The sequence below is a fragment of the Medicago sativa genome, chromosome 1, assembly GCF_051527215.1.
Source record: "Medicago sativa cultivar Bolivia chromosome 1, Bolivia_mono, whole genome shotgun sequence".
NCBI classification, from domain to species: Eukaryota; Viridiplantae; Streptophyta; class Magnoliopsida; order Fabales; family Fabaceae; genus Medicago; species Medicago sativa.
In genome coordinates this window covers 81,277,230-81,349,318 of record NC_140749.1, presented here as the reverse complement: position 1 = coordinate 81,349,318, position 72,089 = coordinate 81,277,230, and the positions used below count along the sequence as shown (strand labels likewise).

Sequence of the window (72,089 nt, the reverse complement as noted above, 5' to 3'; positions counted from 1 at the left end):
AGCATACCTCAGACGCCCGTGAACTGGTTCAGATGCATGGACAACTTGAGCTCCATGCACATAACCCAATGCCTATCAAACCACGGGAAGAGATTAAGCCAAGGAAAAAATTAAATGTACACAAAACTTAAACAATAGTTAGGAAAAACAGAAGTATGACATCTGACAATAGTTAGGAAAAAATACTAATCACAGCAGGATTTAGTTTAATACAGTGATTAACAGAAAAAACATAATATTAAAAATTGGATTGTGGATAGGTTCATAATCATGATGAGGTATTTGCGCCAACATTTTCTCCATCGTCTTATCAAAGCATTGACATACATCAGGCATAATACAGCCACTATATTGTTTACTACCTTCTCAAAGAAACAAAAAATTTAAGTCAAAGGGCATTTTTCTTGGAAATTTTACAGCAATTCTATATTATTCTTCAGAAATAACTTTACGCATATCTTATGGAAACCCCATATAAATGAGTTTTATGTTTTAACCTTCCAAATATGTTTTTATTGGGTTCAATCAAAGTAAACACTGTTCACAAAAATGGGAAACTTCTCAATAATGAAGAATTAAATGCACTGTTGAAAATGGGAGTTTAAACAAATTGACTTCAAGATTGTTCATTAAATTTTGATATGCAGCAGTTTTCACCGAAGCAAACAAAAGTATTATGTTTGTATTTAAAAGGCCAACACTTTTTCCATCTTCATAAATTGTATTAAAAGAAAATTTGCTAACCAAAGAAAAATGAACTATTAAGAGCGAGACTGTGTTAGCAAGGAAAAAAACGTGACCGAAATTCAAGACATGCAGTGCACTCAATTGAAATTTGTGCATTTTATTAACACAATTTGCAAAATTAAAAGGTTTCCGTAATCTTCTAAAAAAGTAGAAAGTGCAACACATTGAAGGTTTGCTCAACCAGAAAGTGGTTAAATTGTATTGGGAAAAAGGGTACAATTTTGAATAAAGAAGAGGGAAATACCTGGTGTCCGAGGCAAACACCCAGAATAGGAATATCCCTGCATTCACGCAATATTTGAAGACAAATACCTGAAGCATATAAAATCATTTGAAGAAAAAAGGATGTCAAAATAAATAATCTTCCACATATTTCATTAAACAACAATTAAGATAACATCAAAATAAGTCATAAATATCAAATTCTTCAAAATATATGAGGTGTCCTTTCAAAACATATGCAGGTGTAGTTATACTTACAATTCATGTGGTTTGAGGTTGTTTCAAAACATATGGTTACACCCCCTTTGATTGTGATACCGATGAGAATATTGAAGAGTATGAGCTGACACTTGACTTGTAAGAAATATAAAATTAGGAACAACTGTATTTAGAGGGAAGTTGGAGTTGCACTTTTCGATAAGAAAATGACAAAAACTAGCCTAAGATGTTTTGTTCATGCGAGAAGAAGATTAGTCAAGGCTCTAGTGATAAAAGTTAATCAGGTGATAGATAGTTCAATAGAAAAATATACTTTATAAGTATACTTTATAAGAAACAGTTACAAACGACCTGACTCTAAATGAATCTGTTAAAAAAATAGTTTTTGAGGAGCCTAAAGTGTTGATTTATTTGTGTAACTAGCCCCGTCTAGTGCAAAGCCTTTGTTGTTGTTTTAAGATTGAATATTTCAATATTTTAAGTTCCTGAAATCTAAATATATTCCCCTAAAATCTCATATATCTGGATAACCACAGATGTGAAGACCAAATTTGATCATATGAGTTAACAAAGGTAACAAGTATACTCTCGGGATACTTTTTTATTGGCATGGTTACCCTTTAACCTATTTCTTGAGCCACGCGCTGCTATCAGGTGTATCAGGGCACCAAAGTATTTCACAATGGTAAGTTAAACATCATAATTCACAATGGCCACATGTGGTAGATCAACAATGAATAGATCAAATCATACAATGACTCGCAGGTCTTTAAATGGGATAAAAACATGGACTATAGATCCACTCAAACGGACATTTACAGACAATTGAATCAAATAATTTTTTCTATTGCTTCTTCAGGAGCAGTATATAAATGTTATGTAATTATCAGACCAAAATCCATGATTCTCACCTATATCTTCTGGGCATGCCGGAGAACCAGGTCCAGGTGATAATACGATGTTATCAAATGCATTTTCTTCGTACAAGTAATAGCAAAGTTCGTCCCACGTCCAATCATCATTTTGAATCACCACAGGAGGGACTGGCAAAATGAAAACCAAACCAGCTTTTAAAAGGGACATAAAATCCTTACAAGTAACATCAACTTCTTAAAACTTTCCAAGACTATAGTATTCTGTACGGGATTTCAGAATGCTAAAACATATGTTTATTGTTCTTGCAAAATAGCCCCCAACCATCTTGATATTCTTACTTGTAACCTAACTCTTACATGTAGAACAATTCTATTTGAATATAAATATATATTTTTTGTGACATTAACTCTAAAGTGTCCCCCCAATGATTGACCATAAATAAACTAATCCAAAATGCATACTACAACTCAACGCTCTTCAATTGTTTACCATCCACGTTCAAATTGGAGACAGAAAAAGATAACAAAGTAAGTAGAACTTACCACCGTTAATAATAGATAGGTCCTGGTATATATTGTATGTATAACTGTCATAGTTATCAATCAACAAAGTCCTGACAAAACCCTGCTTCTGTAGAGGCAATTCTAGCTTTTTCTTTCTTTTATATGATTCTTCTAAATGGTCATGCGTCAATTGGCAATAGACGCTCGTGTTTCTTCCATCGCGGCGATTACATACATCTCTCTTCATGAAACAAGAAACCCTTGCGAAGGAGGGTCTGGACAAAACAGAACTCACATTTTTGTACTCGCCTGTAGGACATATGAGGCGCAAAGACAGGTTCATTTTTTGCAGCAAAAATAAATGTTCAAAAGCTGCAGATTAAATATGCAGACACTTAGTTATTAGTCTACACTCTATACAATAAATTCTATTTGAAAATTGATTGTTAAGCTTATAAGCACTTATGATGATAAGTACAATAAATTTGGAATAAAAAAAACAGAGACGTGGATTGAGAATAAGAACTTACATGCTATTTTGTTGTGTGAAAGAGGAGTTGCAGATTCAAGATGTGAGGAAGAGATGCGAACAAAGATCCATTGGCAAATCACGTGGGAGAGATTTGAAAAAAGATAATATAAAAAAGAAGTTAACGAGAGATTTGGATTAGAGATTCAGAGGAAGGAATAGAATGAATGCGCGAAAAGGCATTAGCGAGAGGGTAATGAAATGAAGGATCTTAGTTGTGGCGGTGTAGATTCGAAGCGGGTGGTAGTGAAGAACTGGCGGCTTTTTAAGCTTTTTTTTCTCTCCAAACTCGAATTGTTTTATTTGTCTTTTTTTTTTTTATAATTAGAATAAATTGTTAAAAATATATCAAATTTGCATTTTAATGGCTCTAAAAAAAATTTCAACTTTTAATCCCAAAAATTTTTGTATTGCCATTTTAGGTTTGGGCTTTTAAATTAACTCATTTGTTGTCTTCATGTTTTTAAACGGTATTTTGTACATATGTCTATAATATTATAACAATTTCTTAAAAAAAATTGAATTTTTTAACCAAATATAAAAGCAAATATTGATTTTTTTAATCAGTGTCCCAGACACTAGTTAAGCAGTTAAAAGTAAAAAGAAAAAACAAAATCAACATTAAAAGCAACACTTTTTAAAATTTCAAAAAGAAAAATACACAATTTTCGAGAAAACATTTCCTTTTATAATTCCTTCACTAATCTCCCGGGGCATTAGTTAACATTTTTCTTTAAATATTTATATTGGATTCATGTTTTGTTAGAAAACTCTAATTAATATTTAAAAAAAAATTATAATATTCTAAACATTCCTAAAAAAAATAATTCAAAGGTATGAACCATACCCATGAGTAAGAACCAAAAGTGGTGATGAAAAACTTTTGAAAAATTAAACGTCGATCAAAATTAAAGATGCTAAAACAAAACATTTATATTTATAAGAATAAAAAACATATTTAACACTAAAATAAATTACTCGGATATTTTAACAAAAGAATTGTAATTCAAAAAAATAAATATTATTTTATTTGAAAAAATATTATTTAGATCTTCACCTAAAAAAATATCGTGTCGTAAAAATAAGAAATATTATTTATTTATTTTTTAAAGAAATATTATTTAGATGCAAGTGTAATTATTTAAATATAAATCTTAGGTTTGTTGCCTAGATTTTTTTCCTTTTTGACAAAATTTGTTGCCAAGATCTTTTCATAATGCATAGTATGATGGGCGGATCTTAACCGACAATAAGAGTGACACCATTTTTTTTTTGTCAAATAATTAAATAATAATAAATTTAATTAGAAATTATATTAAAAATAGCCGTATAAACCAAAATTACAAATAAAATGTTATATTTGCTATTTGTTAAAAATAAGCTAAAATTACATTATTAGGGTCTGTTTGGCCTGCCTTTTTATTGACTTATCTTCTACTTCAAAGTAAAAGCAGGGCCAAACAACATTTATATTAAGTTCCTCAATTAAAAAGTGACTTTTTTATAAAGAAGAAAAATAAGAAAATATGATTTTTGAAATAAGGTGATGAAACCTACTTCTATCAGTTACGCGTGACTTATTTTCCCTGCTCCACCCTTCGAATCCCAATGAACACATATTTTATGTTTCATTTTTAATTTTTGTGACATTCTTATTTTGAGAGCAATTTTTCTGAAAGTAGTTTCTTACCGTTAAATTGGTTTTGTTGACGTCATGTGCTCTTAAATTCAATTATGTTTTCCAAGTTATGTGCTCTTCAATTGATATGTATTGTTTTTTTACCGCATTTTTTTGTTAATTAATTTCTATAATTTGTTTATTTAAAAATTGGTTATCTTTTTATTAAACATCTAAAAAATACTATTCACAATTTGGTATCGTGGTACTTTTTACTGGCAATGGTATATTAGTATTTAAATAATATTTTCTAATTATATCATTAGCATTTAATTCTGACTTTTAAAATAAAATTATGATTCTTCAAAAAAAAAATATTATGATGTAAATTTAAAGGTCCGTTATTTATATGCTTAATCAATGTTATTTTTTTTAAGGAAATAAGAGTTTTATTTGAAGGAAATAAGAGTTATTATTATTCCCTTTAATAAAAAGAATCATTATTATTCACCTTTTAATATAATTTACATTCTCGTTATGATTTCTCTTTTCTAAATTTTTGTTTCATTTTAAAAATACTAGTGTGGAGACCCGTGCCATGCACGGGCTAGAATTTCATCATACTTGAAAGAGAGAGAATCTTGTGATGTATCAAGTGTCGGTCACAGTGGCGGAGCCCTTCATGGGCTGAGGTGGGCCACGGCCCACCCCCAAAAATTAAAAAATCAACGATTATAGGTCTATTTTGCGAGATTTTATACAATTTTGTGTCGGTTTTAGGTTTCGGTTGATCCAAATTCCCTCAAAGTGATGTAGTGGCCCACCGAAAAATTTAAATAATTCAATTATAGGTCTATTTTGCGAGCTTTTATACAATTTTATGTCGGTTTTAGGTTTCGGTTGATCCAAATTCCCGCAAAGTGATGTAGTGGCCCACCTGAAAAATTTAAATAATTCAATTATTGGTTTATTTTGCGAAGCTTTAAACAATTTTTCAATGGTTAATTTTAATGGCCCACCCTACCTTTTTTTTCTAGCTCCGCCACTGGTCGGTCACAATCCAACATTGAATATAAGAGTTGAAGTTTAACAACATATAAGTGAGAAAACCCTCACAGTTAATGCCTTAAAATATTGGGTAAAGATTTGGGATCATTCTCACTTGTGTGGTTGTTCTCTCTCTCCAATGGCTCTATCCACATAAGTGTCGGATCCCTCAAAAGGTTCAATGGTGGTATCATATATCATGGGCGGTTTCACCGCCCAGCGACCCCGGGCACTCGCCTGGGCTCGATTGGTACTTTCTTTATATATGTTACAACCCAATAGTTCATTAACTCACTTAAAAAAAGAAAATTTTGGGCAAAATCTAAAAATTCTCACACGCAAAGAGGTCTCGGAAAAGACATTTACCTCCGAATTTTATTTAGCACACTGATGGCAAGTTTATCTCTCTTATTTTTAAAGGGTTAATTGTTCGAATTGACCCTGTTATATACACTATGTCTGAAAAATGACCATGTAAAGTACAAAACATATTCTAGCATTATAACTTGAGTTTCTTCTTATTTTTGACCACCCTATAATATACGCGTAGTCTAAAAATGTGACATAGATTGAATTTTTTCCATACATGTTTAGCACGTTAAAATATAGCTTTGCGCAAAAAATTAAATTTTTCAACCAGGACAAATTAATTATGAATTTTTATTCCCCCATAAATATGAATTACTTAAACAATTTATAATTAATTTGTACTTTCTTTATATATGCCACAACTCAATAGCCCATTAATTAGGAATTTGACCTGTGAGTATACGCTTACTCGGAACAAAATTTCAATTTTGCACGTTTTGGTTGAAAAATCAAAATAAATTTAAACGGCTTCAAAATGATATGAAACTTCATAGATCCTTTTTATGCATTTTTATAGATCTCTCTGCAAATAATGAGCTCAAAATTCGATTTATAGGTCGAGATTTCCGTTGTTTTGTTTTTTGAGTTTTTTTACACTTTAAAAATTCATAATTAATTTTGTCGTTTGTCGAAAATTTATAATTTTTTTTGTGTAAAACCATATTTTAATGTTCTTAACACGCCTCTAAGAAATCATGACAAAATTCAATCTCTTGGTTGCTTTTTTGGACTTCACGTATATTATAGGGTTATAAATAATAAGAATCTCGAATTACATAGTCAGAATATATGTTATTTAATTACAGGGTCATTTTTCAGACTTCACGTATATTACATGATCAATTTCAATTAATAACGATATTTTAAATGGTACTTTTGTTGACAAAATGAGGAACCTCTTTTATTTCGATTTATGATTGTTTATATATTATGTCACATGTAAATTTGTGATAAATTTTTTGCCCGGGCTCCATAAAATTTCTGGCTCCGCCACTGTCATATATCGATTCAACTTTGTGGGAAAGTGACAGTGTTTCCTGGTGGTAGATCACGGTGCGGAGAGTGTTATACTTAATGTAAAGATGTTAATATGTCAAGTGTGGGTTAAAGTTCCGCATTGGACACAAGAGTAAATGTTAAACAACGTCTAAGTGACATGACATATATACTTAATGTCTTAAGGTTTATGGTGAAGGTGTAGTGTCAATCTCACTTGTTGATATTTGCTAGTTTAATATGATGATCAAACTTAGGGTAGGATCTCTCGGAAGTCACAATATTATGATAAACTATTTTTTTTTATGTCATTTGTTTAATTTTTTATCTTTAAATTTAATTTTTGGATGTCATTCTCTTTCCTGCAAATTTTTTTCATTCAACTTCTATTATTTCAAAATTCTTTCAGTTTTAGTGGCATGTGACAATAAAAAATTGCATAAGTGTTATGTTCAGTTAACAAATTACATGTTTATTAGATATTTAAAATTATTTGACATTTTTTTAACCGAGTCTAATTTTTTTTTTTTTTAAATAATTACTCAAAATCTCCATCTCCATCAATAAACTCATAAAATTACATACAATTTACACTATTCTGTATGCTATCACGGAAAAATCACACAATAATTATTTTTTTCCTTTATCTTCTCCCATGTTCAAATTTCGTTTTCATATTCATTTTTTCTTCTAAATTCCTTTACATCTTCTCATAAAAAAATGAACATAAATCTACCTTCATGAAAGTACCACCAACTAACATTTATGAACATGTGCTTCTGTTTAACCTTTTTTTGACTATATGACATAATTACAGACACAAAGAGTCGTATACTTGATTAAGAGATGTTAATATGTCAAGTGTGGGTTAAAGTTCTATATAAATGTAAGAGTATAATTTGAACAACATATAAGTAAGATGACTAATATATTTGATGTTTTACAGTTTTTGGTAAAGATTTAGTATCAACCTCATTTTCATGGTTTATAGGCTAATGTGATGATCAAACTTACTCTAGAAAACCTTGAGAGTCTCAAAATTATGAACTTTTTGTTAGTTTTTGAGTGTCATTTATTTATTTTTTTTATTAAATTTTAGTTATTGGATGTCATTACATTCATGTTATTTTTTTATTCAAACTCGATTATTTCATATTCCTTCACGTTTGGTTTTCGGTTGAGTCTGACAATGGAAAAGTGTAGATGCGTTCGACTAAGTTCACAAAATATATGTTTATTAGAAATTTTAAAACGATGTAGAATTTGTCTACTAAGTTTTTTTATTTTGGTAAAATAATTACCCCAAAATCTTTAACTCCTTCAACAAAACCGTAAAATTATCAACAACTCACTCTATTTCCTAAACGCCCACAAATAAATGCTCACTCTATTAAATTATCATCTTCTTTATTTCTACTTTATTTTTTCTATTTTCATGTAAGAAAGAAACATAAACCTCCCTCCATCCCGTCAAAAAAAGAAAAGAAAAGAAAAGAAACCTCCCTCCATAATATCACCACCAACCCACATTTTTTCACCATGTTGTGTCTCAGTTTGAGCTTATTTGGTTATGTCAACAGATCATAGATGCAGATAGTCTCACACTTTAGAGAGATGTTAATTTTTCATATGTGAGTTAACGTTCTATATTGGATTCAAGATATTGATCAAAAATATTTTAGATGCAAGATTAGATGGTGAGAAAAATGAGTAGTAAGACTTAAATAACTAATGTCTTGAGGTTTTGAGTGAAGATATGATGTCAATTTATATCTTTAATTTTATTCCTTGGATCTAATTCTCTTTCATGCTTTTTTGTTTTTTCAACCTCTATTATTTTAAATTCCTTCCGTTTTGGTTTTTAGTGGGATGTGACAACGGAAAATGCAGATGATTATTCTAAATTGAGAAAATAAGTGTTTGTTAAACATTTTAAAATGATGTGTTTTTTTTAATTAAGTCTAACTTTTTGGTAAAATAATTACCCAAAAATTCCTAACTGCTTTAACGAACCCATAAAAATACTGGCAACTTACTCTATTTCCTATACTCTCATGGACAAAATACACTACATATTTCTTCCCCTTATAATTTATCCCACATTTAAATTTCTTTTTCCTATTCATTTTGTTTTTTTCTAATTTCATTTCTCTTTTCTCGTGATTTTTTCTAATTTCATTTCCCTTTTCTCATGATTCTTACTACCAACCCACCTTTTTGAACATGTTGTGTCTCTCCTTTAATTTATATGATTATGTTACAAAATTACAGACACAGATAGTCGCACACTTGATTAAAAGATGTCATTCATTTTCATGCATTATTATTCATTCAATCTATATCATTTCAAATTTATTCACTTTAGGTATTTGGTGGGCTCTAACAACAAACAAATGTTGATGTGTTTTACTATTTGGTAAAATGCATGCATGCTTATTAGAATTTTTAAAATGATATGGCGTTTTCCAATGCTTTCATACCATTTTTTTTATTCAACTTGTATTAATTCAAATTCTTTCATTTTTGGTCATTGTTGAGATTTAACCATTGGAAAACACGAATGTGTCATGTTGAGTTGACAAAATACATGCTTATTAGACATTTTTAAAAGACGTGGTGTTTCGTTAGTTGATTCTAATTTTTTTGACCAGACAATTCCAATCATTAAGAACAATAAAATCAATAACTTTTTCAGTAAAAAAGGAAGATGTGAGATGAATTGAGTATAAGGAATATGTCATTGTCGTGATTAATTTGAGGCGAGAAAAAAAATATTCATTTCCTAGTTCATTGCAATTTTCTAACTCTAGTAAAAAAAAAAATACAAACTTTGAATTTAGAGATTGTAGGTCTAGCCCTACCTTATACAAAGTCAACATTCCCTCACGATAATTTTTTTTATTAAAAAGAATTTGATTGTGATTTTTGTATTTTTAACTTCATTAAATATTATACGTGGAGAATTATTATGATGCAATGATCATTAAGGAGTTATCATATGTACATTTTTCTTTATAAAATTATACATAAATGCATCAAATAGTTTTTGTTATTAAAAGGAATTTATGTGTGTTATGCTATTAAAAGACATGACCTACTTTAAATATTTTGCAAATAAACCTTTGTAGAAAATTAGTAAAATTGGAATTTGAGAATCACCGGTTATTTCTCAAATTTAATTTTGGTATCATTAAATTTTCATAAAAGTTTTATTGTTATTACTATTTATATAATTATATGATCTTCCCATGTTCTTGATATTTTTTTTTAGAATTTTCCAAAATTTTGGCTTTTATTTTGAATAATTTTTTTTATGACTACTATCAATATTTAAAATTTACAATTTAAACAAACCAATTTTTTATGATGAGTTAGTGCAACTTGATAACAATCAATTTGGTCTCTTAACTTATGTAAGTTAGTGCAACTTGATCTTTTAGTTTTTGTTTGTTGATGCAATTTGACCCCTAAATAGATGGACATGATAGTATATAATTTTCATAAGTTAAGGTACCAGTTCTATTGAGTTGGATAAGTTAAAGGTCCGGAATGATCGGTTTTAAGGGATGAAATTGAACTTTATAATTAAATTAAATGACCCAATTAACCGATTTTAAACATAAGAGACCACATTAAAAGTTTAAAATAAGCGAAGGGATCAAAAAAATATGCTAAAGTTAAGGCTTTTATTTTGAATAGAAAATTGAGGCTTTTCGGCCACGGCTATTGGAATTCAAAATTTAGAATTTTAACAAAACCAATGCTTTTATTTAAAATTTTAACAAAACCGATGCTATTATTAGTGTATATATATTAATATCAAAAAGAGTGGTGACCAGTGAGTTGTAAACATAAATAGTTTCAAATGATAGGGTGCAACATAAACTTACACATGCAAGCTTGTCACACAATACATTACGAACAAATCATCGTCGAAAACAACCAAACTCTAAGATTAACCAATGGGATTAATCTTAAAAATTGAATAAGTTTTATGAATTAGAGCTACATAAAGAATTTTTAAAAAAAATATTGAAAATTCTATTAAACACAAACGCTGAATTATTTTAAAGAATTTCAAATAATTTGAATCAACATCAAAATGGTGTGGAGAATTTTTTTTTCTTTTTGAGTAAAAACTGGTGTGGAGAATGTTGAATGTAGAAACAATATTTGTAGCAAATAAAACAATACTTTTGTACTGATCGAAAAATTTGTGATGAAATTTATTACATTATGTGCAAAAAAGGAAAGAAAAGAAAAACGTAGTAATTAATGTTTTTTTTAAAGAAATGTAGTAATTAATGTTGAAATATTTAAATTTAAAGAAACGTAGTAATTAATGTTGAAATATTTAAAAATCGTAGAATTAAAATAATTTAATAAATGAATATAGTCTTTAAAAGGGCAGAGTCATTGACTCAGTTTAGAAACTTGTTTTTGTATAGTATGATGATGTAATTTGATTAAATAGAGTTAAATGGTATATTCATAAAAATAATATTTTCCATAAAAAAAAATAACGCTTTTTTTACTTGCTTTTCATACGGTTCTTCACATCAAATGTAGCTTTTGTGGCTATATCCAACTTTGAGAATATTGCAGATTTAAAAAATCAATGGTAGTAATAATTATATATGAAAAACCACGAAAAAAAACATAAGAACATGCACATAAGTTTGTCAAATTTTTCCTTAAAAAAAAAAAGTATGTCAATTTTTTTAACTCTATTATCAAACTTTTTTGTTGGGCATAAGTTCGTCTTTTTTTTAACTCTATTATAAAAAATGTGACGTATTCACGTGAAAGGAAAAAATAATGTAAAGTGGTTTTTTCCCAATCAATTAATATTGTTTTAAATGACCAAATATAAATTTTTTAATGTTACAAAAACCATGAAATGTTTTCGTCTAAAAAAATACCATGTAACATTGAGTTCACAGTTAACAATTAGAAAAATGATTTATTCAAAAAAAATTAGAAAAATGATAAAAGCAAATATTTTAAGTAATTAAATGCTAGAAATATTAGATGGTCAAGGCAAAGAAAAGATGACACGTGTATTTTGAAGCAAGAAAAATGTTTATTATTTTAAGTATCATAATAATTATAAAGAAAAGATAGAGATAATACATAATACATATAGATGAATAGTTTATGTACCATAACACTGCAAAATCAAGAGGAGAAAATATATATTTTTCTGATTAGTTTCATATCATTCATCACCCAAAAAATTTACATCAAACTGTCATATTAGATCAAGTCTACGATATTAAAAAATATATTTGAGTACACCATCTGGATGACGTCAGAGACCTTTGAAAGAAATATTTAAGAAAGTATATTTAAATCCCTAAAAAAACAAAGTATATTTAAATAACAATTAGGCTTAATTAACCACTTGATCCTTAACCTTTTTTTTCTTTCAAAGTTGTCTCCTAACTAAAATAGGTCTCAATTAGGTCCATCATTAGTGCTTCTGTCATTTTATTTGGTCATATTCAATCAATTTTAACTTCGAATATCTATGATGAATCAAATTGAAGGTGGTCAACCATAAATTTTAATTTTTTAATCAACCCTTTTTTGTTTATAAAAAAGGGATCATATCCAAAAGTCCTAGCTCAACTGGCAAAAATTCCGAAATTGTTAGGTCGGATGCCATGACCGGGGATCGAACCCCGGTACCTCCACTTGTGTGTGTGAGTTTATAATGGCTTTGCCATTTCGTCTATCTACCAAAAAAAAAAAGGGATCATTAGATTGTGAAAGTCTATTATATCTTAAAATGAATCGTCAACAATAAAAAAATTCCCTCCTTACAATAAAAAAAATCCCTTTCTTCATCTTTTTAATAGACATGCTTAATCCAACAATCCTAAAATTGATGAAATAATACCAAATTGACTGACAAAAACAAAGATAAAAGATCAAATTAAAACTTTTATACTTATGAGATCAATTTAAAATAAAGAATTAAGTTAAAGGTTAAGCCTAACAATTATATGTGTGCAAACACAAAAATACTATATATTTACTACCTCAATCTGTCCAATCATCATATAGGCACCTGATTTTTTTATCCAAAGAAGTAACATCATAATAAAAACAACAAAAAGTTGCAGATAAGAATATAAAAAAGTTGAGTTACTAAAATATAAATTTTAAATAAAATAACAATATTAAATTTGAAAAAAAAATGGATAGTTAGAAAAATAAAATGTTTGATTGTCGGAAATTTAGAAATTGAGAGAAGCAATATCGATATGGTGTGAAAAATATTGACAAACAATGTTTGGGTTAAAGACAATTTTTTTAAAAAAATAAATTAACTCTAAAATTTAAAAAAAAAATGGATAGTTAGAAACATAAAATGTTTGAATGTAGGATATTTAGAAATTGAGAGAAGCATCCTCAAAAAAAAAATTGAGAGAAGCAGTATCAATATCGTGTGAAAAATATTGAGGATTGTAAGCAATATTTATAGCAAAAGAGTGCAGATGGACAATCACAATCAAAGGAATTTGGTAATTATTTCCATTGATTGAAATTAGTAATTAGGAGTAGTATTGTAAATGAAAAAAACGAAATAATCCCACCAAAAATGGTGTCAATTGTCATTACATTGATTGCTTACTAAATAACTTTAAAAATCTTGTACCAAAAAAAATGACTTTAAAAATCTTGCACCAAAAACAACTTTAAAAAAAGAAAAGTAATTTTTTTTTGACAAAAAAAAGGTAATAAAACATGGTGATCCACAACATATCATAATCTATATCTACAAAAAAAAAAAAAAAAACCTATCATAATTTATAGATTAAAATTACAGCAAATTAAAGTGAGAAGTTACCCACTTCTAAAAAAGGTGAGGAATTTGTTTTAAAAAAAAGGTGAGAAATTATTCTATAGAAAAAGTGAGAAATAAAGTGATGATTTTTCGTGATGATAGTAACAATGTAATATAATTTTTTTAACGTGGAGATTAAAATGGTAGGCCAATTAAAGTGAGATTTGAATAAGAGTGTATACAAAATTATAGAATATTCCTTTTTAGTCATTTCAATTTTTAAAAATTAAATAAATTAAACAAATAAAAAAGCATTAAATCAGAAGTGAAATGTAAAGATGTGTACTTTTTGATTTGAGGGAAGGGAAATGTTTATAATAAAGATGACATGAATTAATTTTAATAATTTTTTTCTGCGACAGAGGTGTTAGGCGATATGTACTATTAGAAAATTAGGAAATTAGGAAATAAGCACTATATGCATAACATACTCCGATAAAATTTTGTTAAGGAAATAACAATAATCCTCTTTTTTCATTATTTCCGTAAAATACTTTTAATTTTCTCCGTAAAATTCTGATCACTTTTGGTTGAAATCATGTGCATTAAATACTCTTATAAAATAGAGATAACATTTTAGGATAATTCATCAAATTATGATTGTTGTTTCTATTATAAACTTTTTCATATTTATTGTGAACATAAAAGAAAACATTGGTGCATTAAACAAAAATTTCAAATTCTGACTTTTTACACAACATTTTCGGTTACCTAATTTGGATTCCAATTTTGTTTGTTTTTTTTCCTATTATAAACTCCACCATACCTTACGTGTTCATGAGAATAACATTAAATGTACATGAAAAATAACATTAAATGCGCCTTTCAGCAATAGGTTGCCACGTGTACTTTAAAAATAAATAGCGCAAATATATATAATAGAGATTTATTTGTTGTAGTATATAATAAAATATGAAATTTCTTAAAATAAATTCATTTTATTTGAAAATATTATCAAACACTTTATTTGGTATAAAACATAAAACTTATTGGTATATATAAAAAATATTATCAAACACTTTGACATAGAAAATATTTTGAAATGAAAAGCAACATTTACCAAACAACTTTTAACTTCATTTTTAAAGCTAATAATTTTAACTTTAAGTTTAAAGTTGCTTCTATGCCTGAAAAAAGTTGGGCCAAACGCACCCTTAGTAATTGTTCTAAAAACAATATATATAATTGAAAAGAAAAAGTTATTATTGCATTGGAAACCGAAAGTGACATTCATTTTGAAACAACTTTTTTTTTGCTAAAACGACACTCATTTTGAAACGGAGGGAGATGGGTAGAAGAAATTAAAATTAAACTATTGAATTACATAATTGCCCTTCAACTTATTTGCTTTTAAATAGGAAAAATAGGGTTTTTTTTTTTGTCTAAGCATAAAAGGTGTTCAATGCTAAAACACACCTTCACAAAAGTGAGTGGGTGTGTTGTAGCATTCGCATATATGTATGTGTGTGTGTATGTGTGTGTGTGTGTGTGTGTGTGTGTGTGTGTGTATATATATATATATATATTCACTCGGCCCATCAGTACACAAACACACACTTTATTTTTTTTTGCGGATCATGTTAACTTGTGCCCTTAGGACATAAGTTAAAAAATTAAAAATGGAATTAAAAGATTACCTTTGCATTGAAAATATAAAATTTAAACTTTTGATGCAATGAATGTACAATTTCCAAGAAAAAGTTTTTATGTTTAGTTTTTAAACTTATGCCCCAACCGCACAAGTTAACATTTTTTTTTTCTTCCCAACCTCAATCGAGTGTCCTTCTTCTTTCTCGGCAACACGTACGCGCACAACGCACTGCACAAGTCACAACTGGACCACCCACCACCGTCCACCAACCAACTGTCGCTCTCCTCTCTCATCGCAGCACCACCACCATCGACTTCATACATGTTTTCCCCTCACTCTCAACAACTCAGCCTCTCATCTATATTTTAAGTTAGTTTTGGATGTTAGTTACTAATACTATATTGTTGAAATTGTTTGAATTAGCTTTTGGTTAAGTTCCGATTACTATACTGAAATTGATATTGATTTTAGCTTTTAGGTTTTTGCTACAACATCATTAGGTTTTGGTTACTAAGTCTCCTAAAGTTAAACAGGTGGAGTATTTATGATTTAAACTTTGGCACCTTTGAGTAGGGGTGGGAATAGGTCAGACCAGGTCAGGCTTTGATAGGCCTGAGCCTGACCAACGAAAAAATTTACAAGCCTAAGTCTGGCCTATGGCCTATCATAGACCGTTTTTCTTGCCTGTTCTGGCCTATTTAAAAGCCTGGACCGGCCTGAAAGCCTACTTTCAGACCTACTTTACATTAAGGCCATCAAATAGTCATTTGGCCTACTAAATAGGCTAAACATGTCTTAAAGCCTACTTAGAAGCCTATTTCATTACAAGCAAATTTTAACTAGATTAAAGCCTACTTAAAAACCTTTAACAACAAAACCTATTAAAGGACTAATAGATAGAGAAAAAGGTGTTTATATTTTTAATGTATGCAATTGTTTTAATATAAAAAAACATTTTTTAATAAATAGGTATTAATAAGCTGGCCTATTTGGCTTAACAGACTTTTCTGAAAGCCTAAGTCTGGCCTGTTTAACCAAACAAGCTTTCTAAAAAACCTAAGCTTAGGTCTATCTACTAAACAGGCCAGGCCGTAGGTCCCTGTAGGCCGGCCTGACCTATTCTCAACCATACCTTTGAGTATAATAAAATGTTCTTATCAACAGAGTCGAGCTTACGAAAGTAAAACATCTATGTTTTTAACCAATAATAAAATAACATTTCTCTTTTTTATTAATTTTCACAACTTTTGTGGCACTTTTAAAATAAGGGTCATGTTAACTTGTGCCCTTAAGGCACATGTTAAGCAACCTAAATAGAGCAATTTTATATTGGAAAATACAATGTAACAACTTTTAAGAAGTTGAATGCACGTCTTTTGATATGTGTATTTCTATAATGAGTATCTTAACATGTACCTTGAGGGCACAAGTTAACATTAGCCTTAAAATAAATTATTGTTTGTCTCTGGTATATTGTTTTCGTGCAAACACAAGCAAGATACTGCAAAGTCAACTTGAGACCAACTTTTTATCATGATAGAGTAGAGTTCTAGTCAATACTTGGTCTTCAAATAAAACTTTAGCCTTTACTTTTACTTTTTGAAGACCACCAATAATTGTCGAACCACTAGAGTTTAAGATAGGGAGGCAAATGGACAACATGTCAATACAACCCATTCAAATAATCCCTCCGTTTTAAAATGAGTGTCGCTTTAGTTAAAAAATTTGTTTCAAAATAAATGTCACTTTCGGTTTTCAATGCAATAATAATTTTTTCTTTTCAACTGTACCCTTCAATTAATACTATGTTACACTACTTCCAAAGTACTATTATTTTTTCTTTAATGAAAAACAAACCAATAATTTATTAGGATAATTTGGTAAAATTGCTATGACATTCGACTACTTTATTTCATTCCTTAATCTGTGTGCAATTGGCTAAAGCGACACTCATTTTGAAACGGATGGAGTATTAACCAATATTTTTTTTAAGGATATTAACCAATATTTTTAACATTAAATTAAAAGATCAACGAGATTGTTTGCAAGGTCTAGGTCAATAGAAGATGATGATATTGCAAGGCAGAACACTTTTCTCTAATTTTGAACTTGGGATTTATATGTGTGTGGGTTTCAAATGATGTTTTTATTGACACTTATGATGTCATATACGGGGAAGCTATTTGTATTTAAGGGATGGCTTCGGCTACCCCAAAAAATATTATTTTATTTGGCTAAGTTGCTGTATTTTGTAATTAGATACCACAATAATATGTATTTAGCTATCCTTAAAGAGTTTGTTTATCAAAAATCAGTAGAAATAGGAAAACCAAAATATATCCACTTGTCTAATAGATGTATTTCGTCTTTTGACACTTTCGATCTCTTAAACAACTATAAAGATAGCTTAGTTAACGATAAAAATTGTCAAAAAAAAAAAACAGTAAAATATATCCTATTTCATTCATTTAGATTTGACCCTAAGTGAAAAAATAGTTAGCTTCACCGTTGGACTCATACACTTGTCTAAAAACCCTTCACCGAGTTGGTGGGATAAATTTAGATTATATTTTTACTAATATATAAAAACATAATGTAGGAATCATATACGTGTGAGGTAGTCCCAAGAGAAAATAATAACACATGCAAGGTGCATGAGAAAATTTCTTGACTTAGTACTCCAATAAAATCAACAAATCTTACACTACAAGAGAGGTTATCGACATTTAAAATCCAAACTTATGCACGCCGAAACCAAACCAACCCTACATAACTCTGCATTGCTGAAGATATTGGGACACTCTAATAATAGTTGCTTAATGCATTCGAAAATCACATCTAACATGTGTTACTCTGGTCTCCATTATAATTAAAAAAAATTATTTTTAGATTAGTTTAATAAGTGGTGTGTCTAGTCTATATTAAAAACTGGATACATCATTTGTTGAATAAAATTAAAAAATAATTTTTTTTATGATACAGACCGGAGAAAGCAACACTCGTTGATTTTCATTTACCTCAACAACTTGAGCCTAACAAAATGCCCAACTTAGTATAAATGAGTTTCTTCTTGTAACAAGTCAGAATAAAATATGTTAACCAAATCAAAGAGTTATTTCCCGCATTAGCAGTGCAAGGATAAAATCCAGAGCACAAAAGTTAATTACATAATCATAGCAATGAACATCAAGCTATGAAGCTTCAAAACTAAGTGACAAAATCCATACATAAAGTCAGATTACACCACAAAAAAATGTAGATTAAAAGTTAAGTTTGAATTTCTCGCCTTCAACCAACAAAATGATAAACATTTGACTTTATCAAATAAGTAAAAAATTGATTCATCTTTGCACTAAAAAATACGACTATTTTTTTCCTCTCAATGAGTCCTAACACACACCAACCAAATCAAGGGTAACGACGTTCGAGTAACTCTATGAACACCACCTAAATTTCCAAATTGCAAAATAACACGAGCTCACAAAATGGATGTTGAGCCAACTCCTAATCCCAAAAAATCACATCCTATAAATAGATTAATACCTTCCTTATTTCTGCACCCTCTCACACACAAATTTGCATTTTGTTGAATAATTCCTCGCATAGCCAAATTAACCTTTGCAGGGTTTCAATTACGTAATAACCGACAAGCAAACAAAAACAAATTTTAATTCGTTCAAATAATATAATTGTAAACTATAACCACAACCGACTCTATCTTGATCAACATATGATAAACACCACTGACAGTGTAACCTTTGATCGAATCTAGATGCCACCTCCACGCCAACTTGCAAAACAAATTTATTTACCAGCTTACAACACTCACCCACCTACTCCTCCTCCCAAGCTAATAGTTGACGTCGTCACCTTCAAACCTCACCCTAAATTCTCCAATCTAGAGCATTTCACCCACCTATTCCTCCTCCCAAGCTAATAGTTGACGTCGTCACCTTCAAACCTCACCCTAAATTCCCCAATCTAGAGCATTTCACCCACCTATTCCTCCTCCCAAGTTAATAGTTGACGTTGTCATCTTCATACCTCGCCCTAAATTCCCCAATCTAAAGCATACATCTTTGCAACAAACAACAATTAAGTTTTTGATGAATTATTAAGAATTCTATACCTCACACACAACAGACTCCTCCACTTTTGAATCCCGCCAAAACGATATACATGGTTTCTATCTTTGTACAAGATAATAAAGACGAAGCATTTTTCCAGTTTCTTTTGCTTTGGTTTTTCACTTTCTTCCTCATTGAATCCACCGTTAAGTCTTGCTATACGAATCTTTTTCATTGAAGAACTAAATGTGAACGCCTCCTCCACATAGATTCAAATATTGGTTCATGTTGTGGAAGACTAACTCCTTCCATTTGATTCACCATTTGTTTTTTTTTTTAGGGTTTTTTCGTTGGTATTGCTCTATTTTTGTTAGCTGCATAAAAATATAAAATACTCCCTCCGTCCCTATATCTAGCCACCCATTTGACTTTATTTTTGTCCCTAAATCTAAACCCCTTTTCAAATTACTAGATGCATTTATTATTATTTTCCTAAACATACCCCTAATTAACACTACCAACTTATCTTGAAATTTAAAAAGTCAAATTTAATACATATACAAACAAAGGATAATATGGTAATATTAACACACAAAACAGACATAATAATTACACCGACAGCTTTTCTTAAAAAATGTGAAAAAAGTAAAGGGAGGTTACATTAAGGGACGGAGGGAGTATAATATTTTTACTCCCTCCATTCCTTTTCTTTTGATGTTTTAGAGCTTAAACTTTATTCCAAAACTTTTGATGTTTTTGAATTTTTAATACTTTTTATCCAATTTTACCCTTGTTGAAAAACACACTTTGAAAATTAGAAGTTTAAATAATAAATGCAATTTGTGTGGTGAGTTTCAATAATTAAGGAGATTAGAATTTTGAGGAAAAAAAAAATTAAGGAGTAAGTAAGGGTATTTCAGTATAAACCATACAATTATTCCTATAATTTGATGATTCATTAATATTTGTGCAATCACCTAAAACATCAAAAGAAAAGGAATGGAGGGAGTAATATTTAATGATGATACTTTTTTGACCGGGAATCTATTGACTTTGATATATTTTTTTTAGATATATTTATATTTTAGTAATACAATCGTCAAATTAATAGACATTGAGTAGATCCCCTAAAAAAATAACAATTGAGTAGATGAAATTTATAAAGTTTCATAGAATGTTATAACTAAATACATGACATTTTATTAAGTTTAATTCAATTTACAATATTTTTTATAATAGTATTAGTAAGTGTTTGACAACAATTTTATAGATGGGTCAAACTCCCTGGTTTAATATTTTGGCTAAAATGCACTTTTTCCCCCTTAACTTTCAAAAACTTGCAATTTTGGCCCCCTAACTATGAAAACTATAATTTTGGCCCCCTAAGTTTTAGCCTCATTGTAAATTTGGTCCTTTTGGTCAATTTTGACCGGTCAATACCCACGTGGCATGCCACGTGGGTAATTATGAAATTAAAAAAAAATAAAAAAAGCCACTTAATCATTTTTTAATTAAATAAATAAAAAATCTAATTAAAAATATTAAAAAAATCAGAAAAAATATTAAAAAATTCTGGAAAAATGAAAAATAATAAAAAAATTGAAAAAAAATATGAAAATTAATAAAAAAAATTGAAAACAAATTCTGAAAATATTAAAAAATTCTGGAAAAATGAAAATTAATAAAAAATTGAAAAAAAATATAAAAAATTCTGGAAAATTGAAAAATTAATAAAAATGAAAAAAATTGAAAAATTCTGGAAAAATTAATAAAAATAAAAAATGATTAAAAAAAATATAATAAAATGAAAAATAATGAAAAATAAAAATTCTGGAAAATATTTAAAAAAATTTCAAAATTTTCACTGTAAATATGTTTATAAATACACAAAAATTTCCGGTTTATAAATACACAAAAATTCCCGGAATTTTTTTTGGAAATAAATACAGTGAAAAAACCTAAGTCGACATATATACTAATGAAAATTTTGAAATTAATTTCAAAAATTTCATTTTTTTAAAAATGATTAATCTTTTTAATTTTTTCGAAAATTTCAAATTTTTTTAATATTTTTTTCAATTTTTTATTAATTTTTCATTTTTCCAGAATTTTTTAATATTTTCAGAATTTTTTAATCTTTTTATTTTTTTCAGAATTTTTCATTATTTTTCATTTTATTAGATTATTTTATTTTTTAATCATTTTTTATTTTTATTAATTTTTCCCGTATTTTTTCAGATTTTTTTTTATTTTTTCAGAATTTTTAAAATTTTTCCGTATTTTTTCAATTTTTCCATTTTTATTAATTTTTCAATTTTCCGAAATTATTTATTTTTTTATTAATTTTTCATTTTTCCAGAATTTTTTTAATATTTTCAGAATTTTTTTCAATTTTTTTATTAATTTTTTTGATTTTCCTATTTTTTAAATATTTTTAATTTGATTTTTTATTTATTTAATTAAAAAATGATTAAGTGACTTTTTTTATTTTTTTTAATTTAATAATTACCCACGTGGCATGCCACATGGGCATTGACCGTTCAAAATTGACCAAAAGGACCAAATTTGCAATGGGGCTAAAACTTAGGGGGCCAAAATTGTAGTTTTCATAGTTAGGGGGTCAAAATTGCAAGTTTTTGAAAGTTAAGGGGGGAAAAGTGCACTTTAGCCTAATATTTTTTAACAAGACTTTTACAATATTTGCATTTTAAATTTTTTGCATATGTTAAATGTTTTTTTTTTCTCTCTCATGTATATCTGAATCGAAATATATTCAGTGGATCCATCCATCAATTCCATAAAGAAAAAGTACAGTAAAATTCAGTGAATCCAAGAAGCGAACAAGGAAGTTACAAGAATTATCCATCTTCCCATATTCTCGACTCACCAACAACTTACCAAAGCAGACACCAGCAAAGGACCAATGACCAAACAAGGATAAAAAAGCCACGTGGGCAGTAACTGGGAAATGGTGGTAGGTAGTGACAACTTGACACACCACTACTATGCTAGAATTACGCAATTTGCCATTGCCACCAACCAAACCAATTCAATTCAACTTTTGCGAACTCAACAATAACAACCACCATTACCGAACCTCAAACAAAGAGTATTTCATTTCATTGTTAAATCATCATTCTCTATTTCCCAATAGCAATAGCAATAGCAATAGCCATGGCTTCTTCGATCTCCACCAAACCCTTCCTCACTCCTTCCCGAACCGATTCTTTCTCTTCCTTCCTTTCTCCCAATTCCAATCTCCGATCCCTCTCCTCCGTCTACCTCCGTCCTCGTTTCCCCAAAAAACAACTCCGTTAGTATTCTCTCTCTCTCTCTCTCTGTTAACCGTTTGTTTGAATTGTTGTTATTATTTTTATGGAATATTACTAGCTACTACTACATGCTCATTGTTATTTTTCTCCGCTTTCTCTTTTCTCTTTACTTCTTCCATTTTTCTATCTTAATGTTGTCAATTGTTTGTTTCTGCTGAATTTACCTTCTTTATTTTCTGCTACTTTCATCCACTCTTTGTGCAACCTGAATTTTTCTGTACCAAAGTTTTCCAGTTGTAAGGATGGAATTCATATCATGTAACAATTTCTGAAATTGCATATATTATTATTACATTATTTGGAATTGAATTTCAACATTATTAAATTGGCGGTGTCTGCTGTCCGTAAGGCCTAGCTCAACTGCAATGTCAATATTGTTAGGCTGGACACTTTTACCCGGGACCTCGCAGTTCTGCTCGCGAGGCTACTAGTGCTAACATTTAATCACACAAGCTGATGTAGGCAGAGTCTAGAAATATTTTATATAGTGAGAATTGAAAAAAATATATGGAAACTTCTGTTAATTGATTTTCCCAGCTTTATTTTCAACTTCAAATTCCAATTAGTTTGGTTTGAGACTATGTTAAACACAATGAATTAAAGAAAATAGTTACTGCTACTTCTCATGCTGGTCGCATCTTAGGAAGTCTAGACTAATGGTGCTGTGATTGATGGATGGGTGTTTAAGTTTCTGAAATTATTGATGTATTTTACAGAGATTCGGGCAGCTGGGAGTACATATGGGAACCACTTTCGGGTTACAACATATGGAGAATCTCATGGAGGAGGTGTTGGATGTGTCATTGATGGATGTCCTCCTCGCCTCCCTCTCTCTGAAGCTGATATGCAAGAGGATCTTGACAGAAGGTACTTTCCTTCAAAATTATCTCACCGTCTTCTCATAACTATTGTAAAAAGCCCTTTGGAGGCTATAGAGGAATAATGTATAAGATGGATTTTATTGAAATGCTAGTAAGGGAATGTGACATTATGAATGATAGCTGATAGGCAATGATTGCTTCTGACAAAACATGTCTTTAAAGAATAACATTGTAAGGTTCTTGTGTATAGGAGGCCAGGTCAAAGCCGAATTACAACTCCCAGAAAGGAGACTGATACATGTAAAATACTCTCAGGAGTTTCGGAAGGTTAATATTTCTTCTTACTGCTATTAACTGGGAAGTTATATGTTTCTTGAAAAAAGCTCTAATCGTATAATTTATTAATTGCAGGAGTTACTACAGGAACTCCAATCCATGTATTTGTGCCCAATACTGATCAAAGAGGAAATGTAAGTATAGTTTCATGTTCAGAAATATTCAATAAAGGCAAGCAACCATGACCTTGATTTACGTGGCTAATAAAATGTTGTACTTTTGGATACTTTTTCAGGATTATAGCGAGATGTCATTAGCTTATAGGCCTTCCCATGCGGATGCAACCTATGACATGAAGTATGGTGTCAGATCAGTTCAGGTATTTATCTTTACAGTGTAATAAAATAAGTTAGGCATTTTCATTCAATGAGATATGCATTAAGCTCATACATCTGAACTCCTATATTTAGGGTGGTGGTAGATCTTCTGCTAGGGAAACCATTGGAAGGGTTGCTTCTGGTGCTGTTGCTAAGAAAATCCTTAAAAAATTTGCAGGAACTGAGGTGTGTTACTTGTTTCACGAGTTTAGCCATACTAATGTTAAATTTCTTTAATGTTTTTTAACAGGCCAAGAATGATCTATCATGTTAGGAATGTGTTGAGCTTTTTTAACCTTTCAATAGAAACTTGGTATTGGGAAAATCTCCATTAATTAAAGAACAATACAGAACTTCAAGGGTCTGCAACCTCCCTGCCGAAAGGCTCCCATTTCCTATCTAATGACCACATGACACTTCTTCTTTCTTATTTATGGGCAACACGCCTCATTTCTTACAACTATCTCAGCCCAACTAACCAACTAACTACTTGATAAACCCTCTTACCAAATGTCCTAACAAACACATAATATCACCCACCTAAAACAAATCATTCACATTGTCCTCAAGTTGAACAACTTGCAGTTGCTAAAATCATTATTCTACCAAGTTCCCTAATATTGAAAACACGATGAACAAGATACATATGAAAAATTAGGATTTAATATGTTCTTTCACCCTGTCTATAATATACTGGTTATTTTGTTTTGGTCCCTATAATTGTTTTGGCCGAAATGGTCCCTATAATATTCGTTTTAATCATTGTTTGACTTATTACAATTAATTTTTTTTATGTAATAAGTATTTATAACTAAATGTTTTCAGCTCCCATTTGATGGACTTCTGGATCCGTCTCTTTCCCCCATCTCATAGACCTTCTTCAGTGCCCATAACAATAGCTAGCTCAATAGTTTTGGTAGTGTAGTGACATCTATTCTGCCATTCATGTCTCTAAAGAATTCTTGCAAATAGCTTTATTTTCTCTCTCTCAGCAAGAGGAAGAGTGAATTCACGAGTCACTTGGAATGCCAGAATATGATCACTTACCAAGAGAACCTTTGATCATTATAGCTGAAATGATATAGAGTGAAATGGCCTACTAGGTCTGGTTCTCAATTGAAGCTTCACTTCTCATATTGTCCTGCTTTCTAACCCTTTTGTCTTCCTTAGAGTTGCGCTTGACCCAGAAAATATAATCTCCTATACCCTACAATGTTGTCAAATCTGCACCATGGTGGGTTTTGTGTTAGCCACCATTGACTGCAACACCTATTGTATCTGCAATGTTTCTGCCATAGGCCGCAACACCATGTTCATATAGTGGACTTTTGGTTGGTCCCCATACTCTGCCATTCGCCATTGATAACATTGATATCCCATCACACTAATGGTTTTAGCTTGGCTTATTAGATAAAGAATTGGTCTTAGCTATCGAAATCCCAGCTTTCCTTTTTTTGTTCTCCTTCCTATTCATGCTTTTCTGCAACAACCACTTTTGCCAAAACCTCCTCTGCAGTCATCCATCATATCAAAAACCAGATCTAGTAGTTTTGGTTATGGAAGCTTGCTTACCAGTTTGGTGTCACCAAAAGGTTTTAGAGTTATTAGATTGTACTTCAGCCTTTGTGCAAGTACTAGAACAAGGGGATCACTTAATTGCCATCCTCCTATCCATACTGATCTTGTGTAATATGTATAGCATCAGTGTGTTTGTCTGAGCCTACTTACTAGATATCTCCCCTCTCTCTCAATTTTTTGTTCACCAATGCATGTTTGATGCGGATTTTTTAGTATGTTGATTGTTATATTAGTATTTTGTCCCTTGCCAAGATTCGAACCCTGGACCTTGAACTCCTTTAATCTGTTAGCTCAACCAAGTGAGCTACCCATCCCCTCCCCGTTTGGTGTGGATATATGTGCCTTTTAACTGTTTAACGTGTTTTACTTTCCAATTCATCCAGAAATATCATTGGCTAAGTCTTTAATTTTCAGATTCTTGCCTATGTCTCTCAAGTGCACAGGATTATTCTTCCCGAAGACTTAATTGACCATGAGACACTGACACTTGATCAGGTACAATAGCAATTTTTCATATTTATATATGCTAGAATGTACCTTTTATAAAACTGTTTGCATTAGATTCTGTGTTGTCAAGTAGTATTTTAAACATGGAGATGACTAGCTGTTTTTATTTTTAATACTTTTTTATGGACATTTGGATGCTACTTAGTAAAAATGTTGTAGTCAAGCCTGCTTATCGGAAACTAGAAAGACTACTTTTAATTCCATTTCATGGAATGCATTTCAAATCATGCTTACCATGTTACAACTAATGATTTTGTCGGAAGAAATTTTGGCATTCATATATGTAGTGACTAAATTGTCCTTTGTTAAATTTAAACTCAGTAAATAATTTTTCTTTTCCACATTTCGAATAAATGTACTCTAGAATATCAAACTTAAAAGAAAAAGTTTCAGTTCACAGAGGAAGAAATAACATTGTAATCTTAAACTGAAACTTGACTTGCTTTTTACACGACTGATGAGTATTACTAAGGAAATGACAACATTATTAAGAAAATGGGTGATCAAATTTTTACCATTCCAACTGGTAAATGTGCATTAGTGTCAACTATTCTCTTTATTTGATATAACAATTTGTATGGAATAAGATGTATAATTAGTGTATAAATAAATATCTCAAAGGGGACAGTTTGTACAATTTTCTTTTTACTGATGATGAATGTATTGATTTGGTAGTAAAGGGGAACACCTTTAAGATAAAATGTATAAAAGGTCATTCTCGTCAAAACATGGGTAATTCATATAACTAAAATTTTGAATGAGTTTAATCTGTAATAGACTTTATCCTGTATTTTGACCAAATAACTGTATCTAATGATTACTTTTCATGGAAATCTTACCTTGCTCTTTTTGTATTTATTTATTGGCTGTTGTTGTTGTTGTTAGTACGAGAAAACTAAATAATCTAATCTAAGTGTGTGAATATCCTAATTCATACTACTTATTTTATTTAACATATGCCGTCATGCTCTTCTGTTCAGACATTTACTTGCCGCAGTCTTTCAAATTGGCTCATTATTATTACGATTTGTTTTAATGTTACTTTTTCTTTTTTAGTAAAATTGTATTAATATTTCTTACTGTTGATGTTATGATATTTTATTCTTCCATCTCTGAAGTCGAATTCCTGGTTTGCCATTACTTTTTGGAATTTGTCCAGATTGAGAGTAATATTGTTCGATGTCCAGACCCTGAATATGCAGAGAAGATGATATCTGCTATTGATGCTGTCCGAGTGAAAGGTGATTCTGTTGGTGGTGTTGTAACATGCATTGTGAGGAACTGTCCACGTGTAAGTCTTTTCACCTCTCTGACAAGTAAAAATAATTCTGCAAGAAAATAGGGTTTAGTGCACAAATTAACTTCTAAAAGTGATAACAACCACGAGGGTTTTATCGGGAAACTATATTTGGCTTTCTGAATTTCAACGGAAACATGATAGTGACACTAATGAATCAGATTGAAAGAACACAATTTATAATCTTTTTTTTTTTTAAAAAAAAAAAAAACAACTTCGCATATTGTTTAAAACTCTGTTGTCAATAGTGGCCGATCGCGGCGCGGCCAAAAACGGAAAAACGCAACGCAGCTCTCCAACGCGGAGCGTTTGGAGAAAGCGGCTGAAGCGGGCGCAATTGCGGGTATAAAGTGGGCGCGATGCGGGTCAAAGCGGGCACTTTTTACAACCCTGTGTAAAATACAGGATTTCCCTTCACTTAAAACCATTTTAAGGGTCATTTTTGTAATTTTCAAAACCCTAACTATTACTCTTCTCCATCAGAACCAAATACACAGCCGCAAACACAACTTCTTCATCGTACCCACAAAAAAATCCATCTCATCTTCTCATCTCATCATCTCTTATCACATAACCCATCTTTGTTCTAATCTCTTGATTTCAGAATTTGTTAATTTGTCAATTTGTTAGTTGTTAATTGTTAATTTGTTAATTTGTTAATTGGGAGGATGAACTTGTTAATTGTTAATGTTTTGCACTTTTGTTACTTAAAGCTTTAGAGGCTTAAAGTGTCGGTTTCCTTGAATTTTATTAGTATTTTTTGCAAGTATGTTGTATGTTTTGCTTAAGACTTGTGACTTTTATTTCAAATTAGGAATACTTCATGAATTTTGAGTAATGTTTAAGGTATTTTAGTATTTATTTTTTCAACAGTATAGTATTTTAATATTAAATATATTAGTGTCCCCGTCACCGAAATAGTGCCCGCTACGCGCCCGCACCCCGCGCCGCGTCAATTTTTGGGGTGGCCGCGTCGCGCCGCATTTCCGCTTTGACAACAGAAGTTTAAAATATGTGTTTATATATTCTCCTCAAAGACCATCTTTTAGTCCACCCTGCGACTGTAATATTGCTTGATGATTTATCCAGAAATTAATTTAGTAAATATACGTGATATAGAATTTTGTGGAAACTCCAAAAAAACCAATGGCAATTAAATAAACTCAGACTAGCTGTGCTCTTTGGTTATCTAGGATTCCATGAGTTTGGAATCTTACCTTCCAGATTTTTGCTGTATCATCCATATACCGATACAAGTATTAAATTTGCAGCCTATCACTATTAGATTGTTCTTTGAGGTATGGCCCTGTTATTTGATATTTAAATAATAGGAATGAGAGAAAAAGGAAGAAAACAGCACTGCTTTGAAACAATCCCTATTGATTTGTAACTTTATATCTCCCTTTATATATCGACTTGCATGCCTGATATCTTATAGGCATTTCCACTCCTTTGCATTGTTTTGCAACCAAGTACTTTATGTTTGTATTGTTCAGATTTTTCAAACTTTTTTCATCTAGAATAGAAAATGACTTCATTATTTCTCAGGGTCTTGGTTCACCAGTATTTGACAAACTTGAAGCTGAGTTGGCTAAAGCTGCTATGTCATTGCCCGCAACTAAGGGTTTTCAATTTGGTAGTGGGTTTGCAGGTATTGAAACTTGCTTATGCATATGACAATCAGTGCTTTGTCTTGTACAGGGATACCTGATCAATGTAATTTTTTTAGCAGTTGTGTCTGGGGTATTTTCTGATAGCTTAATGAAATCTTTATAGGTACCTTTTTGACTGGGAGTGAACACAATGATGAATTTTATATAGATCAAAATGGAAAGGTGAGGACAAGAACAAACCGCTCTGGTGGGATACAGGTATTTGTTCAGTTCCATAACAAATTAGTTGTTTCTAGATATGTTGTATGACAGTCATTTTCTATATTTGTTTTATTTGTAATTTTGTATTGTTTATATTTAAAATCAGGGTGGAATTTCCAATGGAGAAATAATTAACATGAGAATAGGTTTCAAGCCGACATCGACTATTACAGTAAGTCCAATATCCTCTCTCTCTCTCTCTCTCTCTCTCTCTCTCTCTCTCTCTCTCTCTCTCTCTCTGTCTCTCTCTCTCTCTCTCACACACACACACACACACACACACACCATATCAAAAACCAATGCCAGGGGAGTAAATGAGTTGCGCTCAAGTTCTAACTTGGCAAATTTAAGTGTTAAAAGTTGTGTATGGGAGCAGAACTCTCAACCTCCTTATCACTCTACTAACCACCAAATCAACCTTATATCCCCTCTATATTAATTAATGTATACTTACATTAAAAAAGTACTCCCGCCCCCACACCGTTTTCACACTTATGTTTACCAAAACAAGATCAACTGTGTAGGAAATAAGATAGCAACTACTGAAGCTGCTAATTGATTTCCATTTTCTCTATTTGAATGAGACAATTGCATAATTATATGAAGTAGTAACCATCATCTGATCAGTGTACGGGATGTATGGTTAGACATGCTGTGTTTTCGGGGTAGCAATTGAGGAAGCCTTTTGTTTGCGTAATCTTGCTGCTTCCATTCCTTGGCATGCAGATGTTCACATTCCCCCCATTTTTAGCTGATTTAGGTGGTTTGTTGCACATGACAATGACTTTTAGATGATTTAGGTGGTTTGTTGCACATGACAATGACTTTTCTCTATTTGATATGAATTGAACATAATGTTATACCTGTGCAGAAGAAGCAATCTACAGTGACTCGGGATAAGAAAGAAACAGAGCTCATAGCCCGTGGTCGTCATGATCCCTGTGTTGTCCCGAGAGGTTGGTATCTCAGCCTTTTCTGAAATGCTGCCTATCTTATTTTCATCCCATTATTTAAAGTTTTATGTTGTCTCTTATAGCAATTCATCGAAAGTTACAGAAAAAATCCTTTAGAACCAAGTTAACATTGTCCTGAAAGGGTGAGATAATGTTTTACATGACATTTTTTTAATAAATATATGTAGCCGATCCAATCTACTGGGAAAATACTTTTTTTTTTTAAATAAAAAAACCATAAAGACATAAATCTAATGTTCGGAAGATATATATGTTTCTGTGACCGATTTTCTATTAAATTTCAACTCATTTTCTTGTCCTACCTTCTCATCACTAGAAAAGAAAATTTCGTAATTTTTTATTGGACTGAACTTGCAGCTGTACCCATGGTAGAGGCCATGGTAGCTTTGGTACTTGTGGACCAATTGATGGCACAACATGCACAGTGTAATCTATTTCCCGCGAACTTTGATTTACAAGAATCCTTGTCAGCCAAATTAGAAACAGAAGAAGTGCCTTTCTGAAAATGAAATGGGTGCATATATCAGTAATTGGCCTCAGATAAAATCTTCATTCTGGCTAGTGTTTAGTGGACAGTTACTTCACTTTGATGAAAAGTTCAAAAAATCCTTAAGAGATCCAGTTCTTGGACTGCATGTCGTATTCTGGCAGATACATATATATATGTTTGCTGGTGCTATCTATCGTTTTTTTTTTAATTAATATAAAGGTTAAAAACCATGTTATTTTTTTTTTCTCTTTGTTTTTTCTTCTTGACACTGTTTCTAGAGTGCTGTGCTGCAGAAGCACATATAGATGTATTTTTTATAGTGAATTGGTATTTGTTGCAACAAATTTTGTAGTTTTTGGAAGTCTAATTTTTTTATAAACACTGCTGTGTTTCAATAAATGAAGCTTTGGCAAGTTTATCTTGTTTGTGTTACCCTTTATCACTATGAAGACAGAATTAGTGAATTATTTCTAGAATTTTGCTCTTTTGGGCCTCTCACAAATGCTCAAACCGTTCGGTTCGTCAATATCAAACAATATTTTGTGTTTTTAAAGTCTTCGATAGGTAGCTACCAGAGATTGTTTTTGAAGGAAATCAATCTCTACGTCAGTATATCTTTTGGAGATTTGGATGTATGAGAACGAGTTCTTTGTCAAATGTTTTATGTTTGTTGAAGAAATGTTAAATAGTTGATCCGTGGGAATCCATGTTTGCAAGAAATTTATTTCAATTTCTCAAATAAAAGAAATTTATTTTAGTTAAAAATTTATAATTCGTTTTTTTGAAAAATAAAAATAAACCAAGAAACCCGATTCTATACTTTATTCGGAATCAATCGAAAAAAAACTTAAAATATTATATTTTTTCAAAAGCTAAAGCTAACTGAAAATTATACATGACAAGATAACTTTTTTTTTTTTTGAAGGAAGGAACATGACAAGATAACTTAACAACTAATAAAAAATCCTCTAAAAACACTAATAAAAAATGTTTTGCTGAAGAAATGTCGTTAGTGTACATATAATGACCAATAATTTGTAGTTGCTTGCCCGTATAACAAATACAGTATTTTCCTAAATATTATCGCAGTGACTCATTAAGACGACAACTTTTGATTGTCGTTTGGTACAAGTTGACTTTTTAATGTACACGCTATATATTTATGACATATGCATGGATCTCTATTCTCTATGATTATACTGGTATTGTCATGTAATATGGGGCGGAGGGAATATTAAAGCTCTTTAAAAATTGTCTCAAGGAAACCCGTAACATTTTCTTAATTATATTTGTTGTTTTCAATCGTAGGTATGTTATTTCAACAATCATTTATAGGACAACTAAAAATATATAAGAAAACGTAAATATTAAAATGAAAACCAAGCAATAGAAAGAAATAGTTGGAACACCGTAAAAGTATGAGATAAAGTTTTGCTAAATGTTATCACAAAATGATTGTATAAAATATTGATAATAATTTGTTATATTGTTATTTTCGTTAAGTAAGATAAATATAGTTTGTTACAATATAAAAACGTAAAATATCTTTTTTTAAGGAGAAAGTGTAAAATATCTCTATATCTATAATTTTAATCAAAATCAAATTTTCATAAAAATTACTATTTTTAATTTATACATTTTAACACTAAAAAAAAGTAGACAAACGAACATGAAGTATCCGTTTAAGCGCTAGTTAATATAATTTATTTGTGTATGTATTTGCTCGTATCATTGTTGTAATGAGTTTGGAGTACTCATTTTACTCCTTTGTGTAATTTTTTTTCTTTATTATAAAATTAAAAAAATACTAACAAGTAACAAGTGACTCAAAAAATATTCATTAATTATTGTCTTTCACAAACATTCTCGAATATACACCCTCTGGTCACTAAAAATATTCATTAATTATTGTCTTTCACAAACATTCTCGAATATACACCCTCTGGTCACTAATATAAACAAAAGTTTGATATTTAGATTCATTCATTAAATGATGTATGTAGTCTTTATTATATATTATTACGATAAACAACCAATTCCACGTTTTTTTTGTCAAAAAAAAAAAACCAATTCCACGTTTCACGGGGATGCCTATTTTATATAGTGACTTGAGAAAGCGAAATATCACTAGATCATATGTTCTCAAATCTTTAAAAAAGTTATAGTGTAGTGGTTCTTAGAGATGAAAACTTTGATAATCCGAAACTTAGCTGCAACTAAGTATAGACAGAAGATCAGTAATTGTTTTAACATCGAATTCGAGTTTTATTCGTCATTTGTTAAAGCTCGTTAATTCACTTGCATCCAATTACTTGATTAGTATAAAACTGCAAATTTAGTTGAACTCTCTTATCAAAACCACAAGGAAGTTGTTGTGAGCACGGCACCTAAATAGGGACTTGATAAATCTCACCTACAAATCTCAATTTTGCAATCCTTCTAATCTAAATAACAACCAGAGCCATAAATAATTTCCTTTCATATTTCAGCTCGTGTATGATATTGATTGAAGAGAGAGTGATTGAGCCATTACATGATGCAAAATAAATTATTGTTTTGGGATTATATTTTGAAGGGGATAGAACTCAAAAAGAGTACCTTTTGTCATTATCATTGTCATCTTTGTCACTCTTATTATAATTTAAATGAGTTTAGTAGGAAGTCATGTTTGGGGGCCCAATGACCATTCTAATCCCATTTATTTAACAATGATAACGGGTGGGAATGGAGGACTCATTGGTATTGAACATAACAAAATTGGCCAAGTGGTAGAAGGGTAAGCCAATAATTTTGATTAATTAAAGAAAGATTCCATTATAAAGTTTGGTCACATCCATATAAAGACCATACACAACTATTTAATTACTTATAGGATATACGAGGGTATATGGTGGTGCTATTTGGCAAATCAAAGATAATGAACGTTATGGAGGCTATAGGTAATACCAAACAAGAACACCAAATTAATAATTAAGAAGTATAAATAAGTAGGGTATGTCGACAAAATGGGCATTAGCATATACATTGAAAAAAGATGAATAGCCCCAAATAAAAATGACAAAATTAGGAATGCACCCACTATAATTTTTCTTCGAACAAGGACTTAACACCAGCTACAATGACTTTCGAAGTGATCGATTTAAGGACAAATCGTCCTATTATCCCCTAACACTTGAGGTCCATATTAACTTTATTATCTCCTATCTAAACAGAAAAGTAATTAAGAACTTCTTCACACACATATATATAATCATCATTTCGTTCTAAAATAAGTGTCGTTTAACAATCCCTAAAAAAAATACTATCATTTAACAAATAATTTTTACTTTAAAGTAGTAATATTTTACTTTCTCCATACAACATTAATTAGTTCACTAAAATAAGCATCATTTAACAATCCCTAAAAGAAGTGTCGTTTAACAAATATTGTTTTAAAGTAAGCGATATTTTTCTTTCTCCATACAACATTAATTAGTCATTTCTATTTTACCTCCAAATTAATATTGTGTCCATTGCTCACAAAACATTCTACTTTCAATATGTATTTATGACAATCGCAAATAGCCAATATTTGATGGAACAATTTTATAAAATTGTTATACTTATTCATTTCTTTATTGATTTTTGTGATTGTGTCATATGTGAATATAACTTTAAACGACATGTATTTTACAACGGATGCATTATATAGGTTCTTTCTAACCATTGTAGTCAACAACTTTACATTTCTACGTTACTTAATTTTTTATTTTTTTTATTCTCATAACTACGACAAACCGATTCCATAATGACTTGTTTTTAACCATTTTGGAGCAATATTCTTTAGACTCCCTTTCAAAGCTATCAGGCTTAACCTGAAAAGAGGCTTTAACTTGCTTTATATCTAAAGTCTAAAGATATGGTATCTTTCAATAATTGAATAGTAAAATAGATGGAGAAAAGCCTCCCATTATTAATAATTATAAGACTGCTAAATGTGAACAAATCAAGACAACGATGTTAAAGAAGTAGCAATTCATATGATAGGAATTGAACTTGTCTTAATGGCTGTTTGAATAGTAGAGGTTGGTTAGAGGGCCATATCTTTTTAAATAGGTGGGAAATAGGTGTTTGATCATATGTGAAGTTTGAAATCACCTTCCACTTACATGGAAGCTATTGTAGATAGGGGTGTTCAAAACCGAACCAACCCAATAGAAAAACCGCAAACCAAACCAATCCAAACCGAAACCGCAAAAAACCGCACTTGGTTCGGATGAATTCGGATGACTTTTGCACTGAACCGCACGGTTCGGTTTGATTTGCGGTTTGCATCTCAGCAACCGAACCAAACCAAACCAAACCGCAACGATAATGAATATTACTTAAATATGTACTAGCCCAATTACATAGCTCAAGAATAATCTCTTTTGATTCGATTTTTTCATTGTTGCATCACATGTTCGATTCTAATTCCTTTCCATCTCTTTCAATTCATTTCCAGTGATGAATTTGTTTCCTTTACTTCCCAATAATTTGTTTCATGCTTATGTTTCTTCTTAATTGTACCTATTTTGATATAAGTTTTACCTAATATTTTATCATATAAACATCAAAATAAAATGTCCTATGTTTATTTTGTGACAAGTTGGCAATATTAGAGTTAATTTAATATTTTTTTATCTCGCGATAAACCGCACAAACCGAACCAATCCAAACCGCATTGGTTTGGTTTGATTTGGTTTGGATGACTTTTTAAAAATCAACCGAACCAAACCAAACCGCATGATTTTTTATCTCGCGGTTTGGATGACTTTTTTGCTCAAAACCGAACCAAACCGCACCGCGAACACCCCTAATTGTAGATGAGAGTAAATTTATTTCTATCAACTTCATATTTTACAATTTTTACACATTAGACACGTAGCTAATCGAAATATTAATTACTAAGCTATCTTAGTGTGTTTGGATACAAGTCTTCATCTTGTGCATAGACTAGTTTTGGTCGTTTCTATAAGGCAACCCACCATCTAAAAAGTTTATTTGAAACAGGGATGAAACTTTTCAATAGAAAAAAGAGATTTGCAAATTATATTTTTCAAAAACAAAAATTATAGTAGAACAAGAGAATGTAATCCAATTCACCACCCTCTGAATTTTCATTCTTTTTTCAAATAAAAAAATAGCACTTGATTCATGTTTGACCCTAAAAAGCTTCAACTAGTAGTACACTTTGTTTTTCTTTCTTGGTCTCTTTACCCTAATAGCTAGAAAGATGGAGTGGACACCATAATGTCTGTCCTCTTGTGAGCAAAGTATCCCACAGAGATCTTCCCACCCTTTTTAATTACACCACTTGTCTTTTTCACTCAACACCTCTAACCCTTGTCTATCTTCAAAAGTAAAGTAAAGCTGCTATACTACCACCTGCTATTTGCACTCTTCTTTTCCTTTCACTTTCTCCATCTTGTTCTTTTTTTGCTTTGCCTCCTATATATCCGTCTTTACCCGGCAACATTTTTTGACCATTCCCTGCAAACATTTTATTACATGGAATTTGATTGAGAAAAACAACAAGGATTTAGCCATTCACGAAATGAAATATTATAAATTTCAAGAGCAAGGACTAAGGACCAAATTAAAAGAAAAAAAATGATAAGATTTGGTACAATCAAATTGTGGTTGGTAAATATACTATATGTTTGGAATGATCTAGTTAATATTTCTGTCTTGTTTTTTTGGACATGTGACTACCGCGACATTACTTTTTGTTTTGTTATTTTCTTCTTAAAAAAATTATGTCCTGTCTTGCCACGTTGTTGTCCCCATATCATCATTCCTTTGCAAAATAAATAGAATTCCATATCCAACTGCCCAAATTTACATTATTTAGTCAAAATTGTGTGAATTTAATTTCCCACGTGACCCTCCAATAGCATATTAGGACCACTACTCAAAATCATGAAAATTTTGTCTCTATGAAATCTCTCAGAAGTCATCTATGCAAAGGGCATAGATAATTTCCATCTTGGTTGTTGAAGACACCAAAGAAATATGTAACCAAATATATACTTGAAGGAGGAAACAAGACAACATAAACCACACAAAGAACCCAATAAGAACGGTCCTCAATCCCCCAAACAATTAGAAATTCAAGTACCTAAATGCCCTCAGAAATACCTTTTTGTACAATAAAGATCACTGTTAGTAATAGTCAACCACTCCACAACCCGTAATTTCAAAATAAAAAAACAAACAAACCGGCAATAACTTTATTATGGCATGAGAAGCACCTTTTCAGGACTACGGAAAAAACTTTGGAGGGGTGGTCCTCCATGATCTGATTTTATTTATGACCAAAATAAAATACCCTCTTAACATCTTCCAAGTTCCTACCCTACCCTTTTCCTATTTTGAACTAGATTGACTAAAATGCCCTTTCCTAATACTAACAAATGAGTGTCGGTGACCCGACATAACTTATGTTCTCTCATTCCATACGACCATGTAAGTATGTAACAACAATTGCTTGCCTAACCATTTTATATAGTAATTCTATATTGTACTGATGATGAGGAGACAACTTACACAACGTCCATGACCATGAATACACAGAAGCTGACAAACTCATTCAATACAATTCTTTGCTAGTGAATGAACAAACTTAAATGCAGTAGTTATTACTATGATGAATCTGTGTGGAATTTCAACTTTTAAAGACATCCACAAATTAAGGGTGTTGATTAACCCCACCCATTAAAAATTACCAAAGACCGTGCTTGTGTTTATTTAGCTGTCAACACAAGTTTCAATGTGTTGCTGGTCTGATAATAAGTGTGTTCGAATAGTTTAGAGGTGAAAACAATAGGTACAATGTGTTCACAATTTCACCCCATCAACAGAGTTTCTACAGACAACATAAAAGTTTAAATTGTTATCTGAGTAGTACTTTTGGAGCAATTAGAAATTTAGAATCTAAGTTGAGCAATGCAGGGCATGTTTGATTTCTTTATAAAAAATATCTGAATAGTATTTTCACTGTTTTATCTACTATTTTGATTTAAATAAAGATGCTTTCACCTTGGTAATTTATTACTCAAGGGGTCCCCTGAAAAGCTTTGTTTGAAAGGATATGTCTGTAAATTATTGAAGTAACAAACAACCAATGAGTGTGCTTACCGTTTTGTTTAGGTTGGTTCTATAGACGGGTTGGGTTTGGGCTTCTAGGTGGGTTTTGGTGTAGCTTGTTTGAAAGCAACAGTGGGAGCTATTCTGCAACTCCTCCTCTGATGCTCCTGAACAAGTTCTCCAGCAAGCCAATCAAGCTTCTGAAAGTTACTCTGCTCTCCAATCTTCTTCCCTCCAAACAGAACTGACTCCACATTCTCCTGCTTCAACATCTCATCTGCTATTCCCATCAGCATCTTTACATTGCTGGGACTTGCATCTGTATCCACATTGGGACCACATTGCCCCATACTTGATCCACTTGCCTGTCATGTTCATGTAACAAACGTTTCGCTTAGAAGTACATTCATAAAATTTGATATATACTGAAGCTATAGATCAATTCATGCTTAGTTCAGGTCCAGCATAATAAACTCGATCACAATTATAAGATAAAACAATTAGTGATCACAATTCCCCACCAATTCAGATTAGGCTTTTTGTTAATTTACCAAAAAGGTATTTTAGAACACACTGAGGGGATATCATCAAATTCAACTATTGAAGTAATTATTGGGGACCAAATGAAATTCAATAATCTCGAATTAGCTCTTAATTTTGATCCTAAAGACGGCAAACAAACATAACCATTTCATTTCTGTGACACAGACTGCATACACCACAGCATTCCACATGCTATAATGAAACTAATTACCAAAACTATGGACCAACAAAAATTTCCTAAAATTGAAACACATTCTTCTGGACAAAATAGACAACATTAATTAACATCAAGAGATATTCCCAAAACAAGTCCAAATCCAGCTATCTCACCCCATACATACCCTTCAACTTGCTATATACAAACAAGGCAAAAGATATCCCCTATGATGGAAGAAACCCCACACGCCTTACTCTCCTGCTGGTGTGAAATTGACTCAATTTAATTCCCCTTAATTTTTATCAATTCAACATCACCTGTTTACACCTCATTATTCTCAAACTCAACCATGTAACTATACTAAAATGTACCATCTCTCAACACACTTAACATAAACAAAAATGTACTATACAATAATCCCTTATTTTTTTTTTAACTCCGTACTAGGGTTTACAACACTCACAGACATTGCATACCAATCATTTGCGCTGCAACCAAACAATATTGTAAATTAAATTTTAACGACGTTCATTGATGAACATACCTGAACACGGACATAATTAGTACTCCGGCAATGCCCAAACGCCATAGCAACGGCCTGATCAACAAGGTCAGCGGAGGCATCACTTGAAATACGAGCCATTGGCCGGGCCCAATCCTTCGCCTTCCATCTCGTAACCCGATCATAATCATAGTTGACCTCCAACAACTGACCGGTTCCAAGCGAAAGAACTAGCAAATCCTCCACCCCTCGCACGAACGGAAACTCCTGTTTATTATGAAGCACATGTGTAATCGCCGCACCGGTAGGATTATTCATGGCCAAACCACCATCAACCGCCACACACTTGGTTACACCATCAATAGACCGCATTTGAACCGGTTCAAATAAACCCGGTTCAGCCGAAGTTGCTCTACACACCTCCCATAAACGAAAATCAAAACTATCCGTTTCTAAAGCATCCGCACGTGAGAACAAAAACGGCGCCGTACTGGATAAATCATAGCACGGTATCAAAACCGGTTTTAAAGTGTCTTTCAGCGTTAAACAACGACCATTCTCCGCCGTAAAAGCTTCTTTCACCGTTTTCTCCATCCCGGCCGTCGCAGATTCGACGGAACTCGAACCTCCGCTACCGAACAGTCTCTTGAGAAATCCTCTCCCGCCGGAGCTTCCATTGCCTGTTCCCTGACGGTAGAATTTCTTCCCCTGTTCCGCCAAAAACCGCCACGTGTCATCCGCCGAGAAAATCGGTTTCCGTTCATCTTTTGTTGCAAACAGCATCGCCGTGAAAATACCTCCGACGCCGGCACCGGCTGCCACGTCAAAATAATCGGCGATTTTCGCGTTCTGATCACCGGATTTTTTCTTCAACGCATTCTCAAGATAAGCGAGTGTTTTTCCGGCGAGAATGCCTCGCATACCTCCTCCGTCGATTGCGAGTATACATATCTTCCCACGTTGATTCTTGACGGCGGAAACAGAGTCAACGGCCGTGGCGGCGACGGTTGGTGGTTGTTGAGAATCAACATCAGGTATCTGCTTAGGGAACCAGAGCTTTTGATCATCGTAGCCAAAGAGAAACTTGCTCTCAAGAATAGAAAAGATTTCGTAGCTGAGCTTATCCGTTTCAATGCTTGGTTCTTGCATTTCAAATTGATCACTAGAATCCATTATTATTTTCTGCTTTTCTTGAAACGCGATTATTGTTGCATGAAGCTTATGTGTAGAGAATTTTCACCTCGGAAGTGACGCCTATAGAAAAAGATAAGAAGAGAACGAAACATTTCTTCAGAAAAACGTGTTTGTTTTTCTTTTTAGCTCTTTTTATTTGGCTTTATAAGTTTGAAAATTCAATTCAAAGACATGCTACGAATTAGAATATTCCATTCCAAATTAAAAAAAAATACATACCTCATTCAATAATAATCTTCTTCTTCACCAATCACCAGAAAACACTTTGAAATATGAAATATATAAGGAGAAGCAAAGAGTGGAGGAGGGTGTCTTGTCTTAGTTGAGTTGAACAGTGAAAAACTAATTGTGAGGGTGATAATTCTATTCTAAGGGTACAAAAAAGAGCAGAGAGAAACTGAGTCAAAAGGTACCCACCCTTTTGTAATCTAAAATCCCACTCTTGTGTTAATTTTCTCTCTTTCTCTGTGTGTCTGTTCCTTTTGCCGAAAGTAGCAAAGCTAGCTCCTCTCTATCTATGTAAACATCAACCAACAAACAAGCACCGAACAGAACCAGAAAATGCCAAATTACAACAGCTGCTTCAACCCCATATAATATAATAGTATACGTTCATCATTATATTATATATAGAGTTTATAGATACACTTTTAATCTCTATTTTAATTTTTTTTACTATTTATTTTTTTAATCTTGTAACAAAGTAATAATAAACACATACGAAACTCATACAATGCGAGGTCTCGTGTTTCAACTTGAATGATGTCCGACTTAACAATTTTGACAATGTCGATTAAACTAGTCTTTTCAAACAATTTTTAACTACTTCGACCATGATTCACTCACTATTCAGCAGAGTTCTACGGTCTACATTTATATTGAAAAATCCCATGATGTGAAAAACAAATACTATAAAACAATTACTCAAAAAAAAAAAAATACTATAAAACAATTTATTAATTTACTATAGTAAAGGACTAAATATTATACTATGTGGCATCCTCAACTACTAGAGAGGCTGAGACGGGGACAAGCAGCAGGGTCCCACAACAGAAATTGTGTTTTAGTAATTTGATCATTGCCAATCACTCACCGACACTTGTACACCGTCAATCTTGCTATTTGTGGCGTCATTCAATCTCCTTCATCAACGTTCCAATTTTGCAATTTCTTCCACCTAGATAGACTTGCATGATATATACGATACATATACACTAATACTTGTACCTAACTCAACTTTTACCTTAAATCGTCCCTTAACCCCAATGATTTGAGGGTCAACTTTGGAAGGAGTCTATTGAAGATGATAGGGATGGGAATAAGTTAGGCCGAGCTAGGCTTTGCAAGGCCTAAGACTGACTTGCCATATTTTTTTAAAGCCTAAGTCTGACCTGCGGCCTGTCATAGGCCTACTTTTTAGATCTGAGTCTGACCTTCTGAAAGCTTGATACGGCCTACTAGCCTGTTTAAAAGCTTATATCTTATGAACATCTTTAAATAAGCAATTTGATCTAAGTTTAAATGGACCAGCGAACTAATAGTTCAATTAGATTAAACTATCTTTTGATAATCAACACTAGGTTTTAGGGAATTCAATTATATATTGTATCATATTTCTATTCTAGTTTATAATAATATATTTATATATGCAACAAATTAATGTATACTAATAAAGCTTAAATTATTGAAAAAGATTACATATTTATATTTTAATTCAAAGTACAAAATATAATATAATAATAAATAATATTATTCATATTACTTAAATAGGTTGGCCTAATAGGCTTAAGAGACTTTTTGATAGGTCTGTGGCCTGACCTTTTAAGATAAATAGGCTTAAAAAAAGTCTAGGTCTTCTCTATTTAAGAAAAAAGTCTGGCCTGTCGTAGGCTAGGTCGTAGGTTAGGCCGTAGGCCCTTGTAGGTTGGCCTGGCCTATTCTTATCCCTAGAAGATGATACTGGTTAGCATGAAGGACAATTGAAACACAAAATTATGACTAAAAGTTGGAAATTAAAATTTGAGTTACAGTATTTTACGATCATCATCATGTATTCAAAAATCAAAATTTAAATTACAATAGTAGTTACTATAGGATGTTTGTCTAAATTAACATAGATTTCACATCGAATTCCAGACACCCACTTATTCACTTTAAATGTGAATTTTAACCATTAAATTATTTGACAAAAAATACACATTAAAGGTGAATTCTAACCATTAAACTACTTAACAAAAAGGGAGTGCGAGATGTGTTGGGATGAGTTAATCCTCGTATGTTTCTAACTTTTTGTGAGATTAGGGACGGATTTAGGGGGTGGCAAGGGTGGGTTGCAACACCTCCCTCCCACCCCTAAATGTTGTATCTATTTTATATATTAACCCTGCATTATTATTATTATTATTATTATTATTATTATTATTATTATTATTATTATTATTATTATTATTATTATTATTATTATTAACAGACTATAATTTGTATGTATCATGATAATGTAAAATAGTTCTGATAAAAAAATAGTGCAAAACAGTTTTACACTGATGTAATTTGATTTCTTTCGACATATATTACAAATAAATTTTAGGTAACATCTATTAAAAAAAATTCGGCCCCGTTTAATTGGTTTTTGGATCCACATTGGGTGAGATATATTAAAAAATTTATTAAATTTCGTTGAGTTGCTCCTTTCACCTTTCATTATTTTTTTCTTCAAGTAATCTAATGATTAGAAATCACCTCTTAAGATGAATAACTGGGATATTCGGGGTTTAAACCCTGATACCTGCATATATTATGAAATGTCTCTGCAACCTGAACTAAGTTCATGGGGACACTAATTTTATATGTTTAAACTCATTATATATTTGCATGTGGTTATATTTGCATCGTTTATCTTCAAGTTATGTTCCTCTTGTATTGTTGTTATTTATGTTTATATATCTTGTAAGTGTGTGAATCATAACTTTTGTTCCACAACAAAATATATGCAAAATTCATATGTTCATTCATCACGGTCACACATCGTAGTAGAGATGAATATACTCACTATTTTGAATTCACAAATCCCTAGTATTGCTCTTAAATGAAAACATTGTTGCAAAATTACTCTAGTTATTTTTTTTATTCTCAAGATACTTTAGTTCTAGTTCTAAGGTTTTTGGATTTGAAAATTTTAAATTTAAAAGAAGTACGAGTAAAAGGAGATAAGGAAATGAGCAATTTAACATAGCTGAGTTATCTATTTATTAAAAAATCATGCATGTTCTTTTTTATCTAATCTTGTTGAAAAAAAATATTACGGTTCAGAGTGACCCGCCATGATTTTGATATATGCATGATAATACCAAAGTTAAACTTAAAAGGTCTACATGAGATAGGGTCAAACATAGAGAACATTAACAAAATTTTGCACAAAAATAATACTAATCACAGTTTAGTTTTATATAAATAATCATCATCACACAAGATTAGAATAGAATGCTGGTGGCAATAACGTGTGGGGCCAAGGCTTCAGAGTGGGTCGGTGAGAGAAGAGAAGAAAAGAGGGAAAGCACTACTATTCAAGTATTACTGCAATAGTGAAATTGTGTATCAGCAGCAATGCAGTGTTACCAAATTGGTTGTCTGTTTTTTCTTTATAGTTGAAGTGTTATGTTGTGGAGGGTAGTGGTAGATTTGACCAGTTTGGCCTTTGAATCAGATAAGGGGGGGTTGGCCTGGCGCTTGGGGGCATTGCCATGGCCAAAGGTAGTGGGAACCACAGTGTTTTGTTTTGTGTATAAAAGGAGAAGAAGAAAATAAATAGGACAATGAATAAAAGACAGTAGGACAGGGGGACAATTTCTGGTCATCAGGTGCAAATATTAAACTTGGAAAAAATCAATGGATAATCATTCCTCATTGTTAATTCTTATTTCCATAACAAAAGCAAGCATCACGGGGTTTTCTAAAATTTTGCATATATATGTTATTGCTTTTTTAACCTTTAATTTATAATGCTTTCTCCATTGGTTCAACAATAAGCTTCAACCAATTCTTATCAATAATCATATAATAAATTTTGGTCAAGCTTAATACCACATCTATCACACTATACAAAGAAAAGCATTATGCCACTATGATCTACTCCCTCCGTCCTTATATGTAAGCACCCTTTTATTAGAGGGAAATGATGCTTACATATAGGGACGGAAGGAGTATATGTTAACTCTAACATCCATCTCGAACTTAAAATGATTTGAGTGTCGATGTGTTTGCAGACTACAGTTACACTTACCACCATCATAAAATCATTGCAACCATAAGTTCATCAAAAAATTTCCAAAGATGAAATCATTGCAATTTGCATCCATACATGTTGGAATAACATGAGAAAAATTAAGTGCTAGCATGCTTAGCATCAAGAAAATCATACTTAATTAACAAGTAAATCCATAAAATAATTGCCAAGCTTTACGGGTAGTTTCATACAGTAGTTTCGTATATGTAACAAAAGGTAAATGGATTTTATCAGTATACTATGTGTATAATTATTTTACCGATGCAAGTGTTATCACGTCACTTAATAAATATAACAAGTCAATCACCACCAAAAATAAAAAATAAAAAAAAAAAATAGAACAAGTCACGTGTAGAATTATGCTAAGGTGTATATTAATTCAATTCTTTATCTAAATAAGTACTAAAGTACTAAACTGTAAACTATTGGTTGTAATTCGGTGGTACTAAACTACTCAAGCATCGGAAATTAGGATGTACAATATCTTTGATTTGCATTTGCTCAAATCATAACCAACAATGATAAAGACGGTACATATTTAACTTTAGTCTAATTTTTTCAGGTTGTACCTTGTACATAATCTGCCGTGTGGTTCTTTGCTCCTAGATTGAATTTCAAAACAATATTAGTACGATAATTTAGAAATATGATAAAGAAAAATTAGTAGGATAATTTAGAAATATGATAAAGAAAGAAGGAAAAAAACTAATGTAAAATCATATTTTTTGGGCCTATTTTTTGTGTGGTGTCTTATCATAATATAAAGAGATTGATATCCTAGGTAAGTAGTTGATGTACAATGTGTGTAAATCACAAAAAACTACGTTTAATTTTTTTTTTCGTGAATAACAACTATGTTTAATTTCTTAAATCACCCTGAGTCCCTGACTATGTTTAATTTCTTCCTTAAAAAAAAACTATGTTTAATTTCTACTCATATAAAAATCGGATACAACTAGATATATAATATCAAAAGAAAAGTCCACGCCCTAAATACCAATTCTAAATTCACAAGCATCCAATCTTAACATTTTCCCCCAAACCATATCTGCTAATCCTTTTTTTTCTTCCAAAGATAATGTAATTTCAGTTTTAATGAAGCATCTAACCTTACATTTTTTTCTTGTATTTTTTTAGTTTTGGACTAATCTTAATTAATTTCATTACTTAACTCACCAACTAAACTATCTACACATGACTTTGTGTGAGGATATAGGCGCTAAATAAACTATTTTGACTATTTTCCTGTTTAAAATACCATCAATTTTAACTTATTTGAAGTTGGCCTAATGATTAACTTGGGATCTTAGAGTGTGCTCCTTTTAAGGTCTCATGTTCGATTCTCTCTAGTGCCAATTTTGGTGGACAAATTCATACAAAGACCTTTAAATAGGGCCCCACATGTGGACAGAGGAATTGGTTCCTTCGAATTAGTCGATCTTAGATTGGATGCCGATATTTAAAAAAAATGCCATCAATTTTAATATTTTACTTAACTCACCAAATAAAGGGGCGGATTTGTCGATTGTCATTACACAATGATTAGTTTTTTCTTTTGGTGAATGGTAGGAAAAAAGATAAAATATCACATAGTGATTACTGATTAGTATAGTTGCCTGATTTTGACTGCATAATCCGTCACTGTTTCCTTAATTCAAGTATTGGTATCACAGTCAACGGTGGCCAACAAGCTCCACTAATCCATGTTTGGTCATTAACCACAAAAATGAAATTAAAACCTTAATGTCCATCTTAAAGAAGGAATCAAAATAGTGCTTGATGTGATAAGTGGAATTAGTCGAAATTTGCTTTAGAAAACTGATTAGTCAAATCGATTTAGATAATGGAATGCCAAGTTGAGTCTTGAATAGATTGAAAGACATATGAATGACCATTCGTACTCTTAACTTTGGTATTTCTTCTCCTAGGTTAGTTTATGAGCCACTTCTTTTACACATAAATGATAAATCATAATGTTCTGCTTGTGGAGGAGTACTTTTGGGTTTTGACATGGTTTGTTATTGTCATGTAGCAATTTTATGCATGCGTGTCTGCAATGGCAGAGCATCATCTCTTTAAGCAAATCAATGTCTGACTTGATTTTTTTGTGATACTAGTAGAATCAAGATTTTTCTGATTTATATATGTTTCTATTTCTATGTTTTCGTTCATGGACCATGGTGAATGAAATTGATAACAATATAAATATGTTGGCATGCGAGTGTGGCTTTAACCTTTTGTTAAAATTAGCTTGGGCAGAACAATGTGGAGGTCTGGAACCATGGTCCATGATAAATCATAAATCATAGCTATCACGGTTGTGATTAATATAGTCTTGCGATAAGTCTTTTCAAGTGTTAGCTCTAGAGATGAAGACGAAAATATTGTAAAACATTGTTAAGCACCTGAAATATCTTAAATTTAAAGAGCGATGCTATATAGTGTGAAAGAAAATATAGCAAAAGCATCCCGAATCAAAACCAACCAATCACACTTTGCTATTTGGCGGAATATAAGGAGGTGTTTGCGAAAAAACGGAAGTCAAAATATAAACCTCCAATTAAAACTAGCCAACTAATGTCGCTATACATTCTCTCGGGAGAAATAGTATTTCCCAAATTTAAATGCACTTTTTGATCTCTTTATTTTTTTTGGATTTAAAAATGAAGGAATCAAAATTATAAAAAATAGATGCACTATAACTACATTTAAGCCAATACCTTAGGGAGACTGGGTGTGATCTATATGAGTCATGGCCACCCCCATATTTTGTTTATGAGTGTTCCTTTCTCTTTGAAGGCTAGTGATCAAATGACACGTCTCTTTTATATATATATATATTTTTTTTATAAAACATTCTTTTACATATGGTTGTGTTCATATATAAATTGGCACAACAATAAAGTGAATCTAATGAGTTGATCAAGCCGAGCACAACGATATTTGTATCTAACATATAGTAATTTTTTTTGTCAAGAATATAGCAGGTTTAAGCTCTCGCAAATGTTAGTGAGTTGAAATAAATACAAAGATAGTAGCTTTTTTTTTCCTAATGATTTCTCAAAAATCATTTCAATCTTAGTTTACTCATTTAAATAGGATAAAACACTATTTTTTTTTTTTTTTTTGCGTAAGTCAATTCAGACAGAAATCAATTTTAAGAATTATGGAGGGAAAAAGCTTTTCAATGCAAATATATTTGTAAATGCTGGTTGTAGCTGACTATTTTTTGTGTGTTGGATTGAGACACTGTTGGATTAATTATTTAATTAATCAATTATGGATTGACAATAATCAATTATTATAAGTTGATGTCATAATATAAATTATGGTCTATTGTGTTAAGCACTAATTATATGATGAATTTGAGTGATTGGGCTTTTGTTACTAAATGGACCGTGATGGGTTGGACCATTTAGATAAGCCCAATGAGAGGTCCCTGCCCTCAGCCGTTTAGCTATTTAAACGTCATCCCATTAGACGGTTAATTATTCTGAATGTCATGGTGAAAACCTAGAGCTAGACGGAATGAGCGTAGTTATCCCTCTCATAGTTGTCGGCGTTGTCTACGTTTATCCTTCATCAACCTAATTCAAAGGTACATAATTTCTTGTTCCTTCTTTTGTCACTGATGATATGTTATAATTTGTATCTAATGATCTGGCTAAACATTAAAACTTTCATCAATTGGTATCAGAGCCTAATAGATACATGTTATGGCTGTTATCATACTTTATTCTTGTTGTCGAATCATGATGCTACTCTCGTTGGATCAAATTTTAATATATTAAAATCTTGTGTAAAAGTTTGATTTAGGCTGTTGGATTACCTTGTTGTTGTTTGCAAATTCTAATATTTAAATTACAACACCGCAAGATCACAATGTTATTGTTGCCTGATTTAATTACTGAATAGTATATTCATAAACATAAACCAATCTTGGTTTGCGATCAAGGTTTTGAACAACAGCGATTTCTAATCTGATAGTTTTTTTTTTGTTAGATAATTCATGAAACTGATTTAGGGTTTTCTTATTGTTGTTCACAACGATTCAATATCCAAATTTTCGACATGTCTCACCGCCTAAATCATGAGAATTCAAGGTTTCTTATTGTGGATTTTCGAAAACCCCAAAATTCCTTGATCAACAATTTCTTTCAAATTGATCGATTGATTCTAAAAAAAAAATTCATAGGGCTTCTCTGTATCGAAGGAAAACAACAATCTTCCCTTTAAAAATTGTTGATTTTTTGTTGTCTATCATGCCAAATAGAATCAAGTCAAGTCACGGGTCGTACCGACCCAAATTTAGCCCAACCGGGCGAAGAAGACCCAGTGCGTGATAACACGCGCGCGTTGCTCTAAAAGTTCCATTTTTATTTTATGCCAAATAATAATATTATTACTATATTCTCATTGTTTTGGTATAATTTTGGAATTTTTTAACACTGTAGACATTTTATGCATTATATTTTTTTTTTTTTTGAGGGAAGGTATTTTATGCATTATTATCAGGGGATAAATTGTTTTCTAAATTATCATATTTTCTTGTGTGAAGATTCCTTATTCTTTTTGACATTTATGGAAAATCTCATTCTCCCTAATTTGAGATTAATGTGTCAACGAGAAATTTTTCATCCCCAATTAATTAGTAAATATTATATTATTTTGGGATATAAATATAATTTATCTTGTACCCAAAATATTCGGAAGATTTGGTTTATTTTATACCCTTCAAATTTGGGATTTAAATTACTTTTGAAATCTCTAAATATTTGATGCAAATTGATATGAGTATCATATACTCTTTTAAGTCATATATTCATTAGATTTGAGTCTATAATATCCTATGAGAAAATATTTTTTATGGTAATAACACTTACGTGAATTAGTTTTAAAGTGTTATGATTGTGAAAATTCTTAGACTCGGACTTATATTCTTACATCAAATATTCTATATTAATATATATTTTGAGATTTGTTGATACCCTCAAAACTATTTGTCTTGTCAAGAATAACTTGACTATTATACTATATATATATATTCTTGATTTGTGGGTTTCAAAATTTTGTCAAATCTTAAAAGGATCGTTGAGAATAATTTCTCTTTAAATCATATATTCCCAATATTTGAGCCTAAACTATTTTGAAAACTCTCTCTTATATTAGTAACACTAACTATCTAATCAATTAAAATGTTACTATTGTGAATTATGTTACTATTGTGAATTTATAGAAAGCTCAAATTTTATTAATTTTTAATGCCAAGTATAATTAATTTAAATTTTTCGATTTTAAATATTCTTGGCATTATAAATATTCTAATATAGGATATTCTTGAATTCATATTGTCTTAGCATAAAGATCCAAAGTTCACTAATTGATCATTCTTTTGGCGACATATTTAAACTAAGACACTTGTCTTTGATTCTTGTCACAAATTATTTTGAAGGGTCCTCATAATATTTTGTTTTCAAATTGAGTATAATGAGTTGTATATTATATATGTCATTTATATAGTTTGAATCTAAAATTGACATATTTCTCTTTAATATACATTATGCTTTCTACTATACTCTCTAATCTAGACCCGTAGTTTATTACTCTAAATTTTGTGTCAAACACAATTAACTATCTAATTATGTGTCTTGTATTAAATATTTGAATCACAATAATATTAAACTATATATTTTATATATAGTGAATAATGCATTGTTGTATTTTTTATGCTAAAATTCTAATTATGAATTAAAATTTGTACGCCTCTTTGTTGTTTATCCGTTAACTATTATCAAAACAACTTATTAAGAATTGAGGCAATTTTTAAAATATGTATCATCCTTACATCTAAATTCTTATATAAATCATATTGATTTATAATTAGAGTCTCACAAATGTTTATTTATAATTGCTTATTCTCTATTGAGGAATATTTTGAAATGACTATATTATAAGATATTCTCGTTAAGTCATCAACAGTCATTGGCTCTAAATATAAGGATGAATGTCACACTCTCCGAGGTATGTTGTGATTTAATTATTTTATCCTCTTGTGACTTATTGCTTATTATTGCATATATGAAGAAATTTAGTCTTTCTTCTCTTTTGTTGTGCAACTATGATATCCTATATAGAAGTGAAATCCTTTTTTCAGAATATTCTAAACAGAACTCTGTTGTTATATATTATTTTCTTACTATAATGCTCCATTTTGTATTTATGTTCTTTCTAATTTACAGTGGGAGTATTGAAAAAAATTTATTCTAAGAGTTCTATTCTGGATAAATTAGAAAACTATTTGACACACTTCTATTCCAAATAATAACTTTTGTTATTATACTACTTCATATAAAAGAAATTCTAAAGTCATATTTATGATGTGCTAATTTAAAATATTGTTAAGCACATTTTTCTATCATTTGAATATGACCGAAGTTGAGTAAATTTAAGTATAATTGTTTATGCATGATATTATTGTATCATATTCTCTTAAGCATAAACATTATTTATTTGTATAATTGTAATCTCACCTATCGTGGGTACAATTATGCAAATTTTGTTAAATAGATTAGCATTATATTGGTAACAGTCATACCCTATCGGTGTGTTGTTATTAATATAATTGTTATTATTCAATGTACCTAAAATGTTTATACTTATGTCAATTATAATACTCTATCAATGTTTAAATTTTGAGACATAAGAAGTGTACATTGTGATGATATAGTTCTTACTTATTATTATCCGTAAGGTTCTTGAATGAGATTACAATAAGTAAGTTACTCTATTAAAAGACATGTAGAAAATTGTATAAATTTTGCAATCCAATATTATTACATTTTGAATTAAATTTCTACCTAAATGTGATTTTATATATCTCATATCAATATTGGATTGCAAAATTGTATAAGTCTAATATTATTACTATTTTCTCTTATATCCTCAATAATAATAAAATATAAGTCTTGTGTATTTCCGCTGCTTGTAACCTAATTGTTTCTCAAATTTGTGTAAGTATAATTGTAGCGTTTGAGTTTTGAGTGAGTTATTAAAATTGTGAATAGAGTCTTATATCCTATTTTTAGAGACTCATCTCACTCATATGATGATAAATTTTTTATATAATCATCATACTCTGTCATATAACGGTTACTATGTTTATAAAATTCTGTGGAATTTTAATTGTGAAAAGGAGATCTTGTGTTATAAAATTCTTAAATGAAAATTTACGTTCTCCTTAATTGTAAATGCAGAATATGTGGTTAACTACGAAACCCAATTCTTGATAATATCTGCCATTGATAAAATATGTATTTATGGGGTTTCATATTATCTTTCAGTTACCACTTGTTTTAATAATTCTGCTATGCTCATGTGCAAAATATGTGGTTGAGTTCATGAAACTCTATTGGCTAAAATTATATAACCACTTATGTTGATAATCTTGCACTAGTAATTGAGTATCCCACTGTTGAATATTACATTATTATAATATTTTGTATCAGTGATCACTAATGAGAATCGCACTTACTCTTGTTTATATATATGGGATCAGTGGGAGTGTGTACACAATATTATATATTATGAGCTCAAATGAGAAATCTCACTCTTGTTTATATATATATGTTAGATCAAGAGAAATGTGTACACAATATTATTGTCGTTATCGCCATATAGTCTTGTGCACACTATAAAATATGGCATAGCTTAAGAGACTTTAAACTTTAGTCTCATTCTATTATATTGAGATATATGTTAAAATTCTATCGATCTCAATGAGCATCATAATTGGATGCTTAAGTCAATTTTGTTGGAATATGCACGATAACTTCTTGGCATGCAAATATATATTGTGCTTCTGTTTTACCAACATTCCACATTTTATGAGGTCATAAATAGTAAGTACAATGTATAATATCAATACTCCTATCGAGTATGATATTGTGTTCTTGTGGTACTTATAATTTGAGATAATCATACATGTTCTTTTGTTATTGACATTCTAGTGGCCACATTAATCCACATTTTTTTCTTTAAACTAAGTGTCTATGTTAATCCAATTTGGGGATTATTGAATTTCCTATTTTGCTTTTATGGATTTTCATAGTCACGTTTTTTATAAAACTTGGATTAATTGAATGTCGTAGAACATTTATTGATTTTGACTATATGTAATTACACTCTCTTAATAGGCTATCCCTATAAGTAATTACTATTCGTGTACCTAGGTGGATATAGGACTTCTGTAATATTGAAAACTCATTGGCAGAACCACTAACCACAGACTTATATATATGAGTATTGTAACTCATAATGATTTGATCAAGTCTATGTTATTTTGGGTTAGTGGGAGTTTGTTATAGCATTTTTTAAAATGTTTGGGCTATTCTTTAGTGACATATTCCTTTTAATTCAAACGTGTCACTATAGATTCATCATTTGTTAGAAAAGTGAGTCTTTGATCTGTATGATTTGTTTTCCCTATCGGATTCAATTTCTGCAGCATTAAAGCTTACTTCTCTTTTGAATGATTAGTGCTTTGACCATACATGTAATTTTAAATTTTTAAATTCTTTATGACAAGTGAATTTTTTTATTTTTTCAGTAATTGAGTATTGTCATCCAAGTGGGAGATTGTTGGATTAATTATTTAATTAATCAATTATGGATTGACAATAATCAATTATTATAAGTTGATGTCATAATATAAATTATGGTCTATTGTGTTAAGCACTAATTATATGATGAATTTGAGTGATTGGGCTTTTGTTACTAAATGGACCGTGATGGGTTGGACCATTTAGATAAGCCCAATGAGAGGTCCCTGCCCTCAGCCGTTTAGCTATTTAAACGTCATCCCATTAGACGGTTAATTATTCTGAATGTCATGGTGAAAACCTAGAGCTAGACGGAATGAGCGTAGTTATCCCTCTCATAGTTGTCGGCGTTGTCTACGTTTATCCTTCATCAACCTAATTCAAAGGTACATAATTTCTTGTTCCTTCTTTTGTCACTGATGATATGTTATAATTTGTATCTAATGATCTGGCTAAACATTAAAACTTTCATCAGACACATCATTTCTTGATCCAGAATTTGCTATTCCTACACAAACAATAGTAGTAATTAAAGGCAACACTTTCCTAACATAGTTGAAACTTAACAATCCCATTCCAAAATGTATTAACAATTTGTTTTTTCTCTGAATTTAAGACATGCATATAATTCAATAGGTTTTGGAAAAAGAAATTATAGGTTTTCAGTTTCTCTCTATAGGGTAACTAGTAACACCTCTCTTCTCCCTTTGCATATTGCTTGTCTTTTTAATGGCCATAACTTCAGGTCCTTTTCACATTAATCTCTTCGACACATGCCCATTCTTTCAGTCCCATTCACCATCCCAGCTATGTCCATTTGTTATATAAGTCTAATAATTTGTCCCTATAAATGACCTAGTGACACCCTCATCCAGATAATGACATATTTTACATTATTCTCATTGGTATGATACAATACATATATGCAGGATAATGCTAGCAAGGAAGTGTGAGTTTTTGTTCCTTACAAAACTTCAAAAAAATTTATTTCCTACTATATAGGAAGAACTAAAGATGAGAAAAATATAAACATTTGTTATGACATGTAAGCATTTCTTATTTACAAATTTCATTTCAATCACTTTGTTATCATCCCTCAAAAAAAATAAAATCACTTTGTTATCAAAATCTGACATGCAAGTCCATCTAAAATGTTGCTTAATGAACAACAAGGAAAAAATGGATCAAGATGAAATTTGGTAAACCAAGACCTTCCAAGAAGAAACATAACTTAAAAATTAGGGCACTAATTTTCTTCTTGCTTCGCTAATCTATACTATATATAAAGAAAACTACATCTTTCAACTCTTTTGGGCAGAATTTTTTCTTTCCAAAATTGCCCTCAATTTTCAATACAAATAATTAATGTAACAAATAGATAAGAATAAATTTAAATATTAAACAAAATGTAACAAACACATATGAATATATATATATATATATATATATATATATATATATGTTTGATTTTTTTCCTTTATCATTTAAAAAGTGTAATAAACTAGATGAATATATTTATACTTACTTTTTTATTATCCCAATTATACCTTTATACGACTTTTTCAATAGTAAAAATTGTTGTTAGTATCATTAAAATAAATAATCATGGTTTGTTTGGTTTGTTATAACTTGAAAGCAACAAACATTTATATTTTTAGTTTTAATTAAAATCAAAATTTCATAAAATAAAAATATCATTCATAAACGTTGCCCAATAAAAAGAACGAAAAGACGGATATGTGAGTGCTCGTCTTTTCGCTAGTAGAAAATAACATATTCTCTGTATTTTTTAAGGTGAAAATATCATATTCTTGAAAGTGCGTATTTTGAAGGCGCTAATTATTTGAAAATACACATCCAAACGTGTAAATCTGACGGTCTTTTTTTACATAGTGCATGCTTCCAAAATGATGCTAGAGGTAGGGAAAGTGGTGTCTTAGTACTATTTAATCTCAAATGGGGCTCGAGGTAATATTATGATGTCCACAACCTAGGAATCAATAGTGGCCTGAAAAAATTAGGGTTAATAGGTCTTTACCCCTCTGTAATATAGATCATTTCTGGTTTTCCTCCTGTAATTTTTTTTTTTTGATTCACCCCCTGTAAAAAAAATTTGTTTTGATTTACTCCCCTAATAGGCCAAACAAAAACCAATTTTTTTTTTTCAAGAAATTTTCGTTTTTGTTTGGCCTATTAGGGGGTAAATCAAAACAATTTTTTTTTACAGGGGGGTAAATCAAAAAAATAATTTTACAGGGGGGAAAACCGGAAATAACCTATATTACAAGGGGTAAAGACCTATTAACCCAAAAAATTATGAGTCACGTGTCAAATCTACCGTGTACAATACAAGTGAGACATATCTTATATGATGCATAAATTTGTTTTATATTGGATTAATAATTTTCACAATTAAATCAGATAAGATGTGTTGGTTTGGTACTTTGCAATGTGCTTTTCTATAGTCTTATGTTCGATACCTTGGAGTATCCTCTCAAAATTTGTTTGGCGTTTGATTCTCTATAGATTACTCACAAAAGATAACTTGTTAGGAGAAGGTTCTTAATAACAACAGTCAAACTTGCATGTGAGGTGTGGGATGAATGTAGATTTGAATCACTTACTTTTTTAGATGTAATTGATTTGGAGAAATTTGGTGCTTGATTTCAAATTGGTCAGGCTTTGCTACAATGACTCAAGGCTGTCTTTCAGACTATATTATTCATTTTATTAACCCTCTGGTTCATAGGTGAAGGAGCTCTAGTAACTTGAAATTCAGTCGAAAGATAAGTAAAATATGATCAACAATTGCTTTGTCTAGAATCTAACGCGGATTCTTTCTAATAATTTGTCTTTATGTGGAAAAGTTCTATGATTTAATACAAACATATTATAGTTTGTTGAGGCGTGGGTTTTCTATTTGATCCTCATGTAATAATGTGGAGATTTCAACCCTAGCTTAGTTCATGTCTCTTTTTTCACTGGAGTCCAAAAATCTAGTGTGGGGAATGGTGTGGCTATAGCCATACAATATTTTTCACCAAATTTTTTAAATGTTATAAACATAGCTTACAATTGAGCTTTTGGAGTTAGAGAGAGATCTTAAAAATAGGAATTTTTTTAATGTTATAAACATAGCTTACAATTGAGCTTTTGGAGTTAGAGAGAGAGATATCTTAAAAATAGGAAAATTGTTGTTCCCACTTCAAAAAATGATATGACACACCTCGAAAATACAATTTTACTCCAAGTGCATCTATCTATCGTTCGATAGCTAACTGCAATTAACTACTGTTTTGCCAACTACATTTAACTACATTTAGTTCAGATGCACTTAAGTGCAGTTTCTACTCACTATTGATAATTGTTCATGCATTTTATCAACGTAATTTTATCAGAACATGAAACGTCCTTTTGTTTAGCATGTAGCAATTCCTTCGAAAATCAAAGCTGTACATTTTTATATTCTTGTATATTTAAATTTATGGAGTTTCACTCGCACACCATAGGCATTAGGCAGAAGAAATGATGTTTGTTCCTAGACACATATTTTCTGTGTAGGTATTTAACATCTGGCTTGTTCATTTACACACTTTCAAGAGAGTTAATTGGGTGAGAGAGGCCAAGTTTTAAGCCAAAACAAGAAAAAGTCATGGAAGCTTCTAGCTGGTCGTTCTCCACTGCGAGTTTACAACATGGTGATCCTACACCAGTCATAACAATTTGCGTTGTTAGATGTGGATGGTTTTAATATATAAAAAACAGAGCAAAAATTTTAAGAGCAGTGCTAAACTTAGCGAAAATATTATCCCAAGGAATTCACGATGTTGATGTGTTGTTTTTTTTTTTGAAGAAAATGTTGATGTGTTGTTTTAACAATCATCTAAATTCCTATTTTAGTGGAAAACATGGTGGGCCAATATATTGAGCAGCCAATGAAAACAATTCGCTAGGCATTCTTGAAACAATCGTTTGCATTTCCCATTTCCCATTTCAAATATACCTTATAGCATTTATAATGGAGACACTTATTTTTTGATATTTAAATAGGTCGCATGTATACACATAACTCATTTATAATTTTTTTAATTGTAGTATTAATTAACATTCAATCCTTTCAGCCGGGCATCTCATGCCAATTTCTTAAATGAAACTCATTAATCAACTATCAATAATTTTATATAATTATATTTTAATATTAAAAAAGTGTGAGTCTCACTTATGATTTAAAGTCTTAAGTGAGACATTGGGCCGTATAAAATCCCTACAATTTTTCTCTCCAATATGAGGTACCTAATAGGTACCAAGTCTTAAAAGTTTAAGATTTCTCAATTGAAAATAATCTTAGGATTAATTTTATATTGATAGTGATATAATGAATTGATACCGATAGAGTGAGTGATTATCTTATAGCTTTATCTTCTGCGCACTAGGATGTTTCTCTTAGCTTCGTTTGCAGTGGTTTATGTGGTTATGAATCGGGGGCGGGCGGATGCTTCCCCGATCCCCGCCCCGCCGGTGTATTCGTTCCCCGACCCCGTCCCCGATCCTTGTCACGGGGAATATTTTCACCTATCCCCTTCCCCGCGGATCCCCATGGATCCCCGTTAAGCACTAAAAATCCAGAACATAAGCACAAATCTCCAAAAACTTAAGCACTAAAAATCTCCAAAAACTTCAACAAAGAAGTATCAACATAAGCACAAATCCATAAACAAATGAAGATCTCGTGTTGAAGAAGATGAAAGAAGTGATACAACAAGATGTAAGTGGAGAATTTAAATAAAAAAATCAAAGAAATAAGAAGAATCCATTGAGATTGTGGCCTTGTAAGTTTGTAACATTCTCTGGTAGTGTTTTTTGACCTTCATGATTCAAGAATATGAAGAGAACAAAATTTTATGAAGAAAAAAAAATCAGCTTGTAAGATATGGTGAACTTGATAAAGAAAACCAAAAAAATAACTTGATAAAGAAAACAGGAAACCAAAAGCCAGCCCCTTGTTTCTGTTGTACGGTGGTTTTGGAGAGAGAGAAATTTTATGGTTTTGAAAGTGGTTTCCACTTTTCAAGGAAACATATGCACGTGGGTTTTGAAAGTGGTTTCCACATTACAGTATTTTCACGGGGGTCGGGGAATCCACGGGGCGGGGGATACTTCCCCGATCCCCGCCCCGAAGTGTGTACGGGGGAATATTTCTCCCCGTCCCTGCCCCGGCGGGGGAAAATTCCCTGAAAATGGGGCACCAAATGGGGAATACCCGCGGGGATCCGTTCTGAAAAATCCCCACTGACATCCCTAGGTTATGTTGAGCTTATGGTAGTTAGAACATAGAGCATTCCCAGATAGGAATTGCTAAATGCTAAAGAAAAGGAAGTTTCAAGTTCTAACACAATTACGTTGATTAAACACATCAACAATTATCAGTAGTAAGCGGGAACTGCATTTAAATGCAGCTGAGTCAACTGAAGTTTGTCACCGAACGATAGTTAACTATAGTTGAAACTTGGAGCTAAAATGGTATTTTCCAGATGTCTGATAGTATTTTTTGAAGTGTGTATAACAATTTTCTAAAAATAGACCACTTAGTTGGGCCTTGAGATCTTAAAAAATGTTGGGCCATTGAGATTTCATTAGGCTCTTAGAAAGAAAAAAAAGGAACGTTCTTTTCACACCTTATAAATATTTGAGCATTACTTTTCCCACCCTATGCCTTTCCTCGCGCGCCCTATTTTTTTTCTTCCAATTTTACCCCTGGTCCGGATTTCGTATTCCGGAATGGATTGTTAGTATTTTTCAGATGTTTTCGGATTTTAAAATCTGAAATAGTATTTTAGCAGAACTTTTGCAATTTTAAGCTCTACAATTCGTAAAATAAAATGCGAATAAAATAAAAAACACAAACATAAAAACAAATCATTTTATTAATATATGAACAATACATTACAATAATTTTCAAGCTTTTTAAGCTTATTACATAAGATCCTAAATTTATTTCTAATCTCCTAAGAGCCCAACCACTGCTATGTGATAGGACATAACAGTAGTTTGGCTATTGGAGGAAAACCGAAGGAGGAGGGAAGAGGAGGGCGGGAAGAAGAAACAAATGCCCCTGAGGGAGGTGGGGGGTGCTCAGACTTACGCCCAGACAGGCGAAGCTAAGAACCACACTGACCCACATGACCGTCAGATGAACCGCCCTTCGTTGCAGTGCGGTTCCATCCTCATTGACCGTTCATACAAACCCTTAAAGTTTTCAACGAGGCCCTTATCTATGAAAGGCCAACGATGGGAAACCATGGTTGTAGAAGGAAGAAGAGGAGGAGAGGGATGGTGTGAGAAATGGTGTGGTTTGGAAGGGTATTTATAGGGATGGGTGGGTGAAAAATGGTTGGGAAGCCATAAATGCAGTCAAAAACGTGGTAAAACACGTTTTTTTGACTTGACCACCGACAAAAACGTGTAGTGCAGACCACCGGTCATGACAATGATACAATTCGGAATGCACCTTTAGTTTCTGGAATATCCTTTCCGGATTAATGCGATAATGGTGAACGAGGGGAAAGTTGGCACTTCCTGTAGGGCTAAGGACATTCCGGAATGTAAAATGTTGAACGCTTCAGCATTGGATTCTTTTGAAAGTGAGCCATGAATTTGGGTTTGGACGGTTACAACCACTAACACGTTTTCATTGATTGTATTAATGACCTATGACTTGTTTAAGGCTATAAATAGGCTTCCATCTTCAACAAATATCTTCATTCTTCACTTCACCTCTTTTCTTCAATTTTCTTCAAACGTTTTTAGTTTTTTAGGGGTGTCGGTGGTGTCATGGTTATTGTTAACAGTTCCTATGAACCTTGCAATAGCATTTCAGCTTGTGTGGGGTTCATATAACGGTCAACAAAGACCTTTGACATCAAAGAAAGACACAAAATATTCATATCGATTTTGTTCGGATTTAATTTTCCGGAAATCTCTTCACCTCTTTTCTTCAATTTTCTTCAAACGTTTTTAGTTTTTTAGGTGTGTCGGTGGTGTCATGGTCATTATTGACCGTTCATATGAACCCTGCAATAGCATTTCAGCTTGTGTGGGGTTCATATAACGGTCAACAGAGACCCTTGACATCAAAGAAAGACACAAAAAAGCGCACAACATCTGGTCCGGATTTTATTTTCCGGAAGTAACTAACAATCTGGTTCGGAAAACAAAATCCGGACCAGGGGTATTTTTGGAATTTTTGCAGGGCGCGCGAGAAGGCAGTAGGGTGGGAAAAGTAAATCTCTAAATATTTTTGTGCACCTTATGTAGTTCGGATTATAAAATCCGAACGACATAAACACCCTATAAAACCTCAAAAACATGTTTAACATTAGTGTTTTAGAATAGGCTTAATTACACCACAAGTCCTTTAAGTTTGACGTTTGTAACAGATAGGTCCTTTAAGTTTGTTTTGTAACAGATAGGTCCTTTAACTTTGTAACAGTATGCAACTAAGTCCTTCCGTTAACTAACCGTCAAAAAAACGCTGAAGTCTGTCAATTTCATGGAATTGGACCCCTCCAGCGTCTTGTCTACTGCCATCTCTCCTGTGCGGTGTTGATATAAAGAAGGGGAAGAGTGATAAAGAGAGAGAGACATATGTCGGCTGGGTTTTCTCATTGGCACATATCCATAGCCAAATTGGGAGCAATTTCAGTATCCTTTCTCATTCAAAATTGACTCTCTCCGAACCAGAACAAAGCTATATGATTTAATTTCAGTATTAGAAAAGATGTGATGGAAAGGGACAATGAAAAATATATGTGATTTGATCTAATCCATCTTTAACAATAGTAGAGAAAAGAAAAAGTAAATTGGTACAGATTACAAACACACGTTTTGGGAATTTCTTAAGAAAAAACAATCCAAATTTGAGAAATAATTGCAGGTTTTTTTCCTTTTAGCCCAATTGAATTATGCAGTAATTGGTTTTTGAATATACAAACACCATCAACTTTAAAAACAAAGATGAACACTATATCCGTTCGATGCACAGTGCTTTAATTTTAACAGTTTCCTTTTAGCCCAATTGAATTATGCAGTAATTGGGATTTCTGTTATCATCGGCTTTGTCGTTGGTAACAGAACTGGATTAGAGTGAGGCAGCGGAGAAGTGGTGGTGAACTTGCAGTTGGAACTTGTCGTCGGTATCATATGAGAATATAACTCTTTCGTATAAGCGCATTAAAAGACATTGATATGCGCTTGGAAGCCATTGATTTGACAAATTCAAGCTTTGGTATGAATAAAAATGGAGTTAGGGTTTGAGAATTGGGGAAAAAAATGTGTAAGGATAAAGGAGATGAAATTGACAGACTTCACAGCCAGGACTTAGTTTTTTTGACGGTGAGTTAACAGAAGGACTTAGTTGCACACTGTTACAAAGTTAAAGGACCTATCTGTTACAAAACAAACTTAAAGGACATATATGTTACAAACGTCAAACTTAAAGGACCTGTGGTGTAATTAAGCCTTTAGAATAAGAATAGAGTGCACGGAAAACTAATAGAATGAAAAAGCAATAGCCATAAAAAAGTTTTTCTTTTTATTGAAACTAGTTGTCAACCCGTGCTTCGCACGGGGTAGATTGCTTTTTTTCGGATAATTTTGTTGGCAAACACATTTGTTAATGGTTAAAAGTGAACTGATTGTGAACATAGATATTACATGCCTATAAATATAAAAAGCTATGGTCCATGACATATGAATTCCTAGATAGGTCTACCATAAAAGAAATATTGCACAAACATTAGAAATATTTATCAAAGCCTTACCAAGTCTTGATTCATGAAAAGAGCATATATTTTGTTCATGAATCAGGAAAAACAACATAATAATTAAGATTAAACTAATTGGAACCAATGATGTGCAAATTACGATTACATATTAGCCAAAATTATAAAATCGAGCGCTACTGTTGTAGAGTTACCAAAAAGGGATTAACACCAATATTCACATCACACAAAATGAACCAAAGAAACAACATTCCCAAGTTAAGATAGTTTTTGAAAAACTTTGTTTTTTTTTTTGAGCAAAGAAAAACTTTGTTATAAAGGAAAAAAGAGCAAATTAAGGGAAATAGCTGCATTTTTCAAAAAAAAATTTGCTGCCCTTTTTACACTCTAGCATACTAAGGGAAAATGCAAACTTCATAAATGTGAAAATCAAGCAAACATATTGCACAAATCGTAGCTATATGCACCTTTTTAAAAATTTATTGAAGGATTATATAGTTTTGCTGCAGGAAAAGAACATGTCTTATTTTGTTCAAGAGATTGGGAAAAAACATTATAATTAACATGATACTAATAGGAATCAGTGAAGGAACCAACAATGTGCAGATTATAAGATGTGAAGTAAATATCAAAGAGACTGTTATTGTCATATACTAACCAAAAAGGAATTTTTGCCCATAAGTTTTGAAGAAATACTTATGAATTTACTTGATTGTTGGTTGGTTTCTTTGTGAAACCGATCCCTTCTTTAAATTTGACCTTAATTATTTACTTTGCTCATTTTTTACTCTTTATATAAGATGCTATTGGAGCTTTTCATGATGTAACTTCTACAAACAAAAGTGGATTAAAGGTAAGATCAATCACTTTCGGCGTGAATACTTTATTTTGGTGAATTACTTGAAAAATAGGTGATTTTCCAAAATGAAACGAATTTCAATAAAAAGGTAGGATAAATTGTGATAACATTAAGACATTAAGTTTTTTCTTGCTAAATGAAACAAAAGTTTTTTGGTTCCACATGTGCTCATAAATGAATTCTTTGGATTTTTTAATTAAAGAAAATAGGATTTGGTTTCATATATGGTCATAAATAAATTCTTTAGTATTTTCAGGAGAAAATGAAATGGTTTTTGTTTTTCTTTATGGTGATAAAATGGTTTATGTTCTTGTGAATAAAATAGCGCTTGTTCACTTTTGTTATATGCTCATTCCTCACTTGAAAAGAATATGTTCAAATAAAATGTCAATTTTCAAAATGGTTTTAGTAAAATTATTATTACTACTTTTTATATTACTTTCGATAGATAATTTAAATTTAAGGTGAGAAGAGAATACTATTTCAGTCTCTGTTAAGAAATACTTGAACTCAAAATCTGATGTCAAAGATCCGTCTTTTGACCACCCAATCAAACACTTGGAGTTACTCATACTTTTTATTTAAATTATGAAAAATGATTTAATATGAATTTTTCGAGAAAGTAGTATCATTTTTGGTTATGATCCAGTTAGGTCATAAAGTCCATAATGGACAATATCAAGAGTTAGATCAAATGCATGGTTCTTATCAGGGATTGTTTACACTATATAAGCTCCACTTTTCCTTCAATTAATGATGTGGTAACATGCAAGTGATTTGTTGGGTTGAGATAAATTTTAAAAAAAACCATGGTATATTTTTTTTATTGACTCAACTGAACATGTATCTAGACTATAAGTGTAGTTTTTGACCTCTAAAATTTCCATAAATGCATTTTCAGAAAACATAAAACGTGCATGCCTAAAATAATGTCAGGGATGGGAAAAGTTGCTCTCTATTTTTATAGTACCTGCATTTTGTCAACCGTAAACCTTCGTCCATGTCTTATGGACAGATTTTGATAACTCCAGAGAATGATGTGTGGACTTTGAAGTCAATAACATTGGTTTATTATTCTTATTGTTGAAGCTATTTTTCCATATATTATATAAAAAGAAGCAAACCTGCTAGATGAAACATAAATTTCATACTATTGCCACTTTGAACAACGGGTAGGTACCACACTAAAGATAAAAGAAGCACAAGACATGCATAGCAAAAGCCACAGGTAGCTACAACAGCAAATCATGGGACATAATAGTCTACAAACATCTTACAATAGTCTCTAAATCCACAGTGAAAATTAAATTACAAATTTGTGGGACATGCTAGACTAACTCGGCGAATAAGCTGTTCAAGTCGAAGTCAAAACTGAATCTAACTTTGTCGCCCACCTGAAGAGTGTTGTCAAATGCGAACTGAATCCAAGCATCTTTCATACATTTCTCATCCCTATCCCTGGACTGAATAATGTCAGTTTTATACAATTCCATTGTGTCTAAATCCATCAAAATAATCGACATCTTCTTGACTAAATAACTTTTTACAGAAAATGTTTTTAATCTCTGTACCTGTATTCATTCAGTCCCTATTAAAGCAGAATAAGGACCAATATTTATATAAGGACTAAATTTGAAAAATTGTGAATTTTATAGAGACTAACATTAACCCTAAGATTAAAAAGAAAATAAAAGAAAGTGACCAAATAAAACTTTAAGAACAATGTAACATAGAAATGATGGATGAACCTTTACCTGACCAACTGATGTTGCTCCATGTCGCTTTGATAATTTACTCCGATCAGGAGCTAAAATCAAGGAAATGTGTGCAAAATGAGGCATGGGAAACTCTAGTGCCTGTAAACAGATTCATGCACACATGCAGAACAAACCAAAATCAGTGACCAAGATACTATAAAAGATTATATACTTTACTGTTTGCGCTTTACCTTATATATTAATGCCTTCCTTAGAGTGTTTGGTAAATGCTCCTTTGCTCTGAATTACAAATACTTTACGGAATAAGATAGCAAAAGTATTTAATCAAACAGATTCATTTGATTGAATAAGAAATTTAACCATTACCTGATAACATGAGAAATAGCCATGGTAGCATTATCAACTGTCACACAAAAGTTATAAACTGGCTGACCGGTACTCCTCATTATCACAAAATCTCCAGGTGTATCCAAATTCCAACTAACCATCAAGACACTAACAAAGAAAGTTAATATCTAGTCAACATGATTTGCAAGAAATTTGTTTATTTTTTTATCAATGAAAAGCACATCTTAAACATGTAAAGAAATAATGTGTTTATGCGATTACATTAATCCACTGTTTCAAAGGGATCATGGATAGCAAATTATGAGATGAAATACATTACTTAATCAGTTGACTTATGAATATGAAGGCAACACATTAAAAGAAGTGAAGTACTTCATTTTTGTACTACATGGAGTAGGAAATCACCGATCATACCTTCAAAAAAAATACCAAGATAAAAAAAATGGATAAAGGGCGGAAGAGAAATAAAGAACTCACCTCGCCTCGTATTAAGTCAGTAATTTTTAAACTTCCTTTGGGGACACGAAACTGGAATGTATAAGGAGTTCCTTTTGCCGGCTCTTCTTCTACTTCCGCATCTGTTGCATTGGCCCATTTACCTGTGTATACTGGAGGCAAATTTTTTAGTTTAGCATCATTGGGAGAAGAAGCTTTATGTCACTCACTAAATGAGGTTATCTATTTTTCCCATGTCTCAACGAAATGTTTATGCATTAAGCTGATATGGTATTCATTAAAGTCTATGCCAATAATTAAGTTGTTATGGTATTCCTCAAAGAACCAAACGACCAAGGCATATACCAATAATTTTAAACTTTAGCCAAATTCAACCCTTCCACCGAATTTAATACACATATGAAATCTATAATATAAATATCCAACATGAGCTGTTAAAAGTGTTTGTGCAAACAGTTCTTATATATAAAAACAAATGTGTAAAAAACTTGTATTTGTGATTAAGTCACCCTCAAATTCTGTTGTTGCAGACAGAGGTCACGACAGTAATTTGTGGACAGAAAGAATTGAAAACACTTTTAAATATTAGCGTCACATGATAAAGCTCTATCCTTAATATATTCAAAACTCCACATATACTCATGTACTCATATTTTCACATATTCCGACACAATATACACATGTTGCCAAGAACTATTAATTAAGAAATACCTGTTCTAAAAAGGAATCAACAACACTGGGGTCATCGCTGCGACTCCCATTAACCTTGTAAGAACCATCGTGGTTTGGATTCGCAATGTTTTCTTCTCAACAATAATTGTTTGTTCTTCAAAGCCTCAAACTCACATGGATAAAATCCTGCATTTTATGCCTTGAAATAAAAAAAAAAAATCAAAACATTTCAAATATAACATAAAATATAAGAACTCAGAAGGATATAGTCTAATCAACAAAATGCTAACCTCACGAATTAAGGTTGGAAATTAAGCTCTCATTAGGGTGATGTTGGGATGGGTTCAGTACCAGAAACATGGGAAGCAGCGTCTTCTTTTGATATGGCCACATAATTCACAGGAGCAACTGGTCTAGTATTATCCCTTTTTCCATCTTTTGATATGGACCTACTTCCATTTTGATGAGCATTAAGCGATAGCCGTCGGCAAGGAGTACCGTTGGCCCCTCCATTAGCACGAGGGCCACCTACCTTCTTAGCAGCGCTAACTGGCCTAGCAGGGCTTCGTTTTGAACCAAAGGGGGCTTCTGGTTCCGTGCTTTGCTACTCCTGAAATTTCTTCTGATCATATACAGTGGAAAGTCCACAGAGTATTCGAGTCGGTAAAATTGTAGTCAACAGAATTACATCAAGTTGACTTTTTACTTTTGCTCAGTCTTATTATTAGCAAATGCTCCAGTTAATTCGATAATCAGTCATCCTAATCATCATACCAATAAAACTTACCCTCATTCTTCGTTTTTCTTCTTCCGATTCATGCCTAAGCATGGCATATTCATCTAACATGGCAAGAAGACTAACACCATCATATGTGAATGACATATCATGAGTCTCTTCCCAAGCACATGTTTTGGCAATGCATTTACACCAAAAGAAACAATGTTAATTCTTCCAATAATGTAGCATCTTTTTGTTTTACCTAATATTGACAGCAAATATAACTAATAATAACATTATCTGATGGTGGTTGTGGTTTCATTCCATACATACCGGGAATTTTATTTACCAGTATCCGAGCTTTCTCTGCTCGCTTGAGGTTTAAGTGTGCACCTCTGCTTGCATTATACCTGTTGTCATCCTGTTTTGCATTGTTGTGTATGACAAAATTATTAAATCGAAAATGATATATTGGACAAACTTATGCAACCATTTAATGCAATGATCAAATTGCAGTAAAGCTAAACTTGGTAATTCTGGAAACATGGCAAGGCACTATCAAAAAGCAAATCACTCATACTGATAGGCTATAGAAGAAAAATGAGCAAATTAAGGGAAATGGCTGCATTTTTCAAAGAAATAGCTGCATTTAGTATCAATTAGTTCTTAACTCTTTATTGCTTGAAGTTTTTAGTTGGAAGCAAGTCATCATTATCAACCAATACCATACAGATTATGAAGAGTTTACTTGGTTAAAATTTTAAATTTTCTTTGATACATCAATGCTTTTATACATCAATGCTAACATGATAGTAAATGTCTTGACTCACCTCTCTCACCAAAACTGGACACATAGAAAAAATGCACAAGGGAGATTATAATTACCCGATTATAGTCCTCAAGCCAGCTCTCTTCTTCACATGCTGACATCCATTTCTCAATCTTGTCCAATATACATTTTCGGCTTAAAGTTTCTTCTTTGGCTTTTGCTATTTGATTGTCCATGACAGCCAGTAATTCAGTTGGTTCAATGTCTCCAGAATCAATCAATGCCACGATCTTCTATCTTGCAGCATCCGAATCTATTTCTATATGAGCATTAGCAAATATCTCTTCAAGTTCTGCTTGCTTCTTGAAAGCAATTTCCTTCATCCTGCTTGCTTTAAGCTGGTCCAGTCTCTCAACTTCCACTTCAGCCTTCATAAAAAGAACAAAATAATATGTTAGCATAAGTTTCGGAGCCCAAATTTTTAAACTTCAGAAGGTCTCTAGCACCTGCTCAATCAGATCCAGAGCAAGGGTATCAGGAAGAGTGACTTCATCGACAGAAGCTGAGATGTTACAGGTAACATGGTCAAACAGTTTCCTTTCCTCTGGAGGAGTATCCATTAGATTACACAGATCAATTAATTGAGAAGCTAATTCCTGGAGCTGCAATGGTTGAAGTAAAATACATTATACCATAAACTAAAAGCCAATCAGAAATGAATTCAAAATGATGAAGGTAAATTTACTTCCAAGTGTGATAGGCATGGATATTTTGCGAGACAAAAACAACATTATGTAAAAATTACAAACAATTGAAAGCATATTGTTAACAACCTTGTGCAACCTCTGATTTTTATCTTCTTTCAGCGTTAAAACTATGTTAGCAAACTGTTCAGAAACAAAAAGAGAGAGCATGAATAACAAAGCAGAAATTTCCGTAAATATCCACCAAAGTTATCTTGATTAGTTTTAGGATTAAAACAATTCAAATTTTGGAAGTACTGTTCGAATATTAAAGCATGGACAATCAAACCACATTTTAGGAACAGCTTTTAGGTTCAAACCTTAGGAGAAAATACAGAGTTACTAACAAAAATGGCACAGAGAATTATAGCAACTAATAAGTTTCTTAGAATAAGCTTATAATTTGAGCTGAGAGATAAAATAAGCTCACCTTGCAGCAAACAACGAAATTTTTTGTTTCTTTTAACTATTTAAATCTCAAACATTTCTGAAACATTTCAAGAGTTCTACAAAAACATTGAAAAAGGAAAATATCAACCGAAAAATGTAAAGGAAAATATATAATACACCATTGTGTTGTTACATCCATGTCCAATATGTCTGATTTGAACCTTTCTATACCATTCCTCAACCCACAAAACATAAAAATTTCATCAGCTCACAAAAAAAGAGTCGAAATTGGCATTATTCAGACCAAACCTAGTATTTCTTCTCAGACCAAACAAAACAAAAATTTTGTAACTTGTGATCAATAAGAAGAAATTTTCCTCCAATGCAATGTAAAGGAGAAAAGTGTTGATTATATCTATTGCTTAGATAATAAATGTTTGTGATTGTGATTAAAATAAAATATGTACACATCTATAATATACAATAAAGTTATGAAAATCCTCTTCTACATGTTCTAATCAACATTCAATAAGAAGACACCACACCTGTAGTTACATTTTATCATTATCTTCCCCTCTTCATCTCTAGCACACATGACAATTTACTAAGCATCAACGTAATTGAACTTATAGCTCAAAGTCTAGAATAGTATGTTGTGTACACTCAAGGTGTATTTAATCTTATAGCTAAAAAGGCATCCTTGCCCCAACCACGACATTTTTTAAACGTATAGCTACAACTTGTAAGTTCTAGGCTAGGCTTATCATAGCTTTCATGTCAGCCTTGTATAAGTTATTTAAACTTACAGGGTCCACTCAATTCTAGATGAAAAAAATATTATTTTATTGATTATATAAACTAAATTAATCGGTCTATCACACCTCAAAATTTGAGAGACCAAAGTCTAGCCTTCTCAGCAAAATGTGCTTTAGAAGAATTCTTAACCTAGTTTATCAATTACATATGTTTGTCCTAGCCTAAGCCTAATGTGCGCTACGTCGGGCTGTCTGGCCTATTTTCATCCTTATAAATAGAAGTGGCATCTTATTTGCTAGGAACAAAGTAGAACTTGATATACAATAAGCTTTAGAATTCTCAGTGCAATTGTTGACATACCATAAATACAACATTGGTGATGGAACCAATTTCACTTGTGAATAGCCGTCTTGCAAAAACCGCCTGCTCGACTATTTCTGCGGCAGTAAGATGTCTCTTGAGACCCATTCTGCAAAATTACACTGTATGAAAAACATGCAGCAAAACTAAAGACGGTGTAGCCACTGAATCGATCATTATAGACAGAAAAAAGGCTTGCCTTCCAGTATAGCAAAATTGACAATTCATGGCACATCCAACTTGACTTGAAACGCACACAGTAGTCCTGCCTGTATCACAAGGTATGACAACTGTTTCTATGATCAGCCCATCATCCAATGTGAATAAAATCTGCAATATTCTGTGAGTTTAAACAGTCAACAAAAAGACTCTCCAGAAACGAAATTAAAAAAATATAAGCAAGTAATCTTGAAGCTAAAAACTGAAATATAAATGTCATCAAGTAACCTCCAAGGTTGCATGTATCACTAAATGAAGTAATAGATGCAAAGTATATAATAAGAATTAGAAACAAAATAGAGACAAAAACTCAAAAGAATTCTCTACTCAAAAACAAAAAATCTGAGCCAATTTTCCAAATGTTCACGCTTCATTTTTCTCTCTTTCGGCCTTGTGAATTCTTAGGGACTTTTCCTTGCTTCATTGTACCAGGATCAGACCTGAAGTCAATCAATATGCATTAAATAATTTTTAAGTATCATAATTAAGTATAACAAATATAGCCTTCATATTAGAATATTAGATCTTAATCCTGCACCCAAAGAATAGAAGCTAAAAACAATGATTATTATTCAAATTCAAATAACATATAAAGTAATATTTACCATATCATGATAATTATGTCTAAAATTAGATTGTTTCTTTTCATTACTTTGTTCAGCACCTTCTTCAACTTTCTCTACTCCATCTCCTGACACCAAAAAAACAAATAGGAACTGAAATAACCACGAACAATCTTTTTCAACCCTAACCTTCAGAAATACATATAAGCAAAATTGAGTTTTGAATTCTATTAGAACTATACATAGACTAACATTTTGTAGGCTGATCAAAAGACTATCATTCCTAATCTTCATCAACAACTCTATGAACCTGCCAAGTAATATTAGAGAAAAACATAATTTAAAATCTCAATTAATGAAATGCAAATAGGAATATAATTAAAGCAATACAAATCCTACTTAATACATATTGAGACATTTCCTCAAACACTTAGTGAGCCCTCATCTTAACAATGAAAAAAATTAAATCCAAAATGTAAATAAAATGCAAATTTGAAATAAAGAAATCATTTAAATAAAATCACAGGACTGAGAACATAAAAAATTTCAATAACACATGATACATACACTTCAGCTTAAGCGTCCCTTGAGCTCCAGCCATCTCGAATTCTCCATAATCACTACTTATTGCTTTTCTCTAAAAAAATTCCAATTATCTCAAACACTATCTTTCACCCAAATTTTGTATCAAACACTATCATTATCAGTTTTTAACACCTTAGACATAATCTCATATCAACAGATTTTCCAAAGTTAGAACAAAACCAAAGCACAAAACACCAACAAAACACAAAAACATAACAAAATCAAAGCACAATCAAAAAAACCTAACAAATAAACGACATGCAAAGTGTAATAGCAAACAAACCTGAAAAAGAAAATGAAAACAGAACCTAGAACAAAAACAAAGGACACAAAAAGCAACAAAACATAAACATGCAACGAAATCAAACAACACAAACCTTCAAACAGCAAACAACCGGACCAAAAGCTGCTATCTCCTAAACAAACCTGAAGAAGAAGCTGAAAACCAACATTAGAAGAAAAACAAAGCACAAAAGAAGCAAGAAAACACAAACATGCAAAGCGATTAAACAACACAAACATCACAACCACAAAAAACCGGACCAGAAGCTTCTATGGCGAGAAAAACAGGAACCGGACAGAAGAGATGAAGAAATATGAGGAAGTAG

At 31.5% G+C, this 72,089-nt stretch overlaps 3 protein-coding genes, 1 long non-coding RNA gene and 1 pseudogene across 8 annotated transcripts in view; 2 read left to right on the top strand and 3 right to left on the bottom strand.

Annotated features, from left to right (window-relative positions):
* The window catches only part of EMB1997 (para-aminobenzoate (PABA) synthase family protein), a 10,099-nt gene extending 6,765 nt beyond the window's left edge, over positions 1-3,334 (bottom strand). Inside the window, exons 1-5 of one of the 4 annotated variants that reach the window (XM_085739705.1) lie at positions 3,098-3,334; positions 2,607-2,939; positions 2,100-2,231; positions 992-1,059; positions 8-72 (exon numbers count right to left, since the gene is read on the bottom strand). In XM_085739705.1, coding sequence (XP_085595831.1) covers positions 8-72; positions 992-1,059; positions 2,100-2,231; positions 2,607-2,910 — 569 coding nt within the window. In that variant the 5' untranslated portion in view covers positions 2,911-2,939; positions 3,098-3,334. Of the gene's footprint in view, positions 1-7; positions 73-991; positions 1,060-1,227; positions 1,319-2,099; positions 2,232-2,606; positions 2,940-3,097 lie in introns of those variants that run through there. The other 3 variants (XM_085739706.1, XM_085739707.1, XM_085739708.1) reach the window with 3 other exon arrangements.
* Positions 3,335-22,717: 19,383 nt separating this feature from the next.
* Positions 22,718-31,576, top strand: EMB1144 (chorismate synthase, putative / 5-enolpyruvylshikimate-3-phosphate phospholyase). The gene is made up of 13 exons (XM_085739704.1): positions 22,718-22,950; positions 23,686-23,836; positions 24,041-24,117; positions 24,202-24,260; positions 24,362-24,445; positions 24,537-24,629; positions 26,436-26,516; positions 27,688-27,819; positions 29,374-29,476; positions 29,602-29,696; positions 29,806-29,871; positions 30,571-30,655; positions 31,031-31,576. The coding sequence occupies exons 1-13, from the start codon at positions 22,812-22,814 to the stop codon at positions 31,174-31,176; spliced, it is 1,311 nt and encodes a 436-aa protein (XP_085595830.1). The 5' UTR covers positions 22,718-22,811; the 3' UTR covers positions 31,177-31,576.
* A 4,698-nt stretch (positions 31,577-36,274) lies between these two features.
* Positions 36,275-41,266, bottom strand: PLP6 (PATATIN-like protein 6). The gene is made up of 4 exons (XM_085739702.1): positions 40,886-41,266; positions 39,515-40,726; positions 38,322-38,635; positions 36,275-36,674 (listed from the first exon to the last, which is right to left on the bottom strand). The coding sequence occupies exons 2-3, from the start codon at positions 40,643-40,645 to the stop codon at positions 38,366-38,368; spliced, it is 1,401 nt and encodes a 466-aa protein (XP_085595828.1). The 5' UTR covers positions 40,646-40,726; positions 40,886-41,266; the 3' UTR covers positions 36,275-36,674; positions 38,322-38,365.
* A 21,857-nt stretch (positions 41,267-63,123) lies between these two features.
* Positions 63,124-64,264, top strand: LOC146958046 (uncharacterized). The gene is made up of 2 exons (XR_015024571.1): positions 63,124-63,178; positions 64,086-64,264. It is a non-coding gene; the product is annotated as an uncharacterized LOC146958046 (long non-coding RNA).
* A 111-nt stretch (positions 64,265-64,375) lies between these two features.
* The window catches only part of LOC146958045 (65-kDa microtubule-associated protein 1-like), a 7,721-nt pseudogene continuing 7 nt past the window's right edge, over positions 64,376-72,089 (bottom strand). Inside the window, exons 1-18 of the transcript XR_015024570.1 lie at positions 71,859-72,089; positions 71,149-71,206; positions 70,939-71,024; positions 70,661-70,773; positions 70,314-70,454; positions 70,115-70,223; positions 68,699-68,752; positions 68,372-68,527; positions 67,982-68,293; positions 67,421-67,517; positions 67,166-67,305; positions 66,669-67,006; positions 66,418-66,577; positions 65,728-65,858; positions 65,269-65,397; positions 65,133-65,181; positions 64,939-65,040; positions 64,376-64,642 (exon numbers count right to left, since the gene is read on the bottom strand). The exon at positions 71,859-72,089 is cut by the window's right edge and continues 7 nt beyond it. The product of XR_015024570.1 is annotated as a 65-kDa microtubule-associated protein 1-like (transcript). The remainder of the gene's footprint in view (positions 64,643-64,938; positions 65,041-65,132; positions 65,182-65,268; positions 65,398-65,727; positions 65,859-66,417; positions 66,578-66,668; positions 67,007-67,165; positions 67,306-67,420; positions 67,518-67,981; positions 68,294-68,371; positions 68,528-68,698; positions 68,753-70,114; positions 70,224-70,313; positions 70,455-70,660; positions 70,774-70,938; positions 71,025-71,148; positions 71,207-71,858) is intronic.

Coding starts and splice junctions, on each gene's coding strand:
- EMB1144 (XM_085739704.1), top strand. CDS start 22,812: ATGGCTTCTTCGATCTCCACCAAACCCTTCCTCACTCCTTCCCGAACC. Junction 27,820..29,373: donor TTGTGAGGAACTGTCCACGT/GTAAGTCTTTTC, acceptor ATTATTTCTCAG/GGTCTTGGTTCACCAGTATT. Junction 29,872..30,570: donor AGCCGACATCGACTATTACA/GTAAGTCCAATA, acceptor ATACCTGTGCAG/AAGAAGCAATCTACAGTGAC.
- PLP6 (XM_085739702.1), bottom strand. CDS start 40,645: ATGGATTCTAGTGATCAATTTGAAATGCAAGAACCAAGCATTGAAACG. Junction 38,636..39,514: donor CTAATTATGTCCGTGTTCAG/GTATGTTCATCA, acceptor TGAACATGACAG/GCAAGTGGATCAAGTATGGG.